The sequence below is a fragment of the Schistocerca cancellata genome, chromosome 8 (genome assembly GCF_023864275.1).
Source record: "Schistocerca cancellata isolate TAMUIC-IGC-003103 chromosome 8, iqSchCanc2.1, whole genome shotgun sequence".
Classification (NCBI taxonomy): Eukaryota; Metazoa; Arthropoda; class Insecta; order Orthoptera; family Acrididae; genus Schistocerca; species Schistocerca cancellata.
The window spans coordinates 590,613,243-590,685,331 of NC_064633.1; positions in this window are offsets into that span (position 1 = coordinate 590,613,243).

The window sequence follows — 72,089 nt, forward strand, 5'->3', positions numbered from 1 at the left end:
TTTCCAGGAGTGTATTTATTTATATGTTCAGATGTGCTAACAAAACTAACGTGGTTCCATTTAAAAAAAAACATAGGTTTGTTTTAAAAAACATACTTCCGTGCATTTTTGTATGGTTTGTATTAAACAATTACACTAGCCCTTCTCCTCACGTTCGGTCTGTGGAATCGGTTTGTCAGTATTTGATGTGGTTTACGAAATACATTCAGCGGTAACGTTAGGTGACTCACCCTGTATATTCACTTATGAAATTTGTTATTAACAATCCGAACGAATTCAACAGTAATAGCAGTGTACATGGCTACAGCACTAGGAGAAAGGTTGATCTTCATTACTCAAGGTTCAATGTAACTTTGGCTCAGAAGGGGGTAGATTATACTGCCACAAAAGTCTTTGGTCACTTACCTAATCGCATCAAAAGTCTGACAGATAGCCATATAGCATTTAAAGGGAAATTAAAAGAATTTCTTAATGGCAACTCCTTCTACTCATTAGATGAATTTTTGGATATAGTAAGTGGGTAATTCCCCAACCTCCAGAAAAAAAAATATTGAGTGTGTTTTAATATTTTGTCTAATGTTATATCTTGTATAGACACCTTTTATTAACCTGACACGTTCCACATCATTACGAAGTGTCGTATTCATGATCTATGGAACAGGTACTAATCTAATCTAATCTAATCATTTAGTGATGCACGGGCAGGGTTGCTGCACTCCCCAGAGAGTATTAGCTCATCTTTCCTATGCAAAGATGTGCGGGGTGTTAAATATTGATCGCCAGGAGAGGAGATGTAGTGGCGTGTCGTGGCAGTCAGCTTGTACAGGGAGCACGCATAACGTGGTGCTTTTGGGAATTATTAATCTGATGGAAGGTATTATTAGTGTAACGGTTTTCTTTTACACTGAAAATTGTAATTTTGGTAATATTTTGGATGTCATGTGGAGAAGTAAAGTTTCTACAGCATTCGAGTAATGGTGGGCCGCATCTCTGCCAAAGATGTTGTGCTGCGAGAGACTGTCAGTAGAATCTTTGCTTGTGAGTGGAATGCGGTGTTGGAGGGTGAGAGACAGAGAGTGAGGGGTGACTGAGGGAGGGGGAGACAGTGTGTGTGTGTGTGTGTGTGTGTGTGTGTGTGTGTGTGTGTGTGTGGTTCAAATAGCTCTGAGCACTATGCAACTTAACTTCTGAGGTCATCAGTCGCCTAGAACTTAGAACTAATTAAACCTAACTAACCTAAGGGCATCACACATATCCATGCTCGAGGCAGGATGCGAACCTGCGACCGTAGCGGTCGCTCGGTTCCTGACTGAAGCGCCTAGAACCGCACGCCCACTCCAGCTAGCGTGTGTGTGTGTATGTGCGTGTGTGTGTGATTTTATAACTAACTTTCTCATCTTTAGATGTCTTTGTATATGCTTGTAACGCATGATTTAGTGATGCACGGGAATCCTCGTCAGGGTTGCTGCACTGCGCAGAGAGTAGTTAGCTCATCTTTGCTACGTGAGGAGGTGCGGGGTGTTAAATATTGATCGCGGGGAGAGAAGATACGGTGATTTAGTGGCGTGTCGTGGCAGTCAGCTTGTACAGAAATGCCGCAGAAAGTCGTGCTCTTGGGGTTTATGAATGTGATTGAAGGTATTATTATTGTAAGGGTTTTGTCTTATACAGAAATTTGTAATTTTATTGATATTTTGGATGTCACTTGGAGAAGTAAAGCTTCTATAGCATCCGAGTAACAGCGGGCCGCATTTCTGCCAAAGAGGTTGTGCTGCGAGAGACTGTCAGTAGAACCCTTGCTTTTGAGTAGAGTGCACTCTTGGAGGGTGAGACACAGACGCAGAGAGAGAGAGAGAGAGAGAGAGAGAGAGAGAGAAGTTGACTTATACCTTGCGATGGAGTAAAGTGTGTTCAGGCCCTATTGTGTGCTGACAATAGTTTTCTTATATTATTTTCCATTTATGGAGAGATATTTTGTAAATTAATTCAGGAGATTTCTAAAGGTACTGTAATAGCACGTTTGGTGAGCATTGAAGGTTACTAATTAACTTCATCAGGGATTTACTGTTGGACATTTTTATGATAATGTAACAGTGTGTGATTTCCAGAATGAGATTTTGACTCTACAGCGGAGTGTGCGCTGATATGAAACTTCCTGGCAGATTAAAACTGTGTGCCCGACCGAGACTCGAACTCGGGACCTTTGCCTTTCGCGGGCAAGTGCTCTACCATCTGAGCTACCGAAGCACGACTCACGCCCGGTCCCACAGCTTTACTTCTGCCAGTATCTCGTCTCCTACCTTCAAAATTTTACAGAAGCTCTCCTGCGAACCTTGCAGAACTAGCACTCCTGAAAGAAAGGATATTGCGGAGACATGGCTTAGCCACAGCCTGGGAGATGTTTCCAGAATGAGATTTTCACTCTGCAGCGGAGTGTGCGCTGATATGAACTCGGGACCTTTGCCTTTCGCGGGCAAGTGCTCTACCATCTGAGCTACCGAAGCACGACTCACGCCCGGTCCCACAGCTTTACTTCTGCCAGTACCTCGTCTCCTACCTTCCAAATTATACAGAAGCTCTCTTGCGAACCTTGCAGAACTAGCACTCCTGAAAGAAAGGATATTGCGGAGACATGGCTTAGCCACAGCCTGGGGGATGTTTCCAGAATGAGATTTTCACTCTGCAGCGGAGTGTGCGCTGATATGAAACTTCCTGGCAGATTAAAACTGTGTGCCCGACCGAGACTCGAACTCGGGACCTTTGCCTTTCGCGGGCTAGTGCTCTACTTGCCCGCGAAAGGCAAAGGTCCCGAGTTCGAGTCTCGGTCGGGCACACAGTTTTAATTTGCCTGGAAGTTTCAGTGTGTGATTTACTGATTTTTATTCAGAGATGGATAGCATACGTACACTATGTGTTCAAAAGTATCCGGATACCTCCATAAGCATAAATTTTTCATATTAGGAGCATTGTGCTGCCACCTGCTGCCAGGTACTCCAATCAGTGACCTCAGTAGTCATTAGACATCATGAGAGAGCAGAATGGGGCGCTCGGCGGAACTCACGGACATCGAACGCGGTCAGGTGATTGGGTAACACTTGTGTCATACGTCTGTACGCGAGATTTCCACTCTCCTACACATCTCCAGGTCCTCCGTTTCCGATGTGATAGTGAAGTGGAAACGTGAAGGGGCAAGTACAGCACAAAAGCGTACAGTAGGCCGACCTTGTCTGTTGACTGGCAGAGACCGCCGACGGTTGAAGACGGTCGTAATGTGGAATAGGCAGACATCTATCCAGACCATCACACACGAATTCCAAACAGCATCAGGATAAACGACAAGTACTATGGCAGGTAGGCGGGAGCTGAGAAATCTTCGATTTCATCGCCGGGCCGCCGCTCATAAGCCACGTATCACGCCATTAACTGCCCCAATGACGTCTCGCTTGGCGTAAGAATAGTAAACTTTGGACGATTGAACAGTAGAAAAACGTTGTATGCTGATCCGATGGCAGGTTGTGGGTATGGCGAGCGCCCGGTGAACGGCATTTGCCAGTGTGTGTAGTGCCAACTATAAAATTCGGAGGTGGTGGTGTTATGGTGTAGTCGTGTCTTTCATTGAGTGGGCTTGCGCCCGTTGTTGTTTATCGTAGCACTATCACAGCACACGCCTTAGTTCATGGTTTAAGCAACTTCTTGCTTCTCACTGTTGAAGAGTAATTTGGTGGTGGCGATTGCATGTTTCAACACGATCGAGCCCCAGTTCATAGCGCACGGCCTGTGGCGAAGTGGTTACACGACAATAACATCTCTGTAATGGACTGTCTTCACACAGTCCTGACCTGAATCTTATAGAACACCTTTGGGATATTTCTGAACACCGGCTTCGTGCCAGGCCTCACCGACCGACATCGATACCGCTCCTCAGTGCAGCACTCCGTGAAGAATGGGCTCCCATTTCCCAATAAACCTTCCACGAGCTATTGAACGTATGCCTGAGAGAGCGGAAGCTGTCATCAAGGCTAAGGGTGGGCCAACACCGTACTGAATTCCAGCATTACCGATGGAGGGCGCCACGAACTTGTAAGTCATTTTCAGCCAGGTGTCCGCATACTTCTGATCACATAGTGTATTTGCAACAAAGTAAAAATCATTTGTTCAGATTTTTCCAGTATTATTGTAAATCGAATTTTTAGCATTTCAAGTGTTAAAATATTTTGTCTTAGTGACGTAAAGTTTTGTCCATACACTTACTTTATTGTTTTTCCATCAATCACTATTTGCCTCTTTATTTCAAATTTCTCATATATAATTATGCTTACCCGAGTCTCTTACTAATAGAACTTTAATTGATACTGATCATTGCAGTAATGAAATTTATTAGCACAGATGTTTTGTGGTTGACTCTATAGTTCAAAGCACTTATTGCACATTGGATTGCTAGTACAACGAATATTGATTTCTTTAACTTACGTAGCAGCAGCAGCCGCAGTAGTTTGGAAATAGCAACAGCACAGGATTTATCAATTGCGCCATCAGGTAGGCAATTTATAATTTGTGTGTGATCTAAATAACATTTCCACAGTTACAGACTTTTCGGACAGGGCCTTTTCGGTAGTTATTTCCATTTAATGTTTTTCTCGCAGTCAGATTGCCTGTATTATTCCTAGCAGGGCAGTTTTCTTGAATTCAACACAACAGACTGTACTCTCGCCATGAGCGTTACACTTCATAGTTTAGTGTTGCATTTCTGATTAATTTTTGCATTGCTGATCATTTTTCAAGAATTGCGAGATTACTTACGAACTTAAATACGAGTATAACTCTGTCTGTAATCACGAGCTCAGCTTCACATTACTACACAGACGAAATACCAGTAAACATAACTATATATTTCCATACAACAAAAACTAATTACCCACTTTTATTAATACAGAAGGAATGCTACCATTATGCATTGAATGAGGTGGCTTTAAAAGAACAGATGTTATTTTGAGAAGACTGGGATTTAAGGTAATGGCAAATATGTTGTTGTTGTTGTTGTGGTCTTCAGTCCTGAGACTGGTTTGGTGCAGCTCTCCATGCTACTCTATCCTGTGGAAGCTTCTTCATCTCCCAGTACCTACTGCAGCCTACATCCTTCTGCATCTGCTTAGTGTATTCATCTCATGGTCTCCCTCTACGATTTTTACCCTCCACGCTGCCCTCCAATACTAAATTGGTGATCCCTCGATGTATCAGAACATGTCCTACCAACCGATCCCTTCTTCTTGTCAAGTTGTGCCACAAATTCCTCTTCTCTCCAATTCTATTCAATACCTCCTCATTAGTTATGTGATCTACCCATCTAATCTTCAGCATTCTTCTGTAGCACCACATTTCAACAGCTTCTACGCTTTTCTTGTCTAAGCTATTTATCGTCAACGTTTCACTTCCATACATGGCTACACTCCATACAAATACTTTCAGAAACGACTTCCTGATATTTAAATCTATACTCGATGTTAACAAATTTCTCTTCTTCAGAAAACTGTAGTTTTGAAAAAATACAGGGCTGTTCACTTACGTAATAAAATCAAACACCTGTAGCCGGCGTTTATATATTTTATTGTGTTGCAACCAGTTTCGTTGATTCAGTACACCATTTTCAAGCCTAATATGATGCTGAGGGACTGAACTCCGATGGTGTATACACGATACCGTCAGTGGCCAACATCTATGAATTCTCTTTCGTAGAATACTGTAACGGCGATGTCGTGTCTGCAAACATCAACTGCCAGTTGCAGTTGGTAGTTGATGGTTGCAGACACATCTTAGTATTTGCAAGGCGGTTATCTACGGTATTCCTTGGGATTGCGGCATATCATACAGCATGTTCGTCAGACGGTCAGGACTGTGGAGATCCTGTGTACTCAGCATAAGCGTAACAAACCCTTAATCCGAGTATATCCGCTGTTGCAGAACATTGTCTTGGCACTGGTGATCCTATTTAATACAACAACACAGAGATTCTGGCATGGACTTCCAGTTATAGTGCTAGTGTTATTAAGGAAGCAGTTGAAATCTAATTAGCATGCAGGCTTGTAAATAGATGAGGTTTTTCTTTAAATTCTACGTCGAGTCCTGCTGTCTCTCTTTGTCAAAATCGAAGGGACCAAGTTAATGTTACTTCACCCGTTGGTTATTTTTTTCACTATCGATAACTTCTGACGTCGGTCATCTTTTTTGTGTAAAGGCGTTGGTTTTTAAAGTGTATGTGTGTGTGTGTGTGTGTGTGTGTGTGTGTGTGTATGTGTGTGCGACCGAGTTTTACCCTTTCGCAATTGCTCTGCTAATCGAGGTTTTTAATTCCCTTGCGCAGATCTTCTTGCGGCAGTTTTGCCTTGGAAATGACAGGATGTTGTGGTCCCGTTGAAATATCGTCGGTTCTCGACGACGTCAGCCGACAGGATTCCTGTAATTTATTTGAATACAGGGTGTGCCTGGAGAAAATCAGGTCTCGTATCACACAGTGAGTTTAATAGCTCACTCAACCCATTGTCCGATATGTATATTAACCAGTAGAATAGAAAAGAAAACTGAGAATCTGGTGAATGACTATCAGTTAGCCCTTGGAAAAGGTAAGGGTACCTGAGAGATACTGTTGACGTATCTGTTGAATGACTATCAGTTTGGCATTGGAAAGGCACCTGAGACATACTGCTGACGTAGCAGGCAAGACTTAAGAAACACAAAAGTACCTGTCAACTAAGGAAAACTGTTTGATAACGTAAAAGATACATTTATATATATTCTCTGCAGACGATACTGAGGTGGGTGGGCGAGGGTGCTTAGCATTGTGACATAACGTTTCGTTTCTTTCCAGTCCAATCGTGGGAAGAACACTTGCTCAGATGCGTCAGTACGAGCTGAAATTTGTCTAATCTTCTATTTGAGATCCGTGCAGGAAAGATCCTTCGGGCGCTGAATTCTTGTACGTAGGCTGTCCTAGAATTCTTGGCGTCCACTTAAAGCGTGAATGTATTCAGGTTCTTCAGCATTTCCGTGACTCTGTTCTGTAGGTCAACCTAATCTTGTAAGTAATGGTGCTTCTCGCCCTCAGAGGCTCAGCGTTCGTTTCCTGGGTACAGGCTATGCGACCCCAGAGTTCCAGAGCTGGGGACTGGTGGGCGCCACCAGCTCCCTTTCATCGTAAGCTCTGGGCATGCTTCAGCGACCACCACAGAACGTGGCGGTGGTACGTCGTGTGTCTCAGGGAATGGAGATTTTGGCTTGACTGCCCGGATCGCGAGGACGGAATAAACCTCTGTAAAAACCCCTCAATCTCAAGGTGTGCTGGTGCCGATGAGATGCATGGCTCTTGTGGTGCAACAGTCGTTAGCGGGCAACCTCTGGGGCACCTGCTGCACCCCAGTTGTATAAGGCTTACCCAGGAATGCAGGGCTCTGTCTGGGTGGACTTTCTTTCCTTGCTGCTCGTGGGAACGCCATGAAGCCGAAATCTCACTTTACTACTGCCAGTGGTTTGGGTGGTCCATTGCGCAGTATTACCACCCAAATTCCTAACAGGCCTCGTGTGTCTAGTCCACCTGGGTCCTCTCTGCCACTGACAGGATCCACAGTTATAGACCACATCCTGTGGTGGACAATGTTTTTTAATTATGAAACGTGTGCAGGGTTCTTTTGAAGAGCTGTCGCCGTTTAATTTCCATTAAGGACTAGAAGGACTTGTTGGGCAACTCAGATCTGTCAAGAGGCTACGGAATTATACTCTTCTGCTTCAGACTATGAAGGCTTCCCAAGTACAGAGGCTGCTGAATGCCTAGCTACTTGGGGAATATCCCATCACCAATGAACTGCACACTGCATTGGATAATGTTAAAGGTATTGTTACTTGCTAAGGCACTATGGATATGGATACGAAATAACTGTGACAGGAATGGGCAAGTGCATGTATGACGGAAGTCCTGAACTTTATGAAAAAGGTTGATGGGGAGCTCTGCAAGTCAGCATAATTTATTCTGACATTCAATCTTCTGAAGTTGCCAGACTACATATCAGCAGGATTCCTCCACCTTAAGGTCAGACCGTATGTCTCTGATCAAATGCACTGCTTCAAGAGCCAACGCTTAGGTCACACCACTATGGGTTATAACGGTCGGCATACATATAGCAGTGCAGCACACAAACTGGGTTTACAGTGCACTGCGCTCCGCCAGGTGTGTTAATTGCTCCCAGGGCCATCCAGTTTGGAGCAGGGATTGTCTACTTCGCAGAAAATCAGATTCAGGAAATGAAGGTCACCCTCCGAATTTCGTACTCTGAAGCAAAGAAGGAATTTAAGACCACTCAGTCCTCAATTTTCATCAAGCCTTTCGTCTCTGTATTGATACAGCCTGTCCAGAAGGTCAATGTTAGCACTCAGACTGTGACTCTTGACCAGGGCACATCTACCTGCAGCTGTAAATGTAGTTACCAGCCTGCACTGCTACTCCCTATCCCTGAAGCATTGAATGTTGCTAAACATAACCTCAACGACAACAGCAAATCCTCCTAGCAAACATGGTTTGAATTTCTGCAAAGTGTTAATTTCCTTCCCCCTTGACAATGCAACAGAATCCAAGCTTGGATTGAAGGCCAAATGGCCAAAGCAGTCCATGTCAGCGGTCAGATCATGCGACCTTGCTATTGTCTGATGGATTGGATGAAGTTCATCCCATCACTGGTAATGATCTAGAAGTTGGCTCCAGGGTACCAGCCAGTCCACCAAGTGACCCCAACCCCCCCCCCCCCCCTCTGTTGCCATATCGCCACCACGATGGACTGAGAAGGTGAGATATACACGCTCATTGTTGATATGGCTTATATACTACATTGGAACATGAATGTGTTCAGGACACACGTGGAGGAACTGAAGCTCCTAGAACAGGCTTCTGTTTACGGGAAACGCATCACATTTCAAACAATCTAATGCCCTTGCATACAGGGCTATATGGTATAGCACAAGGATGACCTTTTTGGGGGAAAGGGCGAAGGGAGTGGTCGCAGTATTTGTCACTAATGTCCACCAACACTCCTCTCTACCCCTGGTTATTGACCTGCAACCAGTTGCAGTTCAAATTCGTGTGTGTTGGAGGATCACTGTTTGCTCAGTGTATTTACCTCCACAAGATGCAGTAGACTCTGAGGCTCTCACGGATCTTCTAGCACAACTCCCACGACCATTCATCCTCCTGGGAGACTTCAATGCCCATCATCTCTTGTTGGGCTCGAATTCTACTTGCCCTCAGGGTCGGGTTCTGGACAGCCTCATGACGTCTCACGACCTGTGCATCCCCAACACAGGTACTCACACACATTTCTCTACTGCTACTGGGTCATTCTCTGCTATCAACCTCTCTTCCTGTTTTCCCGCACTCGCCGTCTCTGTTTAGTGGGAAGTCATTGAGGACCTTCATTCCAGTAACCACTTTCCAGTCTGCCTTCACCAACTGGATGGATTGCTACCTGAAGATAAGCCACCAAAATGGACTCGTTTCAAACAGCTGGCTGTGTTCAAACGCTGAAACAGCGTCCAAGGATGGGTGGACCACATAACACAAATGATCCATCGTGTTGCTGACCTCTTCATCACGCAGTGCTCAGGTCATCGTAGGAGGCGGTCAGTACCTTGTTGGATCGCTGAGGGCCGTTTCAGAATCTGGTAAAGGCATGCAACTCTTCGGCATCTTAAATGGTGACCGACAGCAGACAGCATGCTATTTCAAGTCGTGAGGGCCAGGGCTCGATGCGTGATTCAGGAGAGTAAGGAAAGGTCATGGCAAACGTTTCTGGACTCCATTAATCGTTCCTCTTCTTCTATAATAGTGTAGGAAGCCATCCAGAGAATTTCTGGTAAACACAGCCATTTGCCATCTTAGCAGTGCTGAAATGGGGGTACCTCCAAACAACACCCAGAGGCATTGTTCAGACACTGGCCAAGCTCTTTGCACAAATTACTGCCAATGCAAGCCAGGATCCAGCGTTTCGTCGCTACCGTGCGACTGCACAGAGGGAAAAGTTTGACTTCAGGCCCAACGGTTCAGAGGCCTACAACTTCCCTTTCTCCATATGGGAGCTCAAATAGGCACAGGCTGTCTCGTAACACAGCAACCTGTCATGACCAAATCTGCTACTGCATGCTTCGACATTTACCAGCGGCGTCAAAGGAAATCCTCCTGCCATCTTTTCATGTAATATGGCAGACCGGCAAATTCCCAAACTTGTGAAGAGAAGCAATTCTGATGCCTCACCTCAAACCAGGAATGAACTGGACATGTCCAAATAGTTATCGGAACTTCGCCCTAACGAGCTGTATACGGAAGACCACAGAGAAAGTGGTTCAGCGTTGTTTGGTGTGCTTGTTGGAGATCAGGCAGCTCCTCAGCCACTCTCAGTGTGGATTCCCAAGATTTTGGACCACTGTCGGCAATCTGAAGTTCCTGCCTATTCATCAGGCTTTCCGCAGTCAGCATTACTACATCGACTTATTCTTTGATAGGAGTTAGCCTTACAATACTACTTGGAGTCACTGTATTCTAGCACAACTGCATCAATGTCGCTTTCGTGGCCACCTCCCCCTCTTTGTACGGTCTTTCCTGTCTCAGCGTTTTTTAGAAACTGATTTGGTGACACACTGTGAGATCGATTTGAGCAGGAGAATGGTGTTCCTCAGGGCAGTATTTTAAGTGTTACCCTATTTGCATAGCCATCAACAGTATCGCATCTATGGTAAGGATCTCTGTACAGTGCTCCTTATTTGTGGAAGATTTTGCTGATTTCTGTTCTTCCTCCAATGTTGTGATGGTGAGCTGTCAAATGCAACGTACAGTGCAGCGGTTAGACGTGTGTGCTGCGAAGACTAGTTTTCAGTTTTCCGCAGATAAGTGTGTGTATGTTCATTTTAATCGTTCTCGTCGTCTTTTTGATTTGCCTGCCTTGAAGATAGGGGAAACCGTCCTAGGTTTTAGAGACACAGAGAGGTTTCTAGGCCTTATTTTTTACTCCAGATTTCCATATCTGCCACACCTGTGAGACTTGAATGCCTGAACCATGAAGGCACTCAACATCATCAAGTGCCTTAGACATAGGTCTTGGGGAACAGACAGCAGGGCATGTCCCTCCAGTTTTATCGGCCTTTCATGCGTTCACAGCTGTACTATGGGAGTATGGTGTACGGGTCAGTGAGGCACACTTACTTGTAGATCGTTGACGCTCTTCACCATGAGAGGATTTGGCTGGTCAGGGCTGTTTATCAGACCAGTCCCACACCCAGCCTCTGTGCTGAGGTGGGGTTACCACCACTTAACCATTTGGCGCAAGCTCCTCGTTGTGAGTCAGGTGTGTAAGTTAGTAGCAGCTCCAGCTCCACCCACTCACCATACTATTGTTCGACCCTTTTGGAGAGCCTGTTTTCCAACTGTCCACGAGCCACGATCCCATTTGGGATCTGCATACAGCTTGTGCTGGAGTCACTTGGTGTGGCGCCAGTCTGACCCCAAATCCACGGTTTTACCCGTCCGCCACCCTGGTTACTGGAGAGGCCCAGAGTGATTTTAGAGTTGGTGCGGTACAGGAGAGGTAGCACACCTGATTCCGTTTGTAATGATTTTCTGCTGTTTTATTTGAGCACTATAACTCTGTAGCCGCTTTTACGGATGGGTTTAAGCTGAGTGACTGCATTGGTTGCTCTGTCGCTTCGATTCAGAATTATATGCGATCTCGTGGGCACAGGAGCAGATGAGACATTCCCCAGTGTTAGATTTCTCGTCTTTTCAGGTTCTCTGAGCACCCTTTACTCTCTCTAACATTTCTACCCAGAAGGTAGAGTTACGCAGATGATCTAGGACGCCCTCCTCCAACTACAGAGCCTGGGGGTGGAGGTGTCTTTCCGCTGGGTACCAGGGCACCTGAAATTGGCAGAGAACGGAAGGGCGGATCGAGCAGCCAAGGAGGTGTGTCGTGACCGTCAGGTATTTCACTGAGCTATCCCCCTGGATGCCTTTACCTAGCTGTTGAGGTATATAGTCCTGTGTCGATGGGAAGACGAGTGGCAGGAAGTGACCAACAACAAGTTCCATGTCTTGAAGCCCACAACTCGGCCGAGAAGTACTTCTTTCCAGCCACGTCGATGTTCCGAGGCCACAGCCCTCTGATGCATGGATTCTTACTCCGGCAAGAGGATCCTCCAATGTGTGGCGCTTGTGGAGAGCAAGTCACGGTGCACCATATTTTATCTGACTCCATTTTATTTTCCGCCCAACGGACTGTGGCGGATTTGCCAGTGGATTTGTAGTCTATTTTATGTAATGATAAAATGAATGTGGTTCGTGTTTTAAAGTTTCGTGAATTGTCCAACGTTTTTAACACTATTTTGGGGAGACGATTCTAGTGAATAAACAGGGTGGCTGGCTCACTCAAGTATTTTGTAAGTGGTCAGCCAGTCACATTTCCCTGTGCATTTCTTCTACCCACGCTGTGTTTTGTTTTCTTTGTCTTTCAATTTCTTGATTAACTATCTTCCCTCCTAATTAGTTTTAGTGCTTGTGTGAATGCATGAGAGATAGAGTGACTGTGTTGTCATTTCAAGTGCATGTGTACGTCAGTTTAGCTCATCTCCAAATTCTTTTTCAGTACGTGACAGGGCACTAATGACCTCGCTGTTGGGCGCCCATAAGATCCACGAACACTCACTCACACACACACACTCGTGATGCCTTTTTGCATGTACGTCCAGTACCTCCTGTTGGTCTTATTTGGCGTGTTGTTGTAAGAACAACATTCCAAAAGTCGTCATTTTTAAAAATTTTTATTTAGGCTACAATTCGACTCTTAAAAAGAGTCAGCTTCAGGGACTGTATCATAAACGATAAAAAATATCCAGACGTACAAGTATACTGGGTGAATAACATACAATTTGCATCACAAATAATGCGGAAGTGGAAAACGCTGTTGATATGCTGTTTTCACGTAATGGATTGATAGTTAGGGGCTCGTGTCGTTAGACACTCAACAGGTTGTACTAGTACCAACAAATGTATTTTTCGTGCAGACGCACACTTTATAAGGGTACAATGCCTATTTTCAATAACAAACTAAAAGTACGGTAAAGCTTAATGTCAGGAGTGTTCGTTGTAGGATTCTAGTGCGATTCGTTTACGAGACATCATAATTTAAAAGTTCCCACACCGACACTTGTATCTGCCGTTAAACCTGCATAACTTTCAGGTACAAGGTTTTTGTGATAGTCAACAGTGTGCTTGTGTGTGCCTTGAGTGCATTGCGACTTCCTAGTCAGTGTGTGACAGTCCTAGCAGTAGGTAGTGAATGGACGACGGGATTTACCAGTGCAGAAAAAGCCGACATGCTCATGATTTGTGTGTGTATGTGTGTGTGTGTTTCTGTGTGTGAATTACTAAGGGACCAAATTTCTTGGGGCATGGATCCCAAGACTTACACACTACTTAAACTATGTCATACCTCAGTGAGGTGTTGATGATGGCGTCTTTGTCGGCTTAGAGACATTCTTGACTAACATCAACTCAGCACGTCAAATCTCAAAGGTAATTAAGGCTTACCACCGTTACAGCATGTATTTAAGGTAAACATAATGTGAATCCTTCACTCGTATGCGACAGCGCAAAATTTGTGTACACGTCATCTTTCAGAGGTAGAAACACGTCTACCAACCTTCGTTTATCTAGCAAACTTCCTATTGGCGTTGCGATTTCCTTTCCCTTTGTGTATTGTCCCAAACGACGCACTGCACTCATATTCAGCCAATAGCTAGCTATCTGTACATGGTATTATATGGATTCTATTGCGGTTTAGGACTGCTTAATACTGGTATTTAGTTGTATATGCTTCGGCACACTATAACTAATCGCTTCATATATGAGGTACCTTTCTTTATGTCTTACTCTAAAACGTCTGGAACTCTTACATTTACCGTTATGTGGATGGTACGTAGAGCCACAGTAGCTGAAAGCAATAGCTTGTGGGTACCGCACACGCCTTCAGCCACCTATGTAGCAGCTTCTAACGTGTAGTGCAAACGTGAACCACGTGAGGATATTGTTATTTTCTACCTTATGGCGCCAGTACAGAAAATCACAGCATTGCTTGTCACAGAAACATATAATTGTTTAATGAATTCTTTGTACTCGGTCCCGAACCAGGAGGCCCCGCAGTCTGCAGATTGAGAACTTTGGTGCCCCGACGTAGGTTTGTTAACGTGGAAAATCAGTGCTGCTGAGGAGGAAGATGATAGGCAGAGAGACCTCTTATACTACACGCTCCCTATCCATCTTCTTCTCCCACATCTCTCTGTCCATACCACCCTTCCTCTTCTTCACATCCATTTCCTTCCCCCTTCTCTATCCATCTCTTCCCATCCCCCATTTCTCTGTTTTTAATTGTTGTTGGTACAAGCTGAACCTCAATTGGGTTCAAATGGTTCAAATGGCTCTAAGCACTATGGGACTGAACAGCTGAGGTCATCAGTGCCCTAGAACTTAGACCTACTTAAACCCAACTAACCTAAGGACATCACACACATCCATGCCCGAGGCAGGATTCGAACCTGCGACCGGAGCGGTCACGCGGTTCCAGACTGAAGTGCCTGGAACCGCACGGCCACACCGGCCGGCCCTCAATTGGGAGTAGAAGTCGAAATAAATGGGTAGAACACTTGTAATCGTTCTACACGGGATATGAGAGAGACCTTTGTAGCTGCTTGATGTGTGGGGGTAGTAACTTTAATGACAGTATTTCTGATGGTATTATCTATGAAGAGATAAAATTATTAAGTTAGCCAAAAACACAGCTTTCCTGTTGTCTGTTAAAACTGACTGCGAAAAGGAATCTTTGTGAATCACTGGTATTTGTTTGTGTGTTGCGTTCGTGTATATTACGTGTGATGCAGTGAAAAAAGAATTTACTTGCAAAGTAGGTTTAAAACGTCTTTCTTTGATAATATTCACCCCAGACTAGGTTATCTGGAAGGAACTGCTGCAATGTTGAATATTCTGCAAGAAATGCTTCGATCGAGGGTCTTGACCAGAAAACAATGATGGAAGTGGCTTTGGCGTTGGTATAAACTGTGATAATTCGACCTTTCCACTTGCATAACATTATCCTGGAGCTTCGTGTCTCAACCTCGCAACCTCAAAGCATTCCATTGTTGACAACATTGTCCTTTGTTACGAAGGATCCGCGGCGGAATCCACTGTTGCATTGTATCTCAACGCCAAACGTTCAGTTGGAATTGTCGAGTTTGGCCGTCTCTTTTGTCGACGTTCCAAATCATTTTGGGCGTAAGCTCCAACCGAGCTAGTCGATCTCGACTCTGTCCATTGTTCCCAAGTCATAATGGAGCTCGCCTGAGTATTTCTCATTAGATTTGACTCCAAACGCTGTCTACGCTCTTCGTAAGCCTCATTGACTCCACGATAGTGTAGTTGGCCTTGTGTTGCGCGTCCACCAACCGATGTTTCAACGCTCACTTGGTGCACTTTTATTCCACAGAAACAAACTGAAATCAACTGAATGTCTGCAACACACCAAACTACCACGAACTGTCATTAATTCAATCTTTGGAACTAACCGAAGCTATGATCACCACCGGTAACGCCCCCAAGGTTTCGGCATTCATTTGCTGGGCACGAGCTTGGCAACTCTGGGGTTCCCGAACTTGAGACTGGCAACCGCCGCGTCTCCTATCTCCGTAAGCTCCGGGCATGCTTCAGCAACCACTGTGCGGTGCGGCGGTGGAACGTTGTGTGTCACAGGGAATGAAGATCTTGGCCGGATCGCAAGGATGGAATGAACCTCTATAAAAGAAACCCTCAATCTCAAGGTGTGCTGCGCGCTGATGAGATGCATGGCGCCGGCCGGTGTGGCCGTGCGGTTCTAAGCGCTTCAGTTTGGAACGGCGTGACCGCTACGGTCGCTGGTTCGAATCCTGCTTCGGCCATGGATGTGTGTCATGTCCTTAGGTTAGTTAGGTTTAAGTAGTTCTAGGGGACTGATGACCTTACAAGTTAAGTTCCATAGTGCTCAGAGCCATTTGAACCATTTTTTAGATGCATGGTTGTTGAGGTGGAACAGTCGTCAGCGGGCAACCTCTGGGGAACCTGCCGCACCTCAGTTGTATAAGGCTTACTCAGGCACGCAAGGCTCTGTCTGAGTGGACCCTTTTTTTCCCTAGTTGCTCGTGGGATTGAAATAGATCCTCCGAAATTCTCTGCACCCACTCCCAGCGGGAAGGGTGTGCCGCTGGAAAGTACCAACACCTAGTCCAACAAGAGGGCTTTGTGTAGCCAATCCTCTTGATTCAGTCACTATTAACAGAATGAATGCTGCTTTTCAGAATCTGTTCCTATTAGTTAAATGAAAAGAGGGGAGTTTTGACAAAGTTTCGCATACAGAAAGGCTTAGAGGGCATTACTGGCACTTTAAAATCTGTTTAGCGCTTGCGTAATGGGGCCTGTAACGTTCGCTGGCAGCACACACACTGTTAATAAACTGAAATGACGTTTAATTGTACCATGTACTCCTCTATGAAGCAATTCGTATGTACTGTAATTGTTTAACAAAAAATATTATTTATTTTTGTGTAAAGGACGTTGGTTATTATTGTAATATTTTCTGTAATAATATTTTCGATGTATTTACGATTGTAATATTTCTATACTCATAATGTAATTACGAAATATGTTAATATCTGCGATGAAAAAATGTAAAATATAACCTCAGAGGAAAATAATGTTGTAACATTACAAAGAAGTATTAATAATCAGCAATAGTGTAAATAGCACTACATAATGTGCATTCTTTGTCGTCTTCCTCGAGAGCTGAGAGAGAGAGAGGAACCTGTGACGTAGCATTATATACATGAGTAGACATCTTTTGTCTGTATCTGTCTTTAGCCGCCATTAGAGGAAAATTATAAAGGTGGGTAATTTTAATTATTGTTGTGGTCTAAATACATTATAATTTATCAAAATTGTGTATTACTAATGTAAATTAGCTTGCCCATGTCATCTATAATATTTCTTTAAGGAATTTTCAGCACTTTTAGCGATTGTCGTTGGTGTTGCTGGGCTGTGCCGCGACCGAACGATTTGCAGCGGCGGCACGTTTAAAAACTTGTTCCGCTATAAAATTAACCAAACCCGTAAATCGGGAGCAGGTAAAATTAGCAGTGAATTACGAAATATTTTTCTTTTACAGCGATCCTGAAGCTGACTGAATTTATTACTGTTTTTACATTTGTGCATTCATAGGCGGATAATTGACATTGAAGTTGTTAATCTGTTGGTTCTTTCAATTTCTAAACCAAATAACTTAAACGTATAGTGAAGTGTGTTTTGTCAATGATAATTAAACGTTCAGGTCGGCTTGGCAATATTTAACCATTTTATGCTAACAGAGACAGCCTTGTGTTCCATAGCTAACGCCGGGAAAGAATTCAGTAAATATTTAAAAAAACCACTGCATTTAGAAAATATGTGCCAAGGCCGAAGTACGTAAAAAATTTAATTTAAATAATTTTCAAAGTCATAAATGTTATTAATCAGATAGTTTTAATTCATCAGCATGAGAGGGTTGCTAAAGTTCACGTAATTTTAAATGTGCTTAATTCTGTCTAAATGGATTTTTATTACCACACGTAAAGGGTTCTACAACAAAGTTCGTAAATAACAAAAATATTTAAAGCCATTACTTCCCCTATTTCATCCATTAATTTTACATAATAAATATTATATATATATATATATATATATATATATATATATATATATATATATATATATATATATATATATTAAAAGCCATGTTGGTTTAAACATCTAGCTTCGACACAAGTCAAGAACCTTCAGAAAGCACAATGCCTTTTGGAGTATGCCACAGAAACTGCATTGCACATCTTGAAATACAGCAAAGGTTTAATGATTTGCAGGGATCTAGTTGACAATCCCCGAGAGACTGATTGGTCCCGGGAAGGCATTGTTGACGTGCAAAACGTTATGAAACGGTTGCATGGCGCTCTCGTGAAATCAGACTCGTTTATCCTTACTTTTAACAGCACCAAACTACCGGAGCATGTGAAGGTAGGTCTCCTACGGCTCAGTGTATGGCCCCATTACCCCTTTCCATTGCGGTGTTTTAAATGCCAGCACTTTGGGCACACTAATCTTGGCTGTAGAGGAGGAACCAATTGCGGGAAATGTGGTAAAGCCACCGATGAGGGAGTTGGTTGCTCCTCTCCTCCAAAGTGTGTCGACTGCTCAAGGGATCACCCTGTGTGGAGCACGGACTGCAGAGTTTTTCTTGAGGAGCGGAAGATCCAGGAGATCAAAACCACAAAGCGCATCCTGTATGGTGAAGCCAAGAAGTGATAAAAGTTCGTGCAACCACCCACGTTTGCTACCTCCTTTTCTTCCGTTCTGAAATAGCTTGTCCTGAAAACTGATGGCACTGCACATACGATGGATGCTACTGTCAGCACTAGCAATTGCGTTTGGCAATGCACATGTGCTGCTGCAATTCCTTTGAAGACTGGCCCTCCCCCACCTCCCCCCCCCCCCCCCGACCCCCAGGGAACCCTTGGTTACTGACATTATTGACCTTCCTGCCGCTCCACAGGTCAAGTCTTGGGCACTGTCTAGCGCTGCTGCACCCTCCACCGCCTCTGAGGCTACGACTCCAAAGACGCCTCAGATAAAAAAAATCTAAATCAAAGGCAAAGACTCGCCCACTGAAGAAGACAGATCATACATAGCCCAATGATGTCCTTGTCTTTCGCTCTGACGTCTCTCACGACTCTTCTTCAGAGGTGATAGAGGTTGATATCAGACTGAGGCAATTATCTCTAAAGGGCTCTGATTCTTCTCTTTGCAAACTTGGTAAACTTTGTGCATGAAAGGAATTCTTCTGATGCGTTCCTAGCTGGGAAGCCCGGCGACCAGGTGGACACAGGTGGTGCTCCCACGGGCGAGCGTCGGTCGCGCGCCCATGTCGGCTCGCTTCACGGTGGGCAGGCCCCCAGAGGGTTAGCGACAGGAAGACGCTGTATACATCAACACGCTGCCAAGGGAAGCCGTGGACATTAGCACGTGTGACCGAGGCAGTGGAAACTATAAACGTAGAGAGGAAAACAGCTTTGCCATGATTCTAGGTTACACGGACTGAGCGGCGAGTTGAATAGCAACACGACTTGGGTGTACAAGAACCTCAAGTGGCCCGACGAATTTTGGCCGTTTCCCGAGAGCAGAGCACCTTGGAACGTAGCGGCAATACTCAAAGGGAGAAGTCTTGGTTTATTTGTGTACTCTGTCTCACACAGGGTATCGCTCTCTTTTCCTCGCGGAATGTGACGGCAAGGAGGGAGGATATTTTGAAACCGATCTCTTCAGTGGCAAGAATCTCACGTTCGCTTTCAAAAATAGCACGAGCTACGTAACTTGTGGAAGGGCGGAGAAAAGACGCTGGAGGGGAGCGGCTCTCTCTCTCCAGGTGCGAGGTGCGCACTAGTATTAGGAATTCCGTATATTGCATCTGAGGAGGCAGGAGTTCACTCTTGACTACTTCCGATAAGTCGCAAGGATTCTCTTGTCGCTTGTCATGAGACGATGCACTTTGCATTCGTCGCAAACAGCGTAGAGAGCAAAGTTTGTTAGATCGAAGTAGGCGAGCTTCACTCACTGCGCGCGTTATCAAGAGCGTAACTCAGGATCACATTTTGATTTACTACATATCCGTTGATGGTGGTACTGTTAGAACAGTTTTGAACTCTGTTTAATGCAGTTTCGCGTATGTTTGCACTTGCAGATTGATGCATACCGTCGTCCAGTAATGATAACTTCCAGTAGCAGGTTTCGGTCACTATTTTCAGCGTAGGGCATGTTAGACGCTATCAACTACGTCGCCGGCAGAGTCTTGATGCAGCCACAAGCAATCAGCCGACTCCACCACCACGCCGACCACGCTATGAACATGGTAATACAGAAAACGCCCGCTTTCCTAGCTGCGCATTCTTCTTTCGCTTTCTTCAATTTCCTTGCGATGTGTTACATACTCATAAAGACGCAAGGCACAGTGTTCATCGTTTGCCCGCTAAGACAGTCATAGGTTCTGCTGTTTTTTTATTCATTCCTTATTTATTACACCAAGTCAACCCGTCTGATGTAATTTATTTACATGTTAAATCAGAATGCTCAAGTTAAAAGGTAAATACCAAGGCAGGCACCTTATATAATTCACCTGTTGTGAGATGTTGGTGTCAATTCAATTCTATTGGTCGTTTTTTTATATGCTTTCTACAGTATCTGGCGACCCATATTCTTTTATTTTTGTTTATCGTTATTTCAATAATTTCTGAGTGAATGTTTAATGAATTTGTTAAAAGTTCAATAATTATTGCATGTACAGCTTGTTGTGACTTGGCAAGACAGCCAATCCACTATGAGAGGAGAAAGCCGAAAGGCACGCGTTTAAGCTCACGCAGGCTGGCGTGAGGTCTGGAAAAGTTAAAGGAGTTGAGTCTAGTAAAAAAAGTACGGAGCTTCTGGAATACTTAACTTTAATCCATAATTGGTGAACATCTTCTATCGTCTCGGCAAATGAGAGCGTAATTTGTCAGTGAACCATCGCTAGCAAAGTCGGCTGTACAACTGGGGCGAGTGCTAGGAAGTGTCTCTAGACCTGCCGTGTGGCGGCGCTCGGTCTGCAATCACTGACAGTGGCGACACGCGGGTCCGTCGTATACTAACGGACCGGGGCCGATTTAAAGGCTACCACCTAGCAAGTGTGGTGTCTGGCGGTGACACCACACAGCTCAATGCAGTTTCACAGAATAAACCATTTATATGTTGAACAACACTCCTTACATTTCATTTATAGAATCGCTCCCAAACGTGGTATCTTGAAATCTGATGATTCTGTACTAAGAGGCTATATGCTACATCATATGGATGACCTGACTGGGGAAAGGACCAAAGGAGGGCCCACCGTGTTTGTCAATAATGGCCACCTCTCCTCTGGTCTGCCTGTGGATACTAACCTCCAAGGTGTTGCAGTTGAAATCCATTCACATTGGAGGCTTACGACTTGCTGTCTTTATTTATTTGCAGTAGACTTTGAGGCTCTCATAGATCTTATGGAACAATTGCCCCAACCAATTCTACTCCTGGGAGACTTCAATTCCCCATCACTTCCTGTGGGGCTCAACCTCTACTAAGCCCTCGGGGTCGAGATTTGGAGAGCCTCCTGACATCTCAAGTGTTGTGCATAGTCAAAACTGGTACACCGACGCGTTTTTTGTGCTGCTACTGGTTCATTCTCAGCCATAGATCTATCTCTCTACTCACTGACTCTGTTCAATGGAATGTCACTGATGACATTCGTTCCAGTGATCACTTCCCCATCTGCTTTCACCTCCTGGATGGTGTGTTGCTGGATCAGAAGCCGCCAAAATGGATGATTGGTAGGGCTAACTAGCCACTGTTCAGTCGGTTGGCTGTCTTTGAACGTCGTAACAGCGTCCAGCAATTGGTAGATCACATCACACAGGCCGGCCCGAGTGGCCGTGCGGTTCTAGGCGCTACAGTCTGGAGCCGAGTGACCGCTACGGTCGCAGGTTCGAATCCTGCCTCGGGCATGGATGTGTGTGATGTCCTTAGGTTAGTTAGGTTTCATTAGTTCTAAGTTCTAGGCGACTGATGATCTCAGAAGTTAAGTCGCATAGTGCTCAGAGCCATTTGAACCAGCCACATCACACATGTGATCCATCATGCTGCTGATCTGCCCCTACCAAAGTCGTTCGGCCCTCTTAATGGTGGACAGAAGAGTGCCATTCAGCCATCTCGGACAGGCGTGCAGCTATTCGATGGCTTAAATGCCATCCAACAGCGGACAATCTCACCACCTTTTGAATCACGAGAGCCAAGACTCGCCATGTCATTATAGAGAGCAAAAAACGGTTATGGCAGGAGTTCCCTGATTTCATCAACTGTTCCACTTGCTCCACAAAAGTACGTGAGCTATCCGGAGAATTTCCAGTACATACAGCCGTTTACCAATAGCTGCAATATTCAATCTGGGATGCCTCCAAACGACACCCAGAGACACTGCTCAGACGCTGCTCGAGCATTATGCATAAACTACTGCCTATGCAAGCCAGGATCCAGTGTTTCGGCGCTACCATGCAACTGTGGAGAGGGAAAAGTTGGACTTCAGATCCAACGGTTCTGAGGCCAACAACTCCCCTTTCTCTATGTGGAAGCTCGAATCAGCACTGACTGAGACTTAAGACACTGCACGGGGTCACGACCATATTGGTTACTGCGTGCTTCGACATTTGCCAGCAGCGTCCCAGGAAATCATCCTCGAATATTTTAACTTAGTATGGCAGACAGGCAAGTTCCCCAACTCGTGGAGGGAGGGAATTTTGATACGTCTCCTCAAACCAGCAGAGGACCACACATGTCCAAGTAGTTATCGGAGCATTGCCCTAACGAGCTGTATAGGAAAGACCATGGAGCGAATGGTTAACTAGCTACTGATCTCGTTGTTAGAGACCAGGCAACTCCTTAGCCGTTCTCAGTGTGGATTCCGTCGATATCGGTCCACTGTAGACAACCTGACCCTCTTAGAGGCGATTCAGCAGGCTTTCCTCTGTCAGCATCACTGTATTGGCATTTTCTTCAGACTGAGCTGGTGCCACACTCTCTGGTCGATTTGAGCAGGAGAATGGTGTCCCTCAAGGCAGTGTTTTAAGTGTTACCCTCAATGCCATAGCCATCAACAGTATTATATCTACGGTAAGGTCTCCTATAGGGTGCTCCTTATTTGTGGACGATTTTGCTGTTTTCTGCTCCTCCTCCAGTGTTGTAATGGCAAGCCATCAGTTGCAACTTGCAGTGTGGCGGCTAGAGGAGTGGACTGCAAAGACGGGTTTTTTAAATGTCTCGTCGTCCTTTTAATTCGCCTGCTTAAAAGTTGGGGGACATCGTCCTATATTTTAGAGACACAGTACGGTTTTTGGGCCTCATTTTTGACTTTAGATTGTCATGGTTGCCAGAATTGCTGGACTTGAAAGCCAGAACCCTGACGGTGCTGAACATCCTCAAGTGCCTTAGCCACAGGTCTTGGGGAGCAAACAGGGTCCGTCTCCTCCAGTTTTATTGGGCTTTTGTGCGTTCTCAGCTGGACTATGTGTACGCAGTTTATGGGTCAGCGAGGCCTTCTTATTTGCGGATCATTGATGCTGCCCACCATGAGGGGATTCAGGTGGTCATGGGTGCTTACAAGACGAGCCCCAAACCCAGCGGCCGGCCGAAGGGGCCGTGCGGTTAAAGGCGCTGCAGTCTGGAACCACAAGACCGCTACGGTCGCAGGTTCGAATCCTGCCTCGGGCATGGATGTTTGTGATGTCCTTAGGTTAGTTAGGTTTAACTAGTTCTAAGTTCTAGGGGACTAATGACAGCAGTTGAGTCCCATAGTGCTCAGAGCCAAACCCAGCCTCTGTGCTGAGGTGGGAAAACCACCACTTTCCATTCGGCGCCAGCTCCTCTTGGTGAGCCAAGCGTGTAAATTCTTCACAACTACAACATCACCCACACGCCATTCCACATCTGGAGTGCTTTTTTTCCAACCGTCCACGAGCCACAATGCTGTTTGGGATCCGCCTGTAGTGTGTGCTGGAGCATCTCGATGTGGAGCCATTCCAACCCCAAACCAATGGTTTTAACCGTCTGCCACACTGGTAACTGGAGAGATCCAGAGTAATTTTAGATTTGGTGTGGTACACGAGAGGTAGCACTTCTGCTTCCGTATTTAATGCAGTATTTTCTGCTGTTTTATCTGAACAGCACAACCATGTAACTATTTATATTGATGGGTCCAAGCGGGGTAGTTCCGTTGGTTGCTCTGTCGTTTTCCCGAATCATGTCCTCAAGGTCCCGAAATTACCATCTTCGACGAAGAATTACGTGCGATCTTGCCGGCGCTGGAGCGGATGAGACATTCCCCCAGAGTTTGATTTCTCGTCTGTTCAGAGTCTCTGAACGCCCGCTCTACCGAGCAGGTAAAGTGACCCAGACTATCCAGGACGCCCTCCTGTAACTACAGCAACTGGGGAAGGAGGTGTCTTTCTGATGGGTCCTAGGGCACGTGGGAGTTCTGGTGAATGAAAGGGTGGATCGAGCAGCCAAGGAGGCATGTCGCGACTGTCAGGTCTTTCGGTGCGCTATCCGCTGCATGCTCTCACCTCGCTGGTGAGGTATAAAGTCCTGTATCGATGGGAAAAAGAGTGCCTTGAAGTGACCGACAACAACCTCCGTGTCCTGAAGCCCGCAACTCGGTGTTGGCGTACTTCCTTCCAGGCACATCGACGGGATGAGGTCCTTCTTATTCGTCTTGGTTTGTCCACAGCCAAATGCATGGATTTTTACTCCAGTAGGAGGACCCTCACGCTTGTGAATTGAAGATTACGGTCCGCCACATTTTATTGGACTGCATTTTATTTGCCGACCAGCGGACTGCAGCGGATTTGCAGGCGGATCTGCAGTCTGTTTTATCTAATTATCTAACGAATGTGGTTCGCATTTTAAAAGATTTGTGAATTTTCCCACGTTTTAACAAGATTTTGGGAAGATGTTTTTTGTGTGTCAGCAGGGTGGCTGGCTCACCTAAGTTTTTTGTAAGTCTCCAGCCAATCATATTTCCCGGTGTTGTTCTTTCAGCTCTTCCGTGTTTTATTCTCTCTCTGTTTTGCTTTCTTGATTAGCTACCTTCTCTCCTCATTGGTTTTAGTGCATGTGAGAGTGGCTGTGCGATAGAGAGATTGTGTGGTCACTTCGAGCCCATGCGTGTACGACAATTTTAGTTCTTGTCCACATTTGCTTGTTTTCATAAAAGTCGTGGCGCTGATAAACTAGCCACTGGGGAACCATAAGGTCCCAAACACACACACACCACCTGTAACACGCTGAAATATCCCTTCCAATTGCGTTAATTTTCACACAATATCAATATTCAATGCGGAATTTTGTTGTTATTATGGAAAAATACGACAGCAGAAATGTCAAACTCAACATAACATTATTTTGTTATAAAAACATGTAACAGCAGAACTGTCAAACCGGATCACCACATTTCTTTCATTGACATTTTCGCGTAAAAATACCCTCCAAATTCTCGGCTTTTCAGGTACATTTTCCAAAAATTTTCTTTCACAGAAACTTTTCTTGACAATTACCAACACACCAAAAAAGAAAAGAAGCCAAATCGGTTGAACCGTTGAAAAGTGATGATCTTTCATACATGCCGCAACTGATTTTTGTTGTAATAGATGTGCTAAAAACTTCTTTTTCTCCCTGATTCTATGCGGTTCCTCTTCATTAATTATATGATTCTACCGTCCAATCCTTAACGCACTTTGGCTGCATCACTTTTCAGAAGCTTATATTGTGTAGTGACTAGACCTGTTCGGGATAGCTACATGTCTGGATGGGTGAGAAAAATGGTGTGGCCCAGGGCACAGTGACACAGTGGTAGCATTATGTTATGCATATGTGCATTCCCTTCACGTGCATAAGCCAAGTATTACGCATATTTATGCGATCGGGAATGCTCAATAGCAGCAAAACTACATATACCTTTGACAATTATGCATCAGCAAGGAGTATTAATGACGCAATCATAGGAGGCAATGTTGTGCAACTTTACTAATGACAAGATCCGACTAATATATATATATATATATATATATATATATATATATATATATATATATATATAGGAAAAGAGAGAAGTGTCCTTATTCGCTGAGGAGGAAAGGGGGGGGGGGGGTCTCTCTTGTCCTTCGGAAAGACAGGGCGAGTTAGACTGGAGGAGCCACTCAAAACGCACGGTCGAGTAACCGGGACGACTCTAAGAGAACGGTCGCGTGTACACATTTCAGCTGTTATACAAGATATAAAGTGAAGTTATTAGTTATCAAAACGCCACTTGTCGTGGGTAGTGTCTATCATTATGTAAAATCAGAAAACGGTGTTAATGTACGAGGTGCATTCAAGTTCTAAGGCCTCCGATTTTTTTTTCTAATTAACTACACACCCGAAATCGATGGAACTGTAAGTAGGCTGTTTATGTTTTCTTATTGGCAACGCTACGTAGCGCTCGATATGAAAATCGCTGGCTGTGCTGTGTGCAGTCTGTGGCTAGTTTGCTTTGTTGTCTGCCATTGTAGTGTTGGGCAGCGGCAGCTGGATGTGAACAGCGCGTAGCGTTTCTCAGTTGGAGGTGAGCTGCCAGCAGTGGTGGATGTGGGCAGAGAGATGGCGGAGTTTTGAAATTTGTTATACTGGATATTATGAACTGCTATATATATTATGACTATTAAGGTAAATACATTGTTTGTTCTCTATTAAAGTCTTTCATTTGCTAACTATGCCTATCAGTAGTTAGTGACTTCCGTAGTTTGAATCTTTTATTTAGCTGGCAGTAGTGGCGCTCGCTGTATTGCAGTAGTTCGAGTAACGAAGATTTTTGGTGAGGTAAGTGATTTTTGAAAGGTACAGGTTAATGTTAGTCAGGGCCATTCCTTTGTAGGGATTTCTGAAAGTCAGATTGCGTTGCGCTAAAAAAAAGAATATATATATTGTGTGTGTCAGTTTAAGCACAGTCTTGTATATAATTGTTCTAAGGGGACGTTTCAGAACTGGCGTTACTTATCGACGTAATCGCCCTGCAGACGTACACATTTTTCACAACAGTGATGCCATGATTCCATGGCAGCGGCGAAGGTTTCTTTAGGAGTCTGTTTTGACCACTGGAAAATCGCTGAGGCAATAGCAGCACGTCTGGTGAATGTGCGGCCACGGAGATTGTCTTTCGTTGTTGGAAAAAGCCAAAAGTCACTAGGAGCCAGGTCAGGTGAATAGGGAGCACGAGGAATCACTTCAAAGTTGTTATCACGAAGAAACTGTTGCGTAACGTTAGCTCGATGTGCGGGTGCGTTGTCTTGGTGAAACAGCACACGCGTAGCCCTTCCCGGACGTTTTTGTTGCAGTGCAGGTAGGAATGTGTTCTTCAACACATTTTCGTAGGATGCACCTGTTACTGTAGTGCTCTTTGGAACGCAATGGGTAACGATTACGCCCTCGCTGTCCCAGAACATGGACACCATCATTTTTTCAGCAATGGCGGTTACCCGAAATTTTTTTGGTGGCGGTGAATCTGTGTGCTTCTATTGAGCTGACTGGCGCTTTGTTTCTGGATTGAAAAATGGCATCCACGTCTCATCCATTGTCACAACCGACGAAAAGAAAGTCCCATTCATGCTGTCGTTGTGCGCCAACATTGCTTGGCAACATGCCACACGAGCAGCCATGAGGTCGTCCGTCGGCATTCGTGGCACCCACCTGGATGACACTTTTCGCATTTTCAGGTCGTCATGCAGGACTGTGTGCACAGAACCCACAGAAATGCCAACTCTGGAGGCGATCTGTTCAACAGTCATTCGGCGATCCCCCAAAACAATTCTCTCCAATTTCTCGATCATGTCGTCAGACTGGCTTGTGCGATCCCGAGGCTGTTTCAGTTTGTTGTCACACAATGTTCTGCCTTCATTAAACTGTCGCACCCAAGAACGCACTTTCGACACATCCATAACTCCATCACCACAGGTCTCCTTCTACTGTCGATGAATTTCAATTGGTTTCAGAAAACGAATGATTGTACGCTGTTCAAGTAAGGAAAACGTCGCCATTTTAAGTATTTAAAACAGTTCTCATTCTCGCCGATGGCGGTAAAATTCCATCTGCCATATGGTGCTGCCTTCTCTGGGACGTATTGACAATGAACGCAGCCTCATTTTAAAACAATGCGCATGTTTCTATCTCTTTCCAGTCCGGAGAAAAAAAATCGGAGGCCTTAGAACTTGAATGCACGTCGTATTGCAAAGGGTCGAATATAATGGCGTAGCCCAGAGCCGCCACATTGCAAATTCCGATTCTGTGACTTGTGTAAGTAAGCAATTTCTGTATTAAAACAAGTATAGTAGAATTGTTGTTGACAGTTAACAACTGGCGTCCCAAAACACTCCACTTCAGCAGGATCACCACCTATATGGAACCAGGTGACTGAGCGCTGCTACTGTGCGAGGAGGGACTTACCGAAGCAGCAAGACACCAGGTTAGTGATACCGCCCAGAGAAGTACTTCCTTCTCGCTACAATGCCGATGAGGGTGTAGTGATTAGCAAGTGTTTATTTCCAGCAGCAATGTACAGTGCGGAAGCCGTGCGGTACGCCACACAGCTAACTTACAAGCACAGCCGGTTCTGGAATGCGCTAACGACGACAGTGCTCATGACATCGGTTACAATGGGTCTGCTGGGCGGCGGCTATCTCGGAGCTGTTGTAGGGAAGCAGCCTACTCACGCCTTATAAAATTCTCATCAGTCTTTCCATTGTGTCCCTAGTCCGCTGTAACTAGCTCAGACGTCATAAATGTTGCGCAATACTTTAAAAACCAAGTAAATAACCTGAAACGGTTCTAGCATGTCAGGAGTAACACTAAATCAATATGTGTTGAATATCAGTTCGATAACTTTAACCATTTTCGAAATGTGGACGTTTTTCTGTAAAAAATCATTGGCGCAACAGAAAAGAGCTAGAGACTTAAAAATTTATATTTAGATTCCTTTTTCATAATAATTTAATAGAAACAGTACTTTGGATCTCACAAATTAAAATTTTAGTGGAAATTCATGATTTTCTGGTTTTTGTCTTAAAAATTAAGGAAGCAAGATAGATTAAGTAGGCGAATAAATGAGGCTAGGATGTTTAAATTTAAGTAGAAGGGAGATCCGCTATAGTCATAAAGATGTAAGAAGTTTCAATTGAATAACTATAAAACTATAGCGATAGCGTATCTCTAAAGGGCAAGTTCAGAGCTCGTCTACTGCGTGTAGTGTAATGAAATTAATTCTCTCGCCCAAAATATTTGGCTTAACCACGTCAGACTTTTATTATGATTACTTACCTGTGCGCTGATTGCACATTTAAATTGAGAGCTTCATCGGCCATCAGCAAAGGAAGCGATGATTTATTCTATAACTTAATGTGGTGCATTACTAGCCCAGCGGCTAGTCGGGAGAGCCGATTTGATCAGGCGTTCCCTTAGCCGTCCGCACCGCGGCTTTATATATAAGAACGCTGCGCGAGAAAGTAAGGCCCCAGTTCTCTCCAGTCGCTGAATAGCACACCATCTGTACCAGGAGTCGCGTCGCGTCGGTATCATTGCTATAAACAGCCTCGGATGCCGTAATAAGTTACTCTGGATACGCGTAACCTTGAAATCAATTTAGAGTGAAGTGTTAATTCTGGGATGACTTTAATGATCTATCTTCAGTTTGCGTATGTCGTATTTTCACGTGCCGCCGCGGGACAGACATTCTACCATTATGTAGCGTGGCGTTTGATGAGCATTATCATCAAATTATGGCGAGCATTCATTTAAACATTTAATTTGAACAGTCATAGTTGCTTGAGCGCATTAGACTCTGAACTGCTGTGGTAGTTGGATTGTGTGGATTCCTTTCTTTTTTTTTTTTTTTTTTCATCTGTGACTTTCAGGATATAGTGAACGTTTTTACAGCATCGTTTTTTGATTATGAATCCCAGACAATCTCCCAATTCCTCAGACCTATAAGCTGTAGCTATAAGTGTATTTCTCAGATGGAGTGGGCACTAGGAATTCTAATTACAGGTTTCACGTTTTGCTAATCACTTTCTGGTTGCCAATATTGTAGTTAGAGAGCCAGTGTTGAGAACTGCAAAAGACAGCATAAATAAATAGGAACATTTAAATAACAACAATTAATTCCACCCGCCGCCCCACATATGGTTAATCGGCCGCGAAATGCATCTTTTCTGCATCTACATTACATTAGAAACCAAACATTATACAACTACAATGCCGGCCGCGGTGGTCTAGCGGTTCTAGGCGCTCAGTCCAGAGCCGCGCGACTGCTACGGTCGCAGGTTCGAATCCTGCCTCGGGCATGGATGTGTGTGATGTCCTTAGGTTAGTTCGGTTTACGTAGTTCTAAGTTCTAGGGGACTGATGACCTAGGATGTTGAGTCCCATAGTGCTCAGAGCCATTCCCCCCACAACTACATTCATTCAACCCGCCGCCCCACAATATGGTGCATCGGCCGGGAAATGCATTGTTTATTACATTACAATTCTACATTTATATAATAAACAGTAATTCCACCCGCCGCCCCACACTGTGCGACGTACAAGCAGGCGAAGGAACGAGTGGGACCCGCTCAGGGTCTGCGAAGTCTGGCCGGCTACGCGCCCATATGTTTTGTCGTGATACCCGTGTCGTATACTCGGGTGCGACAGACCATCCTGGAAGTTGGATGCCAAACAGCAGTGGAACCGGTCACCCGCCAGAGGTCGATCGGGAAGGTGCCCGAGGCCGGAAGATAGTGAGAGCGATCGTCCCTCTGCCAGATGGCAGGCAACCTGTAGCCCATTGGCCGAAGACCCTGAGAGGTAGGAGGCTGCCCACAGACCATATTCTCGCAGCGATGGAATTTGTTAAGTCTGGCAGCTGCTATAAAGTGGATGTGGGCAGGTCTGAGCAGAACCTGATAAGTTGATCAGTGGGCAGGAAGCCAGCAGGTCTTCATCATCAAGGTGTTATCAGCAGTTTCTCTGAAACTTAGGGGCTCCGGAAAGGCTCAAAATCATGAAAAGTTCAATTTTTACTTTTTTGCGTTTTCTGAATCTGCAGACTATTACCTTTTAATAGATATATAATTTATTCAATTCCGAAGACTACAACTATTTTTAAATTTTTTTTTTTTGAAATGTGTTCTACATGGGCGTGACCCACTGTGGCTCTGTTAAACTGCTGTCAAATGGTGTTATTATTAACGTCCGTGTTCATCAGGTACATTTTAGTGATGTGAGATAAAGTATGTGTTGTGGCTAACCTGTGATGGTTAAATATATATCGCTGGTGTGATTGTCGATTGTTTCATGTTTATTTATTCTGTCGTTATCTCGAAAATATTCGTAATTAATTCTGTTTCTTGAGTCTCTGTTTTGTTGAAGTATAATAATGAGTAAAAGTAAAGTTGCTGTTGCGTCTTTCAATGATGGCAACATTGTAAGGTGCAAGGTATTTAGAAATATGGGAATGAACATATGTTCTAACATGGTACGAGCGATGCTTGCTTTAGACAAAGAACGCCTTCGGGCTGCAGACAGGGCTGTAAAGAGTCTAGAAATACAAGCAAGAGTAAACAGGAGAAGTGACAAGAGGAAGCTGGAGGAGGAGTTTGCAGAGGATGAAGATAATCCATCCTATGGACCTGGAATGCACTAAAAAGTTAATCCAATCTTTGTCGCTCGATTCCCAAAACTTTTATTTTCTCATACTAATTACATGTTTTCTAAGGATCTTCCAAACATATTTGTTTCAAACTTTCAGTAAATGTTACACAGTACCTTCTGCATAATTTAACACAGCCTTTTTCCAAAAAACTGTATATTTTTGACTATATAAATAAAAAACTGCAAAAAAATGTTGTGAATTTTCATTACAATTGAAATAAATAATCATCTTTAATAACTGAACTGAAATTTTGTAAAATACCTGTGTTAAGTTGTAGCCCATATCCCAATAAATAATCTGTAAAAAGTTCAAATTCCTACCTCAAATACTTTGTGAGGAAGGATGTAATTTATAAGCGTTATTTTAACATTGCAAGTATAGGGCGTTCCGGAGCCCCTTAAGAGACCGTCACTCTCTCTCTGGTTCAAGAGGCAGACACAATGCACCACAGTATACCCTTATCTTCAACGCTCGATAATTTATACAGTTAGTGCTACACTTCTGATGTATTCTAACAGGGAGAGGGAGGGGACGGAGGATTAGATTTGTTCCACAGTACTCGTCCAGTCAGCGTTTCCTGGGCAAGCTCCCGGGCTCCGCATGATGCAAGGGTAGCTAGGCGCGGTCTTACTAGCAACGTTTGAGTTACTAGAAGCGCTCTAGTGATCCTGGTCACTAGATGTGGCTCCAGCCTTGGTTACACTGTGTTACGGCGTTAGGCGTTCTGTGTGCTTCACTTATGAGCGGTGTCTCAAACCTGTACACAGAAAGTGTTTGACGAAACGTGAGCAGTACTGTGGAGTAGCGTACTTATTCAGCACATCGGGAAGAGCTGGCCTATTTGTCTCGCTGCGGCCGGAAAGGAACTTTTACTGTTGGCGCACCAAACCTTTTAGGAGCCCAGCAGTTCCGTATTTGTGTGAGCTTGTGATTGTCTTCATTTCAGTTCTGTACAAGCTAGCACTGGAGAAAAATACGTGCAGTAAAGACTTCATACAGTTACATTTATATTGGGGTCCAAAATTAAAACAAGAAACGGAAATTTTGTAAAGCTGCGTTTATTTTGCCAGAAACCATCATAAACAGTTGATAGTAAAGTTGTTGTTGCGTTCTTCAGTCCTGAGTCTGGTTTGATGCAGCTCTCCATGCTACTCTATCCTGTGCAAGCTACTTCATCTCCCAGTACCTACTGCAGCCTACATCCTTCTGAATCTGCTTGGTGTATTCATCTCTTGGTCTCCCTCTACGATTTTTACCCTCCACGCTGCCCTCCAGTACTAAATTGGTGATCCCTTGATGCCTCAGAACATGTCCTACCAACCGATCCCTTCTTCCGGTAAAGTTGTGCCACGAACTCCTCCCCAATTATGGTCAATACCTCCTCATTAGTTATGTAATCTACCCATCTAATCTTCAGCATTCTTCTGTAGCACCACATTTCGGAAGCTTCTATTCTCTTCTTGTCTGAACTATTTATCGTCCATGTTTCACTTCCATATATGGCTACACTCCATACAAATAATTTCAGAAACGACTTCCTGACACTTAAATCTATACTCGATGTTAACAAATTTCACTTATTCAGAAATGCTTTCCTTGCCATTACCAGTCTACATTTTACATCCTTTCTACTTCGACCATCATCAGTTATTTTGCTCCCCAAATAGCAAAACTCCTTTACTACATTCATTGTCTCATTTCCTAATCTAATTCCCTCAGCATCACCCAACTTAATTTGACTACATTCCATTATCCTCGTTTTGCTTTTGCTGATGTTCACCTTATATCCTCCTTTCAAGACACTGTCCGTTCCATTCAATTGCTCTTCCAAGTCCTTTGCTGTCTCTGACACAATTACAATGTCATCGATGAACCTTAAAGTTTTTATTTCTTCTCCATGGATTATATTACCTACTCTGTACATTTCTTTTGTTTCCTTTACCGCTTGCGCAGTATACAGATTGAATAGCATCGGGGAGAGGGTACAACCCTGTCTCACTCCCTTCCCAACCACTGCATCCCTTTCATGTCCTTCGACTCTCATAACGGCCATCTAGTTTCTGTACAAATTGTAAATAGCCTTTCGCTCCCTGTATTTTTCCTCTGCCACCTTCAGAATATGAAAGAGAGTATTCCAGTCAACATTGTCAAAAGCTTTCTCCAAGTCTACAAATGCTAGAAACGTAGGTTTGCCTTTCCTTAATCTTTCTTCAAAGATAAGTCGTAGGGTCAGTATTGCCTCACGTGTTCCAACATTTCTACGGAATCCAAACTGATCTTCCCCGAGGTCTGCTTCTACCAGTTCTCTGTAAAGTATTTTGGATAGTAAAGTAGACACTAGATAAAGAATACAGAACGCAATCAATTGCCACATGCATAACGGTAGTCAAAAATGTTCTTCCTTTTTCCGAATTTAACGGATTTGCACACACATTCTAACGACCGGTTAATGCGCGCAGTGTGGGTTGTGACCACCACTGGCACCAATACAGGCCTGCCAACGATGGGGCGTTCTGTCAATGATGTCATCAATCTCATGTTGAGGAAATCACCCCCATTCTTCTTGCAGAGTTGCTTACAAGTCTTGGAGAGTGCTTGGTGGATGCTGACGTATGCAACCTTTTCCCTAGTGCATCCTAGACATGCTCTATGGGATTCAAATCGGAAGACCGAGCATGGCATGCGTGCAACATCTTCCGTTCCCCATCCCCCCCCCAAAAAAATGTCTACAACCTGTGCTCTATGAGGTCGAGCGTTATCGTCCATCAATACCAAGTCTGGGTCCACAGTACCTCGCAACAACCGCGCAAGAGTTCCCAAGATCTCTTCATGGTGCCTGACAGCAGTTAAATCTTGTTGATTCACCTGTACAATTTCATGAAGAGGTGTTCGAGTGGTTGTAACGCCGGAAATGCATATCCTCCTATTTCCATCTATTGTACTATAATTTTTTTCCTTGTTTTGTTACTTCAAGATATGACATTTCTGTCTCTTTATATATTGTAATTGTTTTACTGTTTGTATATATATATTTATGCATTTATGTCGATGTATAATTGGTTGTTTTGTAAATTTTATTTGTATTTTTACGCTGGGTCTTGCCTTGGGAAAACTATGCTATCGAACGAATACATCGATAGGTCGTGTGACGAACCAAAGTGTGTAGGATCTTTGGTAGTGTTACCTCTGCCGCGTGGAGCGCGGGCTGAGCAGAGAGAATCTGGCTAGGGTGGTGCAGTGGAGCAGGTGTGTTGTGTGAAGCTCCCGCGAGTTGCCGCGCTTTCGGGGTTTGGCAGCATGTAATTGCGCTCGACTTGCGATGATAGTCTCTGACATGGTGTCGCGGACGGGAAGCATTAGCTGGCGCACATCAAGAGCCCGTTTCGTCTGGTGACCGTTTCGAGAAGAAGGCGCGCCTACATCCAGCTTCTGCAACAGCGACGGCCAACAATGAGTGACTGTCGCCACCTCCTCGATTGACGGCTTCAAACCTTCAATCAACCAACAAGGAAGACTGGAAGCACGTAAATTTTTAGAACTGTATGGCAGACCTCAGCTTTTCAAACTTTTAAAATTGTTGAATCACACAATTACAGCAACGTAGCATGAAACTTTGTTGCTCATTGTCCCAATTGCATTGCCAAGCAGGTTCCCTTCCTTTTCCGAAATGAACCCGAGTGTCGTTGAAATTCAAACGCCAGCAATAAAGTAACATTATAGCATTTCACTGCTTTAATTTCAAAGTTCATTTAAAGTACTCATAGCTGGCTACAATATTTAGATTACACAAGCACGAATTAAGAGTGCGAGTTTTGTAACCGTATTTTAGCTTACCTGTGACTGCAGCTCGGCTTGGTACGCACTACCTTTTACTATTGTTAATTGTTCAGAATCGTTTAATTAAAGTTCAAAGTTAAATCTCTTCTTTCTAAATTGCGTAGATTCAAGTAGCTTTTGAAATGATTATTGAGGTAGTCCAAGACTAACCGTATTTTACTGAATTTCGATGTGCTTCAGAAAGAAAACTCACTATTATCTTCAGTCACTAAATTAACTTTCGATTTTCCGGGTTTTATTAATTCTTTTGCTAAATTAAGTCAGAGTGTAGCGAAATTTATTACTTTTGACAAACTTTCAGTTTTCACACTACATGTGTCAACCTTCAGTTGCAACGCTTCTAGTGCTAATTATATGTGTAATAACCTTTCTCTTTTGAGTTACTATAGTAATTGTCCTTAGGACTGGCGACCGTAATTTCCCCCAAATCTCAAATATCTAATTAACGCCAATTAATTGTTAACGTAACGGCCACACATTTACTTTCTTTATTAACTTTACCCCTTTTCAAAATTAATTTCCACCTGTTTCATTAGCATTTTTCCTTTCATTTAGATGTAACCCTTTCCTCCCTCTTTACCGACAGATTAACTTCGGTGACGATTGCTTTTCCCTAATTTCCATTAGGTACACGCAGTTTAATTTTTCACTGTCATTAAGGTCGATAAGTGAGGGGGAGGTTACATGGTCAACATAATCCCTGCCCACACCATTAGGGGTCCTTCTCGATATCGGTCTGTTTCCACAGTCTTTGGGTCCCTGTACTACACGTACCCTGCAGAGGCGAATCGCCGAGCGGTCTAAGACGATGCAGTCACGGACTGTGCGGCTTGTCCCAGCGGAGATTCGAGTCCTCCCTCGGGCATGGGTGTGTGTGTTTGTCCTTAGGATAATTTAGGTTAAGTAGTGTGTAAGCTTAGGTACTGATGGAAAAAAAATGGTTCAAATGGCTCTGAGGACTATGCGACTTAACTTCTGAGGTCATCAGTCGCCTAGAACTTATAACTAATTAAACCTAACTAACCTAAGGACATCAAACACATCCATGCCCGAGGCAGGATTCGAAGCTGCGACCATAGCGGTCGCTCGGCTCCAGACTTTAGCCCCTAGAACCGCATGGCCACTGCGGCCGGCTAGGGACTGATGACGTTAGCAGTTAAGTCCCATAAGATTTCACACACATTTGAATTTTTTAGAGGTGAAACCCATCAAGAATAACTCTCTAGACGAAATTGGGACTCGTCGGCCAAGAGAACATTGGCTCATCGTTAAACCGTCTGGGTGGCACGTCGATGGCTCTACTCTAGACGTTCCCTTCTCTGGAGACATGCTAGAGTTAAACAGACAGCATGTCTCTCACAGTAAAGGCCACTCTGCTGAATCCTTCTGTACAACGTTTACCTGTCTACAACACGTCCAGTGGATGCTGCGACGTCAGATGGCAGTTTCAGTGCTGTACTAAGGCGGTACCGTCGTGCCCTTACAGCCAAATAGTGGTCCACTCTTTCTGATGTCATACTTGATCGTTCCTGTCCATGTCTCCGGGATACAGTTTCGGTCTCTATAAACTGTCGCCTCATCCGAGAAATAACAGAACGATTGATATCAAGCCACCGAGGCACACTAGTCTGCTACATCCGTTCTTCCTTTGGCCCTACGCAGCAGGGAGTCAGTAGGTTTCTTCTCTGCTCCGTACTGCACCGTCTTTGGCTATATACCCAGCCACTGTGGATGTGGGACTACCCTGCGAACACTACTACGCTAGATAGGTGCCCTGATGTCATTGCTGGCGTGGTTGTCCTTTCATAGGAATGCCATCTTCCGGGCAGAATACGATCTTAACGACATCTGTTGACAGTTTGTATGACTATAACGTGAAATACACTCCTGGAAATTGAAATAAGAACACCGTGAATTCATTGTCCCAGGAAGGGGAAACTTTATTGACACATTCCTGGGGTCAGATACATCACATGATCACACTGACAGAACCACAGGCGCATAGACACAGACAACAGAGCATGCACAATGTCGGCACTAGTACAGTGTATATCCACCTTTCGCAGCAATGCAGGCTGCTATTCTCCCATGGAGACGATCGTAGAGATGCTGGATGTAGTCCTGCGGAACGGCTTGCCATGCCATTTCCACCTGGCGCCTCAGTTGGACCAGCGTTCGTGCTGGACGTGCAGACCGCGTGAGACGACGCTTCATCCAGTCCCAAACATGCTCAATGGGGGACAGATCCGGAGATCTTGCTGGCCAGGGTAGTTGACTTACACCTTCTAGAGCACGTTGGGTGGCACGGGATACATGCGAACGTGCATTGTCCTGTTGGAACAGCAAGTTCCCTTGCCGGTCTAGGAATGGTAGAACGATGAGTTCGATGACGGTTTGGATGTACCGTGCACTATTCAGTGTCCCCTCGACGATCACCAGTGGTGTACGGCCAGTGTAGGAGATCGCTCCCCACACCATGATGCCGGGTGTTGGCCCTGTGTGCCTCGGTCGTATGCAGTTCAGATTGAGGCGCTCACCTGCACGACGCCAAACACGCATACGACCATCATTGGCACCAAGGCAGAAGCGACTCTCATCGCTGAAGACGACACGTCTCCATTCGTCCCTCCATTCACGCCTGTCGCGACACCACTGGAGGCGGGCTGCACGATGTTGGGGCGTGAGCGGAAGACGGCCTAACGGTGTGCGGGACCGTAGCCCAGCTTCATGGAGACGGTTGCGAATGGTCGTCGCCGATACCCCAGGAGCAACAGTGTCCCTAATTTGCTGGGAAGTGGCGGTGCGGTCCCCTACGGCACTGCGTAGGATCCTACGGTCTTGGCGTGCATCCGTGCGTCGCTGCGGTCCGGTCCCAGGTCGACGGGCACGTGCACCTTCCGCCGACCACTGGCGACGACATCGATGTACTGTGGAGACCTCACGCCCCACGTGTTGAGCAATTCGGCGGTACGTCCACCCGGCCTCCCGCATGCCCACTATACGCCCTCGCTCAAAGTCCGTCAACTGCACATACGGTTCACGTCCACGCTGTCGCGCCATGCTACCAGTGTTAAAGACTGCGATGGAGCTCCGTATGCCACGGCAAACTGGCTGACACTGACGGCGGCGGTGCACAAATGCTGCGCAGCTAGCGCCATTCGACGGTCAACACCGCGGTTCCTGGGGTGTCCGCTGTGCCGTGCGTGTGATCATTGCTTGTACAGCCCTCTCGCAGTGTCCGGAGCAAGTATGGTGGGTCTGACACACCGGTGTCAATGTGTTCTTTTTCCATTTCCAGGAGTGTAGAAGCGGGACGGGGAAACAGCAGTTTGTTGCTTTAATTTTGAATAAGCTGTGTTAACAAATCTAAATCTTTCAGTACCGGTAATCTGGCAGTACCACCGTTTTCATACAACAGTAGATGGTTCAGTCCTTCATCTTACAGCAGAGAATTCCTCGAGATCAAGTGGTAGATTAGCCTCCTGGAAGCGATCACAGCAAGGTGAGGCATCGCTCCTGCTGTGTGACGCTGTAGCTGCCGCGGGAGGAGAGCTAAGCGGCAAGTGGGAGCGCAGACGCCGGACGCAGTCATCAGCGGTGGCGCCGCCCCCCGCCGCCCCCAGCCGCCCCCGCCGGCGTGTCGCGCTGCCGATGAATATTTCACGGGTCCGGCGGCGCCTCATGCAACTCACATGAACGCGGCGCGCCTGTGTTTCTGGCCGCTCCGGCGCGCTCATCAATATTTAGCCCGGCGCGGCGTCCGCCGACTTGCGTGCCAGATCGCGATGTGCGATACGTTCGCCGGCCGTCGGTATTCTGCAGCGCGCGAATAATGTTTAGAGATGGGTCGACCCGCGCGGAAAAACTCTCGCCACGACCTACGCATCTGTAAGCGGAGTTTTGCCTGCGTCGCTTCTCATCAACGCACAAGCTGCAGCCGGCTGAAGTGACGTGATCGCAGTTCTAGTTAATGATCAGTTACACGTCTTGAGTTCACTTCAAAGTCTTACCTTTGAAAGGTCTCTGCTGGATTCCTTTCATGTTAATTTCTTAAATCTGTTGTCATTTACGGCATAAATTCCTCTTCTAAATTTACTGTGGCGTTTCTGACCATCTGGGAGGAGACTGAGTAGTGGAGCGTGTTACTTTTACACATAAACAAGAACGATCTGTCTCACTACTACACTTTAAAACACAGTTTATATGTAATTCATGTCACACAGTCTCATACGGAACCTACATCCGCTTTCTTTTATGTACTGTATATGATAAGATACTGTCATCCCCCTTCCCTTCTGTGTGAGAGGATGAATGAGCAAATGTATTTCTAGTTGCATGCTTGAGGGTAGCAGACAGGCCTGTCTGCTAGAGAACAGTAGGACCAACGTCGGAACAGGTAGCTACGCTTTCTAAAAGCAGAGAGGTTTCTATCCTTAGTATGGTCCTGTCCGTCCCTTGTCATGTTGGTATAGGAAGCTGCCCCTCTGGCCACTTCCGTTTGTATTTGTGAGCCACCCTCAAGGAGTGACCAGGTCAGTCTGTCCGCGGCGAGCGTCTGAAATGGTAAGATCTCTGGCTAAGCGCGTCTCTGCTCAGTCCGTAGGACAATGGATTTCTTAAGTTCAGCCTAACTGAAAATTTAATCACCTTTATTTCAGGTTTAGCTCTAAAATATCTAATGTTATCTTAAATTGCAACGCAGTGTGATTCGAGTGTACAGTTCAGAATATATTCCGGTAGTTGCTTTGTCACTACTTTGTGAGTAAAGTGGAACCACGTGTTGATCAGTAACTCTAACTAAGTTCATCAATCCTAAATGCGAATGTGCGTGTTATAACGTCTTGTCTTGACAATATTTTTCAATATAGCAACTTTTCTTTATGTTCAACCCACGTGGGGTGTACTTTGTGAGATCAGTACCACGTGCTTATACAATTGTTTGACCCATCAGGTTAATAGTAAGACGATAGTAACCAGTTCGAGGTTTTTCTTTTGTAAATTGCTTTTCGATCTAATTTATTTTAATTATCAAAATTATTGTGGAGTTACACTCTTTGTGTAAACCAACTTGACCACGTGAAGCATGTGGTGTAATCATCGAAGTAGCCCTCAGCTATTCTTTTTGGGAAGATTTGACAGAGAGTTAGTATGAATTTAGTATACCAGTGTGTGGTAATTACATGACGGACAGTACTGTGCTACGAACGTAACTTCTTTGGGTGAAAATTGAATCGGTTGGTTGTGGTTAATTTCGTCTTGCATATGTTTCAACGTTGTATACCTGGAAGAATCCTGGAGATACTAAAAGGTATCAGATAGATAATATAATGGTAAGACAGAGATTTAGGAACCAGCTTTTAAATTGTAAGACATTTTCTGAGGCAGATGTGGATTCTGACCACAATCTATTGGTTATGAACTGCAGATTGAAACTAAAGAAACTGCAAAAAGGTGGGAATTTAAGGAGATGGGACCTGGATAAACTGAAAGAACCAGAGGTTGTAGAGAGTTTCAGGGAGAGCATAAGGGAACAATTGACAGGAATGGGGGAAAGAAATACAGTAGAAGAAGAATGGGTAGCTCTGAGGGATGAAGTAGTGAAGGCAGCAGAGGAGCAAGTAGGTAAAAAGACGAGGGCTAATAGAAATCCTTGGGTAACAGAAGAAATATTTAATTTAATTGACGAAAGGAGAAAATATAAAAATGCAGTAAATGAAGATGGCAAAAAGGAATACAAACGTCTCAAAAATGATATCGACAGGAAGTGCAAAATGGCTAAGCAGGGATGGCTAGAGGACAAATGTAAGGATGTAGAGGCTTCTCTCACTAGGGGTAAGATAGATACTGCCTACAGGAAAATTAAAGAGACCTTTGGAGAAAAGAGAACCACTTGTATGAATATCAAGAGCTCAGATGGCAACCCAGTTCTAAGCAAAGAAGGGAAGACAGAAAGGTGGAAGGAGTATATAGAGGGTTTATACAAGGGCGATGTACTTGAGGACAATATTATGGAAATGGAAGAGGATGTAGATGAAGACGAAATGGGAGATAAGATACTGCGTGAAGAGTATACAGAGCACTGAAAGACCTGTGTCGAAACAAGGCCCCGGGAGTAGACAACATTCCATTTGAACTACTGATGGCCTCGGGAGAGCCAATCATGACAAAACTCTACCATCTGGTGAGCACGATGTATGAGACAGGCGAAATACCCTCAGACTTCAAGAAGAATATTATAATTCCAATCCCAAAGAAAGCAGGTGTTGACAGATGTGAAAATTACCGAACTATCAGTTTAATAAGTCACAGCTGCAAAATACTAACGCGAATTCTTTACAGACGAATGGAAAAACTGGTAGAAGCCGACCTCGGGGAAGATCAGTTTGGATTCCGTAGAAATGTTGGAACACGTGAGGCAATACTGACCTTACGACTTATCTTAGAAGAAAGATTAAGAAAAGGCAAACCTACGTTTCTAGCATTTGTAGACTTAGAGAAAGCTTTTGACAATGTTAACTGGAATACTCTCTTTCAAATTCTGAAGGTGGCAGGGGTAAAATACAGGGAGCGAAAGGCTATTTACAGTTTGTACAGAAACCAGATGGCAGTTATAAGAGTCGAGGGGCATGAAAGGGAAGCAGTGGTTGGGAAAGGAGTAAGACAGGGTTGTAGCCTCTCCCCGATTTTATTCAATCTGTATATTGAGCAAGCAGTAAAGGAAACGAAAGAAAAATTCGGAGTAGGTATTAAAATTCATGGAGAAGAAGTAAAAACTTTGAGGTTCGCCGATGACATTGTAATTCTGTCAGAGACAGCAAAGGTCTTGGAAAAGCAGTTGAACGGAATGGACAGTGTCTTGAAAGGAGGGTATAAGATGAACATCAACAAAAGTAAAACGAGAATAATGGAATGTAGTCAAATTAAGTCGGGTGATGCTGAGGGAATTAGATTAGGAAATGAGAAACCTAAAATTAGTAAAGGAGTTTTGCTATTTAGGGAGTAAAATAACCGATGATGGTCGAAGTAGAGAGGATATAAAATGTAGATTGGCAATGGCAAGGAAAGCGTTTCTGAAGAAGAGAAATTTGTTAACATCGAGTATAGATTTAAGTGTCAGGAAGTCGTTTCTGAAAGTATTTGTATGGAGTATAGCCATGTATGGAAGTGAAACAGGGACGGTAAATAGTTTGGACAAGAAGAGAATAGAAGCTTTTGAAATGTGGTGCTACAGAAGAATGCTGAAGATTAGATGGGTAGATCACGTAACTAATGAGGAGGTATTGAATAGGATTGGGGAGAAGAGAAGTTTGTGGCACAACATGACTAGAAGAAGGGATCGGTTGGTAGGACATGTTTTGAGGCATCAAGGGATCACAAATTTAGCATTGGAGGGCAGTGTGGAGGGTAAAAATCGTAGAGGGAGACCAAGAGATGAATTCACTAAGCAGATTCAGAAGGATGTAGGTTGCAGTAGATACTGGGAGATGAAGAAGCTTGCACAGGATAGAGTTGCATGGAGAGCTGCATCAAACCAGTCTCAGGACTGAAGACCACAACAACAACACATATGTTTCAACGTTCTTCGTGTGTTATTTTATGAATGCAGTGTTGTAAGCAGTCTCCCAATCTTAGCTCCATATTTGATGTGTTCCGTAAGATTACAAACTCACATTTTCCACAATCCTAAATAAGGCACCAGTTTAGTTATGAATCAAATTTAATATGCTGACATTTCAATGATCAATGTTAAAATAAATTTCCAAATATAAACTGATTTATTTCTTTTTATTTAAATTCTCTTATATATATATATATATATATCACCGGTTGTCGTATGACTATTAAAAGATTATAATTAATGTCAGTCTGGTTGGGAATTTGGTAAGCTTTACTGGATACCTGGTGAAACAGTTGCGCAGTAATGCAAGGTTAACTTCCCCAGACAGCTCACAGCTTTTAACCCGCTTTTATTGTCTATCAGCACCGCTTTCATAGTAAATTTAAGCAACAACGTTACACCTTGAGTTACCCTGGGGTACATTCACTGTGTGCCGGTTGGCGTGTCTTTGCCTATCGATAGGTTTGTGGCGGTCGACGGGCTGCGTGTCGTGCATCGCTAGGAGGAGCGCGTCGGCATTCAATACAGTTGATACATGGAAGACTATGGAGCGACGACAAGTAAGTGTGGGCTGTGTGCGGGGCAGGACGTAACGGAACGTGTGTGTAACAAGTGGGGCTACGGCAGTCGGCGGTCTGTGACTGACGTGGGAATGTGTAGTTATTACTGTCGCTAGGTCTGTGTAGATTTTCAGGCACAGGGAGGAACAAAGCCCGTACAGCATGGACATGAAGGTATGTTGCTTTTGGTGGAATGTGTTACGGTGGGGGCCGAGGCAGGGGACTGTTACGTGGGAGGCCTTCTGAGTGTAGTAGGGAATTCGAACTGACATCATTCATTGCCTATTGTCACTGTGTTTTGCCATAAACTTAAGGGCGGGGTGTAGTTAGTCTTTGTCTTACTCCCTCAAAGGTATTATAGAACTTTTATAACGGAACAGACTTAACGGGCGATTGCTTGCCTATTGGGTTTGTGCATGTAGTGTGGTGTGGTTATGAAGTCCACAGTACGGTGATGTGAGGACTATAGTACATATTTCGTATCAAATAATTTTCATCTAACTTTGGACTGCTAACGATGTGGATTTTTCTGTATCTTGCTGGTCAGCAGGACCTCTGTCGTATGCTATCTCTGTTTCAGATTAACCTTAGGTACAATGACTACTATTTATTGGTGTGGGCAGTAAACAGAAAGGCCGACACAAGTATCGGCGATGAGATGGGTGGAGCAGTACCTCTCTGGTGACAAAGGATGCAACTGCTTCAGCAACTTCGCCGATGTTTGTAAGTTATATAAATGACTGTTTTGTACGTTGAAATCGTAAATGAATGTGCTTTTGAGTATATTAATGAGTGACTTAGAGTGTAGCTTTAATTTTTAGTAATGTATTGATGATTTAAGATTTCAGTAATGCTGTTACTGGTTACCCTGCGTGTTCGGGGCTAGAATAGAAACTAGGTATTCCTACGTGTTGTAGAAGGAGACTAAAAGGAGTCTCATTCTTTTCTACCACGTAAGTTATGGTCCCCTTTTAGGATTTGACCTTCACATTTTCAAAAATTTTCAGAATTTCAGGCTATTTGGATAAGGAAACTTTATGGGGTGCATCATCTACATACATTGTCTGCTGTTCTCTTCTGCTCCCATCATAGTTGTGAACATTTTCGTCATGTACCGTCTTATTTGTAGCCCCCTGATAACACAGGCACTGCAGTGCTGATACAAGAACTGCAAACTCCCCATGTATGCCAAGGAGTAGGTGCTCATCTTCTGGGGGCATAAGGACTCCCAGCAATGGCCATTGCACCAGGTAGCCTTTGCTGTGGCTGGGTAGCGCTGGTGGAGAGTTTCTGATCGGAGTGGTGGCATCAGGGCAGATGACCCGCAATGACGTGGGACCAAGTCATCTTTTGCTAGTGGCCGCATGGCCCCAGCAGTCTCTAAGGAGGGAAGGCAACACTTCAGTGCCGAAAAGTATGACCCCAAATTGTTCCTCTCACAAGCTACATCATGGGAGGAACGTAGGGCTGCAGAAAAAAGAGCCCTATTCACCTCAATACTTAGCTTGCAGCAGAACATACGGGGAGTAATTTTTGGCGACAAAGTCTCTCTTTTTTGTTAAAACAAGGAGGATAACTTTGGGGATGTGGCGGCTCTGTCCAGAATGGGAAATGGGTAAGTCCTGATTCAGACACCATCCCCCACACAGTCTTGGGTGCTGTTTGCCTGTGACATGTAGGGTGATATTCCAATTTCCCATAAAAGCCTAAACATGGTCCAGGGGATTATTTTTCATCAAGACCTCCAACTTCAGTCAGACGAGGACCTACGAATCAATTTAGAATGATGCGCCGTTCACTTCGTCCAGCGAGTCTGTAGGGGTCCTATAGATAGTAAGGGTGCTACTGGTGCCTTCATCTTGCCTCGTAAGGTTGATACAATACCTGAAAAGGTCAAGGTGATAATATACCGTTGGGACATAAAATCAATCATCCCTCTCCCTATGTGGTGCTTTAGTGCTGGAAATTTGGGCACACGTCTTCCTGGTGCAATTCCAGCACTACATGTAGAGATTGCAGGCGTACATCTGCATGTGATCACTCCATGTGCCCCTCCTCCCATCTGTGTCAGCTGCGCAGATCACCCACTCCCCTGCTCGCCACAGTGCACTGTTCTTCAGAAGAGGTGGAAAATTATGGAATACAGGACCCTGGACAGGCTGACTTACCAAGAGGCTAAAAACAAATGTGGTCGGCTGAATCCCCTTCGATTGACTTCCTACAGCAGCTACAACAACGTCGCCCTCGCTGGCGATGGTAGACCCCTGGTTTCTGTCTCTTACAGTGGGTTCTCAAGGACGCCTGCTTACACCCCCATCCCCCTACGTGATTGGTGGCACTCATTCTTCTGTTCCTCCCTTCCCCCCAAACGCCAGGGTCATTGGTCTGCTGCCCCCACCTAGAGAAGAAACAACCTCCTCTGACTCCTCTGGCACGGAGGGGATCCCTTGGGACTCTAATATCCGAGGTCTCCCTCCCACACAAAAATGGACCCCAGCAAGTGGCTGGAGGAGCCAAAAATTGCTGGTTGAAGGGTTTTACACAGTTCTCCTGTGGCTGAAGCTTCTTCAGAGAAGCTCTCCCAGCAAGCTCCTAAAGAGAAGCTAGGAGGCAAACAGACGAAGACGAAATTTGGCAAGAAACAAGAAACTCTGGTGCCCCTATACCACCAGTCCCTATCAGTTCCATGTCTGAAGATGGAGACTGTTGACTCCCCTGAGGGCCTAGATCTCGCCGACGTCTCAGCCACGATGGTAATAGATACAAGCACTCAACCAGTGGCTACAGATGACCAGGAGGTGTAAACTGCCTCTTTAGCCCCTTCATGCCTTCCCAGACTACAGGTAGCGTCACCCTCCAGTGGAATTACGGCGGTTTTTTCCCCACCTGGCTGAGCTATGGCAACTCTTTAAGCATTACACCTGATTTCTGACTTGCCTTTCAGGAAACCTGGTTTTCAGCAACGCAGACCCATACCCTTTGTGAAATTACTATCAGCAAGTATACCTTCCTGCAGATGGTGATGTATCACACAATGTATTACACTCTGTCTTCAGGCCACAAGTGGCCGATCGCCTTGTCATCCTCAGTTGAGGATGCAGATTGGACGGGCGTTTGGTCAGCACAGCGCTCTTCTGATCGTTATGATGGTTTTCTTTGACTGGAGCCTCTACTATGCGGTCGAGTAGCTCCGCAGTTGGCATCATGAGGCTGAGTGCACTCCGAAAAATAGCAACAGCACATGGCGGCCTGGATGGTCACCCATCCAAGTGCCGGCCACGCCCGACAGCGTTTAACTTTGGTGATATCATGGGAACCGGTGTATCCACTGCGGCAAGGCCGTTTTCACACAATGTTTTGGCTGTACTAATTTTTCAACTCCCCTCACCTTTCCGACTTTTGGCTGATTTTAATGCCCATATCTCTTTGTAGAATGAAACCAAGCTTACTGGCCATGGTAAAGATGTCAAGAGTCTACTATCTCAACTCAACCTTTGTCTCCTAAATACAGGTGCCCACAGTCATTTCGGCGTGGCACATGACACATACGCGGCCACTCATATCTCAGTTTGCAATTCTGGCCTCTACCATCTACACACTGGAGATTTCGCGACAACTTGTTCTGTTGTGACACACATTCCACCTATCCTGACCCTATCCCAGCTTCCTTCGCCTGGCTGCTTGTGCATATGGGCTCTTGCCTAGGCTAACTATGATGCTTTCACCTCAGCTACCACCGCTGGATTTCTGTTGCAAGGCAACGTCAGTGTGGTGATCCAGAATATTACTAAGACCATTGTTTATGCAGCTGGATTGTCGAACTCTTGTTCCTCTAATTACCCTCAGTGGAAGACAGTGCCTTTGTGGTCGACAGAAATGGCTGCACCCATTAGATATTGTACGCAGCTCTACAACGTCATGAAGACACTCATGTCTGGAGGACCTTATTGCCTTCAAGCAACACAGTGCCCAAGTCTGTCAACTAATCAAAAGACGAAAGCAGGAGTGTTGGGAAGAGTATGTCTCCACCATAGAAACACGAACTTTTCATTCCTAGGTTGAAAGTCCCATGTGCCTTCGGGGGTTAGTATAGGCCTATGGTATTCCTGCCTGTTGTAAGAGGTGACTATAACGTTTCGGCCTTTCTGTGATGGTCCCCTGTAGGATTTGACCTTCATTCTCCAAATGTACCTGAAGAGCGAGCCAATTGGGGAAGGGCGCATCACGACCATCGTGCACTGTGACCTTTATCATATCTTTATTGTCGTGTCGTCGTGGATTTGCAGTTCCACTTATTCTCCAGCTGTTGGGCGAGGACACCTTCCCAGGAACGTTTGCTTCCATCCACTGTGCGGTGTCGTTTTCTGCGCCGATGATGATCATGGACTTGTTTGCACCTCATATCCAGCCTGTTAACCAGTCAGTTGTGGTGGGGCCGCCCTGCACCTTATTGGTTGTAGCCACCTAACTACATGGGTATGACTCTGCTGATGCCTGCGCCTTTAACTTCTCACATAAATATGAGTAGATGCCCCTCTCCCTGAGGCATCAGGACTCCTGGCAATGGCCTTTCTGCCAGGTGGCCTTTGCTGAGGCTGGGTGGCACCCGCAGGGAGGGTCTGTGGTTGGAGTGGGTAGCATCAAGGCAGATGACACACCATGAAGTGAACGACGTCATCTCCTGTTGGTGGTGAAACACCAGCCATCTCTATGCATTCCAGGTCTCGATTTAATGCACAGAAGAATGAACCCAAATCGTTCCCTTGTTTGGGAACGCCATAGGGGGAACGCCAAGCTAAAGGTGGAAGCAAACCATATTCGGCCCAGTACCTTATTCACATGAGAGCTGATGGGGACCCTTCATGCCGATGAAGACACAGTTTTTTGTGGAGCATTTAGAGGACATGTTTTGGGGGGGGGGGTGAGTTGGAGGGACTGTGCAAAATGTGATCTGGGTCAGTCTTGATAAAAAAAACAGCATCCTTTGCCCAGTCACAGGCATTACTCGCCTGTGACGAGGTGAGGGATGTTTCTGTTCCCAGCATGCCCAATAACGGCTTAAATATTCTTCACGGTATTATATTTCACAGGGTCCTTCTTTTGCACGCCAACTTAGAGCGACGAAGTGCTCATTTTGTCCAGCGGATCCATGGGGCCCCACAGGATAATCAGGCGGCCATCGGCGAATTTACCTTGGCTTTGATCATGATAAGGTGATGATATACCGATGTGATGTAAAGCCATATATCCCTTCCCCCATGTGGTGCTTTAAGTGCTCTTCGTTAGGGCTCATGCCTGCCTGCTCTACATTCAGTGCCATATGTCACATTTGTGGAATTGCATCACATCCCAATACTCCATGTGCTCCACATCCCATCTGCAGTGAGCAACATTATCCTTGCTCGCTGGACTGTCCGATTCTACAGAAAGAATAAAAATTATGGAATGCACGACCCTGGACCGACTGACCTACACTGAGCACACCAGAAAATTTCTCATGGTACATCATGTGCACATGAAATCCTCTTAATCCACCGTTACAACAACAGCTCCTGCGCCATGTGTTCTTCCATTTATAGCTGGCCCTGAGAGCCGCAAGACTATGCCTGCCCCATTGATGGTGAAGGTCACTCCTGTCCCTGTTGCTCGCACAATATGTACTTCTGGAGCAGTGCCCCACCAACCATCGGGGACATCAGTCCCCAACTCTGAGCCGGAGAAGCGTCAGTCTTCTTCAGCTCTTCTTTGTAGCAAGGGGTCCCTTGGGTCATTCCCATCCCTGTTTCCTACCAGTGGGAAAGAGGACACCCGCCAGTGGCTGACGCACCCACAGGTAGCTAGTCATAGGGCTTAACAACCCTGCTCAGCTGTTAAGACTGAAGCAGTGAAGCCCTCCCAGCTGGAAAAACCCAAGGAGCAGCAAGAGAAATCTGTAAGGAAGAAGACCCCCAACAACAAAGAAATTGCGGTGGCACCCACCGCTACCTACAAGCTCTGCACCTGAGGATGAGGTGGATATTCTGCGCCCACAGAGGTCCTAGATCCCGCTGGATATCGAATGCACAGGAACTCAGTTGGTGGCAGCAGGTGACCCTGAAGCGTACACTGCCGCCTTGATCGCTTCAGGCCTTCCTAGCCTCAAGATGTCGACATCCTTCAGTAGAATTGCGGCGGTTCCTTCCACCATCTGGCTGAGCTATGACAACTGTTATGCTTTACACCTGCTTTCTGCATTGCCCTCCATGAAACCTGGTTCCTAGCAATGCAAACCCGTGCCCTTCGTAGCTATAGGGGATATTATAAAAACTGTAGCAAATGTAATAGTGTCAGGTGGATTATTTGTCTGTGTCCTGCACTCAGCATGTAGCAAAACCTGTGCCACTTCCAACTCCTCTTGAAGCTTTGGCTGTCAGGATAAGGACAACGCAGGTAATAATCATCTACAAACTATATCTTCCTCCAGATGGTGCCCTACCCTGTACTTATTGGCTGCACTGATACATCAACTCCCTAAACCTTTCCTACATTTGGGAGATTTTAACGCCTATAACCCCTTGTGGGGTGGCAACATGCTTACTGGCAGAGGTAGAGATGTCGAAAATTTAGTCTCAGCTCGACCTCGGCCACTTAGATACTGGGGTATCTGCACACTTCATTGCGGCTCACGTTACTTTCTTGGTCATTGATTTATCACTCTGCAACCCAGGAATTCTCTCATCTATCCACTGGAGAGCCTACGATGACTTGTGTGTTAGTGACTACTTCCCCTTCTTAATGTTACTTTCCCAGTGTCATTCCCTCGGACGCCTACCAAGATGGGCTTTAAAAAAGGCATACTGGGAAGCTTTCACCTCTGTCATCACCAGTGAATCTCCCCCACATGGTAACATTAATGTAGTGGCAGAGCGAGTCACCAGAACCATTGTTTCTGCGGCGGAAAACGCGATCCTTTGTTTCTTAGGGCGCCCTCGGCAAAACACAGGGCCTAAGTGGTCGCTGGACATCGCTGAGGCCATTAAAGAACATAGGCGGGCTCCACAGCGACGTAAGAAGCACCCTTTTCTGGAGCACCTAATACACTCCTGGAAATTGAAATAAGAACACCGTGAATTCATTGTCCCAGGAAGGGGAAACTTTATTGACACATTCCTGGGGTCAGATACATCACATGATCACACTGACAGAACCACAGGCACATAGACACAGACAACAGAGCATGCACAATGTCGGCACTAGCACAGTGTACATCCACCTTTCGCAGCAATGCAGGCTGCTATTCTCCCATGGAGACGATCGTAGAGATGCTGGATGTAGTCCTGTGGAACGGCTTGCCATGCCATTTCCACCTGGCGCCTCAGTTGGACCAGCGTTCGTGCTGGACGTGCAGACCGCGTGAGACGACGCTTCATCCAGTCCCAAACATGCTCAATGGGGGACAGATCCGGAGATCTTGCTGGCCAGGGTAGTTGACTTACACCTTCTAGAGCACGTTGGGTGGCACGGGATACATGCGGACGTGCATTGTCCTGTTGGAACAGCACGTTCCCTTGCCGGTCTAGGAATGGTAGAACGATGGGTTCGATGACGGTTTGGATGTACCGTGCACTATTCAGTGTCCCCTCGACGATCACCAGTGGTGTACGGCCAGTGTAGGAGATCGCTCCCCACACCATGATGCCGGGTGTTGGCCCTGTGTGCCTCGGTCGTATGCAGTCCTGATTGTGGCGCTCACCTGCACGGCGCCAAACACGCATACGACCATCATTGGCACCAAGGCAGAAGCGACTCTCATCGCTGAAGACGACACGTCTCCATTCGTCCCTCCATTCACGCCTGTCGCGACACCACTGGAGGCGGGCTGCACGATGTTGGGGCGTGAGCGGAAGACGGCCTAACGGTGTGCGGGACCGTAGCCCAGCTTCATGGAGACGGTTGCGAATGGTCCTCGCCGATACCCCAGGAGCAACAGTGTCCCTAATTTGGTGGGAAGTGGCGGTGCGGTCCCCTACGGCACTGCGTAGGATCCTACGGTCTTGGCGTGCATCCGTGCGTCGCTGCGGTCCGGTCCCAGGTCGACGGGCACGTGCACCTTCCGCCGACCACTGGCGACAACATCGATGTACTGTGGAGACCTCACGCCCCACGTGTTGAGCAATTCGGCGGTACGTCCACCCGGCCTCCCGCATGCCCACTATACGCCCTCGCTCAAAGTCCGTCCACTGCACATACGGTTCACGTCTACGCTGTCGCGGCATGCTACCAGTGTTAAAGACTGCGATGGAGTTCCGTATGCCACGGCAAACTGGCTGACACTGACGGCGGCGGTGCACAAATGCTGCGCAGCTAGCGCCATTCGACGGCCAACACCGCGGTTCCTGGTGTGTCCGCTGTGCCGTGCGTGTGATCATTGCTTGTACAGCCCTCTCGCAGTGTCCGGAGCAAGTATGGTGGGTCTGACACACCGGTGTCAATGTGTTCTTTTTTCCATTTCCAGGAGTGTAGCTTTTAAACAGCTCTCTGCCAGTGTTTGCTATCTCATAAAAAGATGGAAACAGGTATGTTGGACAAGGTACGTCTCGACCCTTAAGTTCCATACATTGCCTTCACAAGTCTGGAAAAAGATCAGACGTGTCACCCGACAGGTGTCCCTGGCATTCTTATAAATGGAGTGTTATCTATCAATGTAAACGCACTTGCTGAGCACATGCTCAGGCCTCTGCATCAGAGACTTACCCCCAGTCTTTCGTACTCTGACATGTAGGATGGAAGGGAAACTCCTCTCATTCACTACACGCCCCACTGAAACATATCACGCTCCATTTACTGAGTGATAGCCCCTCAACGCCCTTGCGCATTGCCCCAATACAGTTCCTAGCCAGACCACATCTACACTGAAATGATCAAACATATCTCGTCAGACGATCAGCGATATATCGTCATCTTCGACTGCATCTGGCTCCGTATCAGGGCTGTTTGTGGCAGGATCACTCTACTGCTGATAATCTAGTGTCCCTCGAGACCTCCATCCAAACAGCCTTTTCCAGTAGCCAACAAGTGTTTGCCGTCTTGAGTTATGAAAAGTTTACAACACGACCTAGCGACATTATATCCTTGCCACATTATATGAGTGACGTCTACGTGGCCCACTCCTGATTTTTATCGAAAACTTACTTTTGCACCGTACTTCCCATGTGCAAGTTAGTGCCTCTCATAGTTCCCCCATATCCGGGAGAATGGGGTTCCGCAGGGCTCTGAATTGTGTATCCCTATTTTTAGTGGCCATTAACAGTCTAGCAGCAGCTTTAGGGTAACCAGTCTTACCTTCTCTGTGTGCATACCACTTTAGCATTTCCTGCTGCTCTTCCAGTATTGGCGTTGCTGAGCGGCGCCTACATCCACAAGGTGCAGTCATGGTCTCCAACCCTCAACTTCAAGTTTCCTGCCACGAAGTCGCGTGTCATGCACTTCTGTCGGCATTGTACCTTTCATCTGGTACCCGAACTTTACCTTGATGACAATCAACTCACTGTAGTGGAGACATATCGATTCCTAGGACTGGTTTTCGACACACAATTGACTTGGCTTCCTCATCTTCATAAGCGTAAGCGGAAGTGGTGGTAGCACCTCAGTGCCCTACATTGCCTGAGCACCACCAACTGGTGTCCAGATCGCTCTATACTATTGCAGCTCTACAGAGCCCTTCTTCAATCCAGCCTTGACTATGGAAGTCTAATTTATGGTTGAGCCGTACCTTCAGTGTTGCTGTTGCTAAGCTCAGTGAACCACTGCGCAGTTTGCCTAGCGACGGGATATTGCAGGATGAGTCTGGTGACCAGTATACTGGTGGAGGCTGGACTCCCTCCATTGCAGATCAGGTGTACACAACTACTCGCCAGTTATGTCACACACATTCATAGCTCTCCTGAGTATCTGATTACCATCCCCTTTTCCGAACCATGGCAATTCATCTCCCACTTCGGCTGCCCAGTTCGGGGCTTACAATTGCAGTTCCCACCCGATCCCTTCTGTGTGAACTAGTTTCCTTTACCACCTCCCCTCTGGGGCTATTCACATACACCCCCGTCTGTGTACCTAAGCTACAACTTTGCCTGGACCTTTTGCAGTTCCTCCTGCGGCTCTCTGCTGTCACTTCCTCTCGATTCTTGATGCGTCCCGGGGCTCTGAAATAGTTTACACCAATGGCTGCATGATTGATGGTCACATTGGCTTTGCCTGTGTTCACAGAGCGCATGTTGAACAGCACTCCTTATCAGATGGATCAAGTGTTTTAACTACAGAGCTGGTGGTCACATCTCGTGCTCTTGAGCACATCCGCTCTTGCACTGGTCAGTCGTTTGTTATCTGTAATGACTTCTTGAGCAGCCAACAAGTTATCGACCAGTGTCCGCAGCTCGTGGTCGTGCGGTAGCGTTCTCGCTTACCACGCCCAGGTTCCTGGGTTCGATTCCCGGTGGGGTCAGGGATTTTCTCTGCCTCGTGATGACTGGGTGTTGTGTGATGTCCTTCAGATAGTTAGGTTTAAGTAGTTCTGGGTTCTAGGGGACTGATGACCATAGATGAGCCATCGACCAGTGTTACCCTCACTATCCTTTGGTAGCGACCATCCAGGAGTTCATCTACACCCTGGAACAGTCCAGTCGTTCAGTGGTGTTTGGCTGGGCCCCATGAGAGGTTGGAATCCTAGGCAATGAACTTCCTGAGAGGCTGATAAAACAGGCTACATGGAAACCGCATCTAGAGATCGGAATCACTGAAACTGACCTGCGTTCAGCACTACGCCAGAAGGTTTTTCGGTTTTGGGAGATTGAATGGCATAACCTATGCGTACCGTTGAGGAGCGGTAGGAAGTAAAAATTAAAAAAAATTAATTTTAAAAAAATATGCATATTTGGTAGTGAAAATATTCCTGAATAGTTTATTGTATACAACATATATAGTTGAGAGATTATAAGATACGTTATTTTGTCTGACGTTTACCAAGATGCGGCGCCACTACCCTTACCACAGCATTCTTCTGTTATACTTAAGTGAAGAATGTCATTACAGGATTTCTCTACCAACTGCTTTAACGGAAGCCATCAGACCTATATTAAGGGACCTTGCAAATGAAAACTTGTTGAAGAAATGTCTTAATGGCAGTACCCAAAACCCAAATGAAAGTTTTAACCAATGTGTACGGGAAAGTTTGCCAAAAACCATTTTTGTGTGAAGAAATGCGCTTCCAATATTTGTTTATAATGCGGTTTCATTTATTAATGGTGGTGTGCAAATCAGGAAATATGTTTTAGAGAAAATGGGAATTAAGCCCGGAGTGAACTCCATCAAAGCTATGCAATAGACAGAGAGCGCGTAGTGAAAGCAGATAAAGCATTTTTGGAGGCGATATAATCAAGAAGAGTGCATCATAAGATTGTGAAAAGGAAGAAAACCGATTTAGAAAATGAAAAAGAACCTGCTTATGGTGTTGGGCCGTAGTAAACGCTAACTGCTTAATGTAAAACTCTTCAGCTTTCCAATCTATTAAAAATTATGGTGAAAATTTAAATAATTAACTGTAAAATTTGAGTTTTTTCTAAACATGAAATTTAAAGTATAACAGATCATTCATTTTCTCATAAATTAAATAAATTCTTGAGTTTCTTACACCTGTAAGTATGGTTTGTATGTTATGCAAAATTCACCGAAGAATCTTTCTTACTTATCAAGAAAAGTGTAGTTATAGCAACTAATGCTGCCAATAGTAAGTGAAAAAATTATTAAATTTCACATGTAAAAAAGTTTATATGGTTATGATTCTGAATTTCCGCTGCTTTGAGCGTCAGTCCTGAATCCTTCCTCGTCATTCTGAGACAGTTTTATTAATTAATTTGTAAAAGAATAGTCAGTGGAAATTAAAATGTCATGTGATGCCTCTCCTGCTCCAACTTGGCCTGTTTGATGTCCTATCGCCTTTTAAGGGGACTATGAATGTGAGGAGGTCGGCATGCGGGCCCCTTGCAGGGGCTCTGTGGTTCTCTGCCGGCCCCGAGTTGGCCACGCCACCCATGGCATCCCCTGCGCCAACCTCAGTGTAGGTGGTCTGTATTCTGTTGTGCTGTACTGCTTTGGCGGCCCTTTGACATACTCTTCGGTTACTGGACTCGTTACCGTTAATATTAGATGACAACGCCTGACTGACTGATTAAGTATTACGCTTTATACGTGAAGGGAATTTTATCATTGTATAGTTTTAGCACTCTCCTTTGTCCCTCTGTGTTCTCTCCTCTACTGCTTTTAGTCTGGAGGTTTTGATGTGTTACAGAGTTGCTGGCTTATTGTTTTTGTTCAGGTGATCAGCCAGCCATGGTCATCTGCTCTCTTGTTTTAATCCCCTCTATCTATTTCTTGGTCTCTCTGTGGTTTTCTTGTCCTATTTTGTCCATTGTAGCCTTTGTTGCCCTTCTGTCGTTCTTGTCGTTTTTCCCTTTCTCCCAGTTTTGTGTTGTAAGTCTTCTTTTATTCTCACCCTTTCCGAATTGTGTTGATAGGAACAAGGGATCGATGATCTAGCAGTTTGGTCCCTTACACCCCTCTTTAAACCAACCAACCAATCAAGAATCATGGTCATCTTGTAACCTCCCCCTCACTTATCGACCTTAATGACGGTGAAAAATTAAACTGCGTGTACCTAATGGAAATTTGGGAAAAGCAATCGTCACCGAAGTTAATCTGTCGTTAAAGAGGGAGGAAAGGGTTACATCTAAATCAAAGGAAATGTGCTAATGAAACAGGTGGAAATTAATTTTGAAAAGGGGTCAAGTTAATAAAGAAAGTAAATGTGCGGTCGTTACGTTAACAATTAACTAGCGGTAATTAGATATTTGAGATTTGGGGAAAATTACGGTCGCCAGTCCTAAGGACAATTACTATGGTAACTGAAAAAGAAAGGTTATTACGCATATAATTAGCACTAGAAGCGTGGCAACTGAAGGTTGACACGTGTAGTGTGAAAACTGAAAGTTTGTCAGAAGTAATAAATTTCGCTACACTCTGACCTAATTTAGCAAAAGAATTAATAAAACTGGAATATTGAAAGTTAATTTAGTGACTGAAGTTAATAGTGAGCTTTCTTTCTGAAGCACATCAAATTCGGTAAAATACGGTTAGTCTTGGACTACCTCAACAATCATTTCAAAAGCTACTTGAATCTACGCAATTTAGAAATAAGAGATTTAACTTTGAACTTGAATTAAATGATTCTGAACAATTAACAATAGTAAAATTTAGTACGTACCAAGCTGAGCTGTAGTCACAGGTAAGCTAAAATATGGTAACAAAACTCGCACTCATAATTTGTGCTTGTGTAATCTAAATATTGTTGTCAGCTATGAATACTTTAACTGAACTTTGAAATTAAAACAGTGAAAAAGAATAGTATTGCTTTAATGCTGCCGTTTGAATTTCAACGACACTCGGGTTCATTCTGGAAAGGGAAGGGACCCTGCTTGGTAATGCAATTGGGGCAATGAGCAACAAAGGTTCATGCTACGTTGCTGTAATTTTGTGATTTGAAAAGTTTGAAAAGCTGAGGTCTGCCATACAGTTCTAAAACTTTACGTGCTTCCAGTCTTCCTTGTTGGTTGATTGAAGGTTTGAAGCCGTCGATCGAGGAGGTGGCGACAGTCACTCATTGTCGGCCGTCGCTGTTGCAGAAGCTGGATGTTGGCGCGCCTTCTTCTCGACACGGTCACCAGGCGAAACGGGCTCTTGATGTGCGCCAGCTAATGCTTCCCGTCCGCGACACCATGTCAGAATCTATCATCGCAAGTCGAGCGCAATTACATGCTGCCCAACCCCGAAAGCGCGGCAACTCGCGGGAGCGTCACACAACACACCTGCTCCACTGCACTACCCCAGCCAGACTCCCTCTGCTCAGCCCGCGCTCCACGAGGTAGAGTTAACACTACCAAAGATCCTACACACTTTGATTCTTCACACGACCTATCAATGTAATCGTTCGATAGCAATTATCCCTAGGCAAGACCCAGCGTAAAAATACAAATAATATTTACGAAACAAACCAATTATACATCGACATAAATGCATAAATATATATATACAAATAATAAAACAATTACAAAATGTAAAGACACATAAATGTCATATATCCAGGTAACGAAAATAAGGAAAACAAATTTATAGTACAATAGATGGAAATAGGAGGATATGCATTTCCGGCGTTACAATCTGCTCTCTTGTTGTAATCTCTTCTACCTGTTTCTTGCGTCTCTCTGTAGTTTTGTTGAACTATTTTGTCCATTGTAGTGTTTCTCACCCTTCTGTCGTTCTTGTGGTTTTTCCTTTCTCCCGGTTTTGTGCTGCAAGTCTTGTGTGGTCGCTTCCTCACCACCTCCTCCCCACCCCCCAACCCTTTAAACCAACCGAACAGTCAACCAACCAGACTTAAACTAAGATCAGGCATCTTTATTGATAACAGATCCGTGAAGGTATACTTGGAATATCCACGAATGGAGCTGCCTATACCAACCGAGACGCTATCGTAGAGAGTTTTTGTGAACATTATGTTTGAACCTCTGCACCTGAGAATTACTACCCCAGCTTCCGTACCTTCAAACAGCATGTGGAACGACAATACCTATCATCTAGTGAGTGAGAATTTCGCAACGCCATTGCACATTGTCCCTGCACAGCCCCTGGACCAGACCGCATCCATCCCCAACTGCTGTAACATGTATCAGCGGGTTACCAGCGTGACATCCTTGCTACCTTCATCTGCATCTGTAGCGATGGCGAATTCCCGTCGCAGTGCCGAGAAAGTGCGAGTATCATTGTTCCAGTGCTAAACTCTTTTAAGACCCCGCTAGATATGGATAGCTGTCGTTCTATTAGCCTCACCGATGTTCTGAGCAAGCTGTTTGAACGTATGGTGCGCCGGCGGTTGTGTTGGCTCCTTGGGTCTCAGGGCCTTCTGGCTTCATCCCAGGGCGGTTTTCGCCAAGGGCGCTACACCACTGACAACTTGGTGTACCTGGAGTGTGCCATCTGGCCTTCCGCCTTTCGCCTATGTCATCACCTTATTACCGTCTTCAGAATGAGATTTTCACTCTGCAGCGGAGTGTGCGCTGATATGAAACTTCCTGGCAGATTAAAACTGTGTGCCCGACCGAGACTCGAACTCGGGACCTTTGCCTTTCGCGGGAAAGTGCTCTACCATCTGAGCTACCGAAGCACGAGTCACGCCCGGTACTCACAGCTTTACTCCTGCCAGTACCTCGTCTCCTACCTTCCAAACTTTACAGAAGCTCTCCTAGGTTCGCAGGAGTAAAGCTGTGAGTACCGGGCGTGAGTCGTGCTTCGGTAGCTCAGATGGTAGAGCACTTGCCCGCGAAAGGCAAAGGTCCCGAGTTCGAGTCTCGGTCGGGCACACAGTTTTAATCTGCCAGGAAGTTTCTTATTACCGTCTTTTTTGACCTGACGAAAGCCTGAAATACCATTTGACAACACCACATCCTCGCTACTTTACACGAGTGGGGCTTGTGGGGTCTGCTCCCCGAATTTTTTTACAAATCTTTTCGTCGCTCCACACTTTCCCAGTTCTAGTTGATGCCTCACACATTTCCCCGACATCCAAGAGAGTGGAGTTCTACAGGGCTCTGTGCCTACCATCCAACTCTTTTCTTGGCCATTATCGATCTCGCAGCAGCTGTGGGTTCCGCAGTATCACTTTTCACATATGCTGAAGACTTCTGCATTTCCTTTTGCTCATCTACTATTGGTGTGGCTGAACGTCGACTGCAGAGAGCGATACGAAAGGCACTGCCAAGAGCCCTCACCCACGGCTTTCAGTTTTCAGCCTTCATAACCTACGTCATGCACTTCTGAAGTCGTTATACAGTTTACCCGCACCCACAATTTGGTCTTGATAATCGTTCCTTAATGTAGCAGACTATTCTCGCTTTTTAGCAGTGGTTTCAGACGCAAAGTTAGCTTGACTCCCCCACCTTTGTCAGCTTAAGCAAAAGTGCTGGTAGCACCTTAACATTCTTCAATGCCCGAGTCATATCGACTGGGGCTCACATAGCCCTACACTGTTGCAGCTGAACAAAACCCTTGTGCAGTCCCGTCTCGACTGCGGAAGTCTGCCCTATGGTTCAACGTTGCCCTTAGCTTTGCGGATGCTGGACCCTCTACACCACTGTAGAGTTCGACTTGCGACGGGAGCTTCCCAAACGAGCCTAGTGCGCAGCCCACTCATGGAAGCTGGAGTTCCTCCATCTGCCGACCGAGCTGCAACAACTACTTTAAAATTGTACCGCGCAGATTTCCAGATCACTTAAACATCCGAACTACCATCTCCTTCTCTCTCACATGGCGACTCATCTCCCATAAAGACGGTCCAGATCGGGGATTACAATTGTGGTCCACGTCTATTCTCTTCTGACTGAACTCGAGACTTTCCCTCTACCACCTCTCCGCCAGAACCACTCATATATACCTTTATGGTGTATATCTCTACCGAAGCTTCGTCTGGATCTGGCACAAGTCCCAAAAGACTCAGTTCATCCTGGAGCCCTCCGCCACCTGCTTCTCTCTATTCACCACACATCCCATGGTTCAGAGGTAGTTTACACGGGTAACTTGATGTTGATGGTCATGTTGGGTTCGCTTATATTAAAGCAGGACGTACTTACCATCGCTCCTTGCCACATGGTTGTAGTGTTTTCACTGCAGAGCTGGTAGCCATCTCTCGTGCTCTTGAGCATAGCCATTCCTCCCCTTGAGCACTTCTCGACCAGTGCTATCCTCACCATCTTTTAGTAATGGCTATACAAGCGACCGTTTACATCCTCGAACAACGTGGGTGATCAGTGGTCTTTGTGTGGACCTCTGGACGCGTCGAAGTTCCAGGAAATGAACTTGTCGTCGACAGCCTAGCCAAAGAAACTACTCGTAAACCGAGTTGCAGGTCATCATACCGGAATCTGATCTTCGATAAGTATTGCGCCGCAAAGATTTTGGGCTGTAGACTACATAAAGGCACTTCCTGACTTTGCTGGATAACTTACATCTGGCAGAAGAGTTGATGAATGTGTGGAGGCATTCGATAGGAGCACCTCGCAAGGACTCCATCGTCCTTTTCTGGCTCCCCATTGGTCATACTTGGCTGACTCACGATCACCTGCTACGTCTCGAGGAGCCACCACAGTGTCGCTGTGGTTCAAGCTTGACAGTGGTCCAAAACTTGTAGGACTGTCCAAATTTAGCTGCCGTATGATGGACTTTTAATCTCCCTGACGCGCTCATTTAGCTTTTAGATGACACTGCCTCGGCTGCTAACACAGTTTTAAGTTTATTCGTGAATATGTTTTTTTAACAATTTAAGTGTGAGCGCCTTAGCCTCATCTTTCAGGCCCTCACCCTACCTGCATTTTAACTCTTCCTGACTGCCTCTGGTGCTGTATGTTCGACTTGGTGTTCATCCTTCCACCATCTGTGTTACTCTTATTTTTTAATCCTGCGAGCAGCCCGGCAAGGCCATCTGCTAGATTGATTAACACATTTCATCGCTTTTTTTCCTTTTAATTATGTTTCCAGTTTATGCTAGATTTTTTCCGTTTATACTCCGGTGTGTTTACACACGTAGTTTTACGCATGTCGTTCCTTCCAGGATTTCAAGCGACTCCTTTGGAAGATGGCTTTTATCTGAGACCTGTATGACTTAGGAAAAAGAGACAACTATGCAATTTAGTCCCTTTTATCTCCAAACCAAGCAACCAAACAAACAAACAACCAATCTGTTACTAGCATTAAGTGAAAATTTTCAAAGAAGAGTGCAGGAACACTCTGTAGAGAATCATAATACTGAGCTGTGTGAAAAGATAACTGGGAGTACTTGAAAGATTCACTCTAAAAGTGTGTTGGAGTAATTCCGAGCTGAGCTGGTTTGGAGCCACATATATCCTGTGGTATTACGGACTTGTTATTAATGCTGTGGAATGTGGGATAATTTGTACGTATGGGTGTAGTATTAGGGAACTCGCGTGTTGTTACTTTCGAATCTAAGTGGAGATGAGGCATAATTGACGTCAATGTCTTTATGTTACAGCTTCATGCCCGTAAACTGTTCCTGCTCTGCAACCTAATCGTATTATGTTTTCTATGAAATTTGTGTTATGGGGGATTTGGTAACACATCAAATAAATATAATATTAATGTTTTAATAAATGTCACTTCGTTCTCACATCCAGAGATTAATTTGAGTAGTTGAAGTCCCACGGTGCAATATTTGGAATGATGGAAGATTACCGTTTAACGTCCAGTCGGCGGATGAAGTCGTTAGACACCTAGAATTGGCTCTAAATTATTCGAGGAAGGGGAAGAAAACTATCTGTGTCCTTCTAAAGGTGCCATCTCGTCATTTGCATGCAGCGCTATGCACCGAAATCAAGGAAAACGTAAATCACGATGGTCTAACCCCCTTTTTAAGTTCATTTCAGCTAAACCCCACTAAAAACTGTTAACATGAAAACTGACGCGATTCGTTAGAATTACCTGCCATTTTCAGTCACAAATCATCACAAGGAAACAAATATCTCATCAAAAAAATGTTTCATATCGGTTCATAAATTTAAAAAAATAAATAAAATGGACTTTGTTGTCTGCATTTACTTTTCTGGGCAGTCGTCTTGATGGTCACTAACTCAGTTCTTGGCAGTTTTTTGTTCATCCAAAGATGATTTACATGTCATCTTAACTGAAAAAAGAAGCAGTTTTTAAAAATTCTAATTTGTGGGTGCATTTATGTCATCAAAATTCCGTGTGGTCACAATCAAACATGAACCAGTGTAGACAGAAAACTACTTACCTTACAGGTACCCAACTTAATGAGAATGGTTGTCAGATTATGAGCGGTGAGATTTGCGTAGTAAGTATTATTAGTGTCATGACTTGCCGCTAGGCGCCGGTAGAGGTAAAGTGACGTGGAAGGGTCTCGGGCCACAAGGACCAAGGACGTGCAGCGTGAACGGCACACGCTACTGTGGTCTGTGTTGCCAGCGTTAGGTCCCCGCCCTGATGGAGACAGGTCCATTGGACTCGACTGTTTTGCTGCTCGACAATGCTACACCAGGACATTCCTCATGAGGTCCCTAGGCGACGCCGTCATACATTTGGAGAAAACCAAATTACTGGGCGATAGTTCCTAACTGCCTCGAATGTCGAGGTTCACCAACGGGATGTTAAGACACGTTTCAGGTGGACAATGACCGTAATGGAGGAGGTAGCCAGCACCCCACCTGAGATATTTCGAGCAGCATTAGAGCGTCTCTAGTGCCGTTCTAGGTTGTCGTGTGTGGAGATGGTCGTCGCAAGTGAGCAACGTTTGTATCTTGGTACTTGAGAATGGTACGCAATTGCAAATGTTACCCTTTCATGTGGAAATTACAATTTGCTTCTCTCAATAGGTAATTCTATATCTCTCTTCCGCATCTCCTTACAAATGTTTCGACAAAGTTTCATTGTCCTATGATCATTCGTTTTTCATGGGGCACTCTGAAGTATCGAAAGTTTAACTACAATCGCCCTGTACACACACACACACACACACACACACACACACACACACACACACACACTCACTCACACACACCTATCGTCAGGATCTTCATGAAACGTTCGCCACTGTATGGAATTCTTAATATTGCGCTAGTACGTTTCCTTAGATAAATCAAAAAAAAAAAAAAAAATACCGGTGACACAATAATCCATGTCTACAGCGTCAAATTCTGTTTGGCTGATACTGTGCTTGTACTGTTCTGGAAACCGAACTATGCTTTACTTGCTTTACTGAGTAGGTCATATTTATTGGAGTAATTAATTATGTTTTAAAATGATGACGGCAGTGAATTGGGTTTGCAGTTTTCTGTACCTCCTGCAGTACCTTTATGAAGTATCGTCGCAGCACTTGCCTCTTTCAAACATTCCGGATAGTTACCTGAACTGAAAGACTCATTAGTTATGTCAGTTAATAGAGTACTATTGCTTACATAGTCTCTAAGTACACAGGGTTTATCCATCCCTTCTTATATTTTAATTTTCGTGCTGTTCTCCTGACTTCATGCGCAGTGGTGACAACAACATCTTTGTACTTGGTGCATAACTTTTCACTGGAGCAACACTTCACTCTCACAATCTTGTTGTAGTTCCTCTGCTATACCTGAAAAATTTCATTCTCAAAATTTGCTAGTTGTTGTGCATCATTTATGAACCTACGTGTGTCTTTGATCTAGAAGCTTCTTTTATTGTGTTTACGTTTTTCTGTTTGTTTTACGAACTTCAATAGTGCTTTGCTTTAATATTGAGCATTTAGTACTGCCTTTCCCTTTGCAGGCATTTTTTTGGCAGGCAGCATCTTCGTGTAAGTCATCTTGGATCTTTTGTAATAGGAACTATGCCTCTTTATGGGTTTCCATTATGTGAGTGAGAGTATTTCGTTACTGTTATCCACCAGTATTTATTTGGAATCGTTGTTATTGAGGATAATTTCAGAAATGACTCCTCAGAGATTAGTTTAAATGTTGTACAGAACTTGGAGAATTTTCATCTAAATTCTTGTCTGTATACACATCAGTCCAGCTTTGGTCTAATACTGACACTCGAAAATTTAGAAGTAGGCCTTTACAAAGCCGTCTGGGCTAGCTGCGCGGTCTAACGCGCTGCTTCCCGAGCGGGAAGGCGTGCCGCTTCCCGGACTAGTGCCGAGGTCCGGTGTGCCCGCCAGCCTGCGAATGGTTTTTAAGGCGGTTTTGCATCTACGTCGGCGAATGCGGGCTGATTATTCCGCCTCAGTTACACTATGTCCGCGACTGCTGTGCAAACACTGTCTCCACGTACGCGTTCACCAAAATTACTCCACCATGCAGACATTTGGGGCTACACTCGTCTGCTGTCAGACGTTCCCAGGGTGGGAGTCCACTGGGGGCCGAACCGCCCGATAACGCTGGGCTCGGTGTGGGGCGTCGGTGGGGTAGGTGGGCTGCTGTGGCCTGTTGTGGGTTTGTGAACCACTGAGGGCTACGGCGGGAGGCAGCCTCTCTGTCGTTTCTAGGTCCCCGGTTCAATACACAATACACAATGGGTTTACAAAGTGTTCTTTGGTAATTTAGCAGTCTGGTAGGCTTATTCAACACAGTTTTTACTCTTACTGTATCATTAAAGTAGCTGAGCTATAGAACACTAATGGTCACTGTTTCAAATCTCTCAAATTCGCTCTAGTGATGGAATTTAATTCGATTTACCAATTTTGATTCTAATCGGAATAACAGCAGCCATAATCAACAGCGCTATCACTAAGTATTACTGACCTACGCATATATCGGTTTATCCAGAGAGCATACAAAAGCAAAAATCCTAATATGCAACGAAATGTAGTACCAACGGTGAACACAATAAGTAGAGGACCAACAGGGACCACTGAAGGTGTTACAACACAGACCTACTTTGCGGTGATGCGTACTCATTGTACAGCGGTACGGAATCTACCCATTAACCTTAGCTGCTCTTAACTGTTGCCGGCCGAGGTGACCGAGCGGTTCTAGGCGATACAGTCTGCAACCGCGCGACCGCTACGGTCGCAGGTTCGAATCCTGCCTCGGGCATGGATGTGTGTGATGTCCTTAGGTTAGTTAGGTTTAAGTAGTTCTAAGTTCTAGGGGACTGATGACCTTAGAAGTTAAGTTCCATAGTGCTCAGAGCCATTTGAACCATTTGAACTTAACAGTTATGCAGTTCTTCTTAGGCTGCGCCCCGATATGTGAAATGTGATTACATTTTACATTAGTACAGCAATAGTCTGGGGGATCTAAGCCTGATATTGTAAGGGAATCGCCGCCGTCTTATTTTCATTTTGTAATGAACATTCTTTAATATAAATGTTATACAATTAAATCCCGATGACTAGTTTAGGTTGTTTTCTATTGTAACACGACACCCTACTGCAAAGGGAAGAAACATTTTATTCGGTCACAAATAACTGACTGCGGACGCACAGGCAGCGGCTATTACTCGTATATTCGCGTTGACAGCTGAAATCAGCTTCACAGGAGCACGTGGAGGGCCAGTTTCACACTATGCTCCACAGACAACTGTCTCTGAACTTCCACCGGCCGTTAAGGTGACAGTGTGATCGGGAAGCACAATCGCTGCTCGATTCTCGTGGCCGCTTTTCGGGTCCAGTGCAAAAGTGCAACTCACCTAAAAGTTAATAAATACTGAACCATAAGTGTCACTGAAGAGTGTGTGCTTTCATTTGAAGCGGAAAAGGTGGATGATTACGCGTGTAAACACGTGCCTAAGATATTCGCATTAGTTCATAATGGATTGAAAGCTAAGGGTTATAAATAATTCCTGAACTGTGAAAGCGAGCATCTCGGCAATTCATTATCTGCATCAAACGAGATGACTGCAGATACATGTCGCAGATCCCCCTACGGGTCCAGGGATCAGAATAGTCCCGAGGTATTCCTACCTGTCGTAAGAGGCGACTAAAAGGAGTCTCAAACCTTTCGGCCTTTATGTGATGGTATCTTGTAAGGTTTGACCTATATGTTCCAAAATTTTCCCGGAGAGCGAGCCTTACATGGTGCATCATGTCCATCATGTGCGGAGATCTTTCGCACCCTACGTCGATGTGGATCTCCACTTCCGCTCATTTACCAGCTGTTGGGTGAGGCCCCTATCCATCCACTGTGCAGTATCGTTTTTTGCGCTCATGATGGTAATGGACTTGTTTGCACCTGATATCCAGCACGATAGCCAGTCCATTGTGGGGGGCCGCCATGTACCCTGTTGGTTGTAGCCCACTGAACACATTGGGGTCGCTTTGCTGATGCCTGCGCCGTTAACTCCCCACGTATGACAAGGAGTATATGCCCATCACCCTGGGGCATCGGGACTCCCGGCAACAGTCATCCTGGCAGGTGGCCTTTGCTGCGGTTGGGTGGTGCCTGTTGGGAGTGTCCCTGGTCGGAGTGGGTGGCATCAGGCCGGATGACGCACGATGAAGCCTAACACGTCGTCACTTACTTGTGATCAAATGCCAGCCATCTCTGAGCGTTCCAAGTCTCAGTACAATGCACACAACTACGACCCCAAATCGTTCCCCTCCCTAGTCACACCGCTGTATGAACGTCCGGCTAGGGATGGCAGTGGCTCTTATTCGCCCCAGTATGTTTTAGAGCTGATGGGGAATGTTTCATGACGATGAAGCCTCAGTTTTTTGTTGAGCATTTAGAGGACAAATTTGGGGAGGTGAAGGGATTGTCCAAAATGAGATCTGGGGCAGTTTTGTTCAAAATAGCATCCTCTGCCCAGATGTTTCTGTAATCATCTCACCCCATAAGAGCTTAAATATTGTCCAGGGTATCATAATTCACAGCGACCTTCTTTTGCAGTCTGACAATGAGCTGCGCTCCAATTTCGTTCCTCGTGTCTACCAGGATCCGGTTTCCCCCGGTGCCTTCATCTTCGCCTTCGACAGTGATAGATTACCCGAGAAGTTCAACGTGATGGTCTACCACTGTATCTAAAGCCCTATATGCCTCCCGCAATGCAGTGCTTTAAATGCTGTAAGTTCGCCATATGTCTCCCCACTGTACTTCCAGCGTGAGTTGTGGAGATTTCCGATGACCATCACATCCCAATACTCCATTTTCTCCCCCTCCCATCTGTGTCAGCTGCGGAGACCACCATTCGCCTTGCTCGCCAGACTGAGGGATTTTCCAGAAAGAAAGGAAAATCATGGAATACAAGACCCTCGACTGACTCAACTACACTAAGGCTAAGAGGAAATTTGAATGCCTGCATCCAGTACACATGACATCACCTTACGCTGCTGCTAGAACAGTTCTAGCCCCATCAGCTCCACCAAGCCCAGTCACCTCTCAGAACCAGAAGACTACACCTGCAGCCTTGATAGTGGGGGGCGCTTCCCTCCCTGTTGCTTCTGCACCCCTACTTAAGGAGTGACACCCCCAACCATCTTGGACATCCGTTCCCGTTTCTAAGCCAGAGAAGTGTACAACTTCTTCGGATCCTCTCGCTAAAAGGGGTCCCTTAAGTCACTCCCTTACCAGGTTTATGCTAATGGGAAAGATGACACCTGCCAGTGGCTGAAGAGCCCAAACACAGCTGGTCATAGGGCTCCACACTCAGCCTCAGTCCTGGAGACTGAATCAGTGAAGTTCTCTCAGCCAGGGAAACCCAAGGAGCAGCGAGACAAATCCAAAAAGAAGATCCCCAAGACCGAGGGAACTGCTGTGGCACCCACACCACCACGACCTTCAAGCTCTGCATCTGAGGATGGGGTGGAGTATCTGGCGTCTGTTGAGGACCTAAATCTCACCGGACACTCAGATAGAAGGGATATAGACTGCTCAGGCAATAAGTCGGTGGCAGCAGGTGACCATGAGGCGTGTAAACTGCATCATTGTCCACCCCCAGTAGCTGTATGGTCAGCGCTATAGAACGAGAATCCTCAGCGGCTGGGTTCAATTCCTGGCGGGGTCGGAGACTTTCTTCTCTCAGGGACTGGATGTTGTGCTATCCTAATCATCATCATTTCATCCCACATCGACGCGAAGTGGCGTCAAATCTAAAGACTCGTATCTGACAAACAGTCTACCCAACGGGAGGCCCTAGTCACATGATGACTGCCTCATTGAATGTTCCATGCCTTCCCAGTCTTACGATGAGGTCATCCTCCAGTTGAATTGCGGCGGATTTTTTCACAGCCTGGGTGAGCCACAGCAACTGTTAAGCTTTACACCTGCTTTATGAATTGCCTTCCAGGAAACCTGGTCCCCAGCAATGCGGACCCCTGCCCTCCGCAGCTATAAGGGGTATTAGAGGAACTATAGTGGCTATAATCGAGTGTCAGGAGGAGTTTGCGTTTATGTCCTAAACTCAGTCTGTAGTGAAATTGTGCCCCTTCAAACCCGTCTTGAAGCTGTGGCTGTCACATTAAAGATGGCACAGGATATAACTGTCTGCATTGTATATCTTCCTCCAGATGGTGCAGTACCCCTGAATGTATTAGCTGCAGTGACTGATCATCTCACTAAACCTATCCTACTTCTGGGATATTTTAACGCCCGTAACCCCTTGTGGGATAATACCGTGCTTACTGACCGAGGCCGAGATTTCGAAACTTTACTGTCTCAGTTCGACCCCTGACTCTTAAATACTGGGGCCACCACACATTTCAGTATGGCTCATGGTAGTTCCTCGGCCCTTGATTTATCAATTTGCAATCTGCAGCACTTTACTTCACCTAGACACCCACTGGAGAGCACATGACGACCTGCGTGGTTGTGACCACTTCTCCATCATTCTGTCACTGCCACGGCGTATGGCCCACGGATGCCTGAACAGATAGGCCTTAAACAAGGCGGATTGGGAAACTTTCATCTCTGCTGTCACCGTTGAATCTCCCCCACACGGTAACATCAATGTGATGGTTCAACAGGTTACTACAATAACCGTTTCTGCGGCAGAAAACGTGATCCCTCGCTCTTTAGGGTGCCCCCGGCGAAAGGCAGTCCCTTGGTGGTCGCCAGAAGTCGCTGAAGCAATTAAGGAACTTCAGCGAGCTCTATAGCGGCATAAGCGGCACCCTTCCCTGGAGCACCTCGTGGCCTTTAAACGGCTCAGTACCCGCGTTCGCCAACCTATCAAACGACGGAAGCACGAGTGTTAGGAGAGGTTCATCTCAGCTATTGTGTGCCAAACGTCACCTTCCCAAGTCTGGGCCAAGATCAAACGTCTTTTCGGGTACCAGACCCCAACAGGTGCTCCCGGTCTTGGCATAAATAGCGTGCTATCTACCGACCCAAACGCTGATGCCGAGTATTTTGCTGAACGCCATGCTCGAACCTCTGCGTTATATCGCACTCTCAAACGGCAGCTGGAAGATAAAGTCCTCTCGTTCACTACACGCCACAGTGAATCCTATAACTCCCCATTTACTGTGGGAGCTCTTCAGTGCCCTTGCACGTTGCCCCAACACAGCTCCTGGGCCAGATCGGATAAACAGTCAGATGATTAAAGGTCTATCCTCTGACTACAAGCGACATCTCCTCGTCATCTTCAACCGGATCTGGTGCGATCCCGTCTTTACATTGCATTTACCATCATTCCGGTGTTCTAACACAGTAAAAACCTTCTTGATGTGGATAGTTATCAGCCCATCATACGCACCAACGTTCTTTGTAAACTGCTAGAATGTATGACGTTTTGGCAGTTGGGTTGTTCCTGTAGTAACATGACCTACTGGCTCCATGTCAGGGCGGCTTCCACCAGGGTCCCTCTACATCTACATATACATCTACATCCATACTCCGCAAGCCACCTGACGGTGTGTGGCGGAGGGCGCCCTGAGTACCTCTATCGGTTCTCCCTTCTGTTCCAGTCTCGTATTGTTCGTGGTAAGAAGGATTGTCTGTATGCTTCTGTGTGGGCTCTAATCTCTCTGATTTTATCCTCATGGTCTCTTCGCGAGATATACGTAGGAGGGAGCAATATACTGCTGGACTCTTCGGTGAAGGTATGTTCTCGAAACTTTAACAAAAGCCCGTACCGAGCTACTGAGCGTCTCTCCTGTAGAGTCTTCCACTGGAGTTTATCTATCATCTCCGTAACGCTTTCGCGATTACTAAATGATCCTGTAACGAAGCGCGCTGCTCTCCGTTGGATCTTCTCTATCTCTTCTATCAACCCTTTCTGGTACGGATCCCACACCGCTGAGCAGTATTCAAGCAGTGGGCGAACGAGTGTACAGTAACCTACTTCCTTTGTTTTCAGATTGCATATCCTTAGGATTCTTCCAACGAATCTCAGTCTGGCATCTACTTTACCGACGATCAACTTTATATGATCATTCCATTTTAAATCACTCCTAATGCGTACTCCGAGATAACTTATGGAATTAACTGCTTCCAGTTGCTGACCTGCTATTTTGGAGCTAAATGATAAGCGATCTATCTTTCTATGTATGCACAGCACATTACACTTGTCTACATTGAGATTAAATTGGCATTCCCTGCACCATGCGTCAATTCGCTACAGAACCTCCTGCATTTCAGTACAATTTTCCATTGTTACAACCTCTCGATACACCACAGCATCATCTGCAAAAAGCCTCAGTGAACTTCCGATGTCATCCACCAGGTCATTTATGTATATTGTGAACAGCAACGGTCCCATGACACTCCCCTGTGGTACACCTGAAATCACACTTACTTCGGAAGACTTCTATCCATTGAGAATGACATGCTGCGTTCTGTTATCTAGGAACTCCTCAATCCAATCACACAATTGGTCTGATAGTCCATATGCTCTTACTTTGTTCTACCATTGATAATCTTGTGTCCCTCGAGTCTGCCATCCGAAAAGCCTTTTCCAGACGCCAACACTTGGTTGCCATCTTTATTCATTTACGAAAAGCGTATGACACGGCCTGGCGACATTGCCACATTATACGAGCGGGGCCTCCGAGGCCCGCACCCAATTGTTAACCAAAATTACCTGTCACTTCGTACTTTCCGTGTCAGAGTTGGTACCTCCCAAAGTTCCCCACACATCCAGGAGAACTGGATCCCACAGGGCTCTGTATTGCGTGTATCTGTATTTTTAGTGGCCATTAACGGCCTAGTATCTGCTATAGGGCCGTCCGTCTCATCTTCCCTGTACGGAGACGACTTCTGCATTTCGTACTGCTGTTCCAGTACTGGTACTGCTGAGCGGCACCTGCAAGAAGCCATCCACAAGGCGCAGTCATGGGATATGGCGAGCAGCTTCCAGTTACCACCAGCCGCGTCGTGTGTTATGAACTTCTGTCAGTGTCGTACCGTTCATCCAGAACCAGAACTTTACCTTAATGGCGATCCACTCACTGTAATGGAGACATATCGAGTCTTAGAACTGGTTTTCGACACCTGATTGTCTTGGCTTTCTCACCTTCGTCAGCTTAAGCGGGAGAGCTAGCAGCAACTCAATGCCCTCCACTGCCTGAGCCACATCCACTGGGCTATACGCTGCTGCAGTTTTACAGAGCCCATGATGGATCCCGTCTTGGCGATGGGAGTCTGATTTATGGTTCGGCGGTGCCCTCAGCGTTGCGTTTACTCGACCCAGTGCACCACTGTTGCGTTCGCCTAGCGACAGGAGCTTTTAGCACGAGTCTGGTGGCCGCCGTCCTGGAGGAGGCCAGAGTCCCTTCATTGCAGGTTAGGCGTGCACAACTGCTGGCCAGTTACTTTGCACACGTTCGTAGATCGCCTGCGTATCCGAATTACTGTCTCCTTTTCTCACCCACGGCGGTACATCTCCCTCATCGGCGGCCCTGTTGAGGGCTTACAACTGCAGTTTGTGTCCGATCCCTTCTTTCCGAACTCGAGTCCTTGAATGTACGACCTATACTCGGGGTCCATTCACGTACACCTCCATGGTGCACACCTAGGCCTCGACTTCACCTGGACCTTCCACTTGGCCGTAAGGACTCAGTTAACTGCGCGGCTCTCACCTGCCATTTCCTCTCGTTTC